This window comes from Vanacampus margaritifer, chromosome 17 (assembly GCF_051991255.1).
Source record: "Vanacampus margaritifer isolate UIUO_Vmar chromosome 17, RoL_Vmar_1.0, whole genome shotgun sequence".
In the NCBI taxonomy this organism is placed as follows: Eukaryota; Metazoa; Chordata; class Actinopteri; order Syngnathiformes; family Syngnathidae; genus Vanacampus; species Vanacampus margaritifer.
The window spans coordinates 3,469,492-3,530,160 of NC_135448.1; the positions used below are offsets into that span (position 1 = coordinate 3,469,492).

At 40.0% G+C, this 60,669-nt stretch overlaps 2 protein-coding genes across 3 annotated transcripts; both read left to right on the plus strand.

Moving 5' to 3' along the window:
• Positions 1–7,691: 7,691 nt before the first annotated feature.
• On the plus strand, positions 7,692–59,273 carry asns (asparagine synthetase). Its single transcript, XM_077549231.1, has 12 exons — positions 7,692–7,776; positions 21,841–22,096; positions 36,713–36,950; positions 37,399–37,584; positions 37,664–37,765; positions 39,491–39,618; positions 39,744–39,870; positions 47,499–47,605; positions 49,939–50,039; positions 52,673–52,754; positions 52,850–53,005; positions 54,320–59,273. The coding sequence occupies exons 2-12, from the start codon at positions 21,848–21,850 to the stop codon at positions 54,527–54,529; spliced, it is 1,686 nt and encodes a 561-aa protein (XP_077405357.1). The 5' UTR covers positions 7,692–7,776; positions 21,841–21,847; the 3' UTR covers positions 54,530–59,273.
• Positions 39,887–45,380, plus strand: LOC144037630 (uncharacterized). Of its 2 annotated transcripts, none has more exons than XM_077549232.1 (4): positions 39,887–43,186; positions 43,263–43,313; positions 43,399–43,470; positions 43,581–45,380. In XM_077549232.1, exons 1-4 carry the CDS (start codon positions 42,664–42,666, stop codon positions 44,222–44,224), a joined length of 1,290 nt encoding a protein of 429 aa, XP_077405358.1. In that variant the 5' UTR covers positions 39,887–42,663; the 3' UTR covers positions 44,225–45,380. The 2 variants fall into 2 exon arrangements, with proteins under 2 accessions (XP_077405358.1, XP_077405359.1); XM_077549233.1 differs by having other exon boundaries at positions 43,584–45,380.
• Positions 59,274–60,669: the final 1,396 nt, after the last annotated feature.

The following is a 60,669-nucleotide window of genomic DNA, read 5'->3' on the forward strand; positions in this document are numbered from 1 at the left end:
GAAGGTGGAGGAGTTTAAGTATTTAAGGTCAACAGTCTAGAACAATGGAGAGTGTGGAAAGGAAATGATTAAGTGTGTGCAGGCAGGCTGGAACGGGTGGAGAAAAGTGTCAGGTGTGATATAAGAGTTTCAGCTAAAATGAAAGGAAAGGTTTATAAAACTGTGGTGAGACCAATGATGTTGTTTGGTCTGGAGACAGTGCCACTGAGGAAAAGACAAGAGGCAGAGCTGGAGGTGGCAGAGATGAAGATGCTGAGGTTCTCTTTGGGAGTGACCAGGATGCATAGAGTCAGGAATGGGTACATCAGAGGGACAGCACATGTTTGAGGCTTTGGAGATAAAGTCGAAGAGACCAGACTGAGATGGTTTGGAGAGGAGAGAGAGTGAGTATATTGGCAGAAGGTTCAGAGGAAGACCAAAGAGGAGGTTTATGGATGTGGTTAAAGAGGACATGAAGGTAGTTGGTGTGAGAGCAGAGGATGCAGAGGACCGGGTTAGATGGAGGCAACTGATTCGCTGTGGCGACCCCTTAAGGGAAAAGCTGAAAGGAAAAGAAGAAGCTTTCAGTCGGAGTCTGGCTGTTTGTGTTTGCCCATTGTTCATCTTTTTATTTAGCCAGCCCGATACCTCTTGTGTGTGTTTGTTCGTTCCGCTGTTCTTCCATTATGTACCTTGTAGCTCACTACCCATTCGACGTTGCACTTCGACAGTTGGAAAGTCGTGAAAGTGGCCCAAGATTTGTGAGCGTCTTGAGGTATAGCGTCGTCGTCTGTGAGTATGTAATTCATCGCGCCGTGCCCTGCCCCGCCCCGTCTCATGTCCACCCTTTTGCTCAAGTGTACCATTTTCTCCACCTCCCTGGCGACCACTCCATGTGCACTACCTGCTCAACTAACACTTATTACGTGCATTATCCAGAAAACAGCCAATCAGGAACAAGTGTTTATTTAACAGGCAAAGGTTTTGAGATGTTGCACATGCATATTCAACATCATTTTTATGCCGCGGGGGGGGGGGGGGGGGGGTGCACAATGTACCCCCAATTGCCCTGATTGCCCCACCAAATGTAATGGCAGGCAAAAATTCCAAATTAAAAAAATATATTTTCCAAGTACACTTGTCAGAGTGCTCCATCGGAGCCCTCTTGGCTCTATGCTCTTGTCCTCCTTCTAAGTACTTACTGATTGGTAGATGCATAGGGAGGGCGTTGCCAGCCAGTCGCTTCACTTGCTTGTATAGACACTCAAACGATTAGGATCGGCCTCACCAACATCTTCTATGCCATCCTCATCTATTGCCTTCTTTGCCCTGCTGGTGTCTTTTCAAATTAGTTTATTAATATATATTTTTTGTATTCCCTCGTAAAACTGGGAAGAGTTCAAATTCTCTGAGATTTCAAATCGGTAAAATTTCCTAATGAACAATACTGAGCTCTTGGGGGGAAAACAAAAAAACAAGAGTGTTCGCCACAATATCAATCTGGGACTGCTCCACGATGATTTGCTTGGGAAAGGCGGGACATTCTGTACAATACTTCGAGCTGATTGGACGATGCGGAATCTTGTTCCCGTTTGTTTTGACCAATCACGGCAACAAATGAAAACGTCATCTTCAGTCTCGTCTTCGGAAAAAAAAAGAAGAACATCTTTATCAGATAAAATGCACGCAGTGCCTCTTGCTGTTCATCATTCAACAAGGAAACGGTGAGTAATTTTGCAAGAAAATAATTAATTGCAGTGTCCATTCGTCCATGTTCGATTAGTTTGTTTCCCACGGTGTCTGCGCTTAATTTAGTCACAGCTGCATAACCCACCCCCAAACACAATGTTGCTCTGTGATTGTGTAAATCAACAGACTCGGTACAAGATATATTCTCGGGAGTTTGTGAACTCATAAATACCACGAGAATTCAGCTTGCAGAGCAAGGTTAGAGAAACCCATGCCCTTGGATCAATAGTAATATTTTGGACTTAAGAAGATTGTGCCGGAAAATTGAGCGCTCCACCACCAAATTAGAGGCTCACAGACTGTATCTTAGGGACCTTATTTTCTCCCTAAATAATCTGATAAAAGAGGCACGATCTAAATATTTTTATCATTTGATAGCATCCAACAAGGGAAATCAAGGTGCTATGTGACACAATTAACTCACTTGCGTCCTCTTGCTGCTCCCATGCTCGGGACAATGTTAGAGATATTAAAGGAGACCTGAAATGAAAACTGCAATTTTTTTAGGTTTTTGGTCATAATATGCATTCCCCCATCCTGACTAAGGCCCCAGAGTTGTAAAGAAAACGACCCATGTTTCCCTTGTCTATGGCAGTGTGTTACAACACAGCTCAAACAGCACTCTCAAACGTGCTGTTTCAGCAGATCGGTTTTATACGTCACTAACCTCACCTTTTTCAGTTTTATACATCATTAGCTCAGCGCAAACTCCACCCTCACAATTTTCAACCCCCCTTCATTATACTCGCTCAAGTTGTTTGGCACTGCTGGCTCCTGGGTTTGCTCTCCGGCCGGGTGGTTGTCCCTGAGGTGTTGCGCTTGCTCTGTCCTGGCAGGGGTCGACAGCTCCCCTCTTTGGTGGAGATTTTCATACATGCCAGATCCATCACACCAGAATCTATCGAAACTCAAACACAATCTGCTTCTTCCTCTGGTCGTTGAATCGGTGGAGGCTGGTGTCTGTGGATCTCACTCTGCTTCATCTGTCCTTCCTTCCTTTCCTCATTCTCTCCTTTGGTCTCTTGAGGTCTCCCTAATTTGTTGGAATTGAGATGTTTCTGGGCTTGGTGAAAGACTCTGGTTGGTAACCCGGTGGGTAGTAGGTAATGTCTGGTCGGTGCTGGATTTCACTTTCCTTTCATTTCTTTGATCCTTCCTCGGGTCTCCTGACAACCTCACGACTCTAGCTGGATTCTGAAGTATTCGATTTAGGTGAACGGTATGGGATTTTTAATAGGTTTTAGGTGAACTAATGAATACACACTCACACGCACATACACATACACATACTCACCCACATAAAAAATAAAAATTAATAAAAATAAATAAATAAATAAAAATTGAGCAATGATGATGACATGTTAAATCGGTAAAATTACCGAATGAACAATACTGAGCTACACCCCACCCCCCCAAAAAAAAGGAAGCGGCAACCGAGTTTGCAGAGGCGGGCGAGACAAAGAATAATTGTAATTAATTATGACTGTTTAATGGCATTTTGTACATAAAGGTGGCATTTGGTGATCATCTACTGAAAATGAAGAACAAAAAAGCATGTAGCCTATCAATATTTCTTCAGGTGCAGACATGAAAGACAGTGTGTAGACCAAAGCAGGTGGCGCAGGAGAGCCTTGACCACGCCCAACTCATTTTGTAAACAGAAGCGCTTGGAATCAGGCAAGCTTTGGCCATGCCCACCAAAATCCGCCCTTTAAAACTGGGCTCACAGTAGACCATCTTGTGGAGCCTGTATTTCTACAATAAGGAAGAATTTCACTAAAAAGTTATTTTGATACAGTATTAGGGCATCCATAGGATGGTTGTTGTCGCTGCAAAGCTCACGTTTAAAGAGAATATCCCACCATCCTCTTGCGAAGGACTAGCCCATGCTGAGCTGCCTTCTCAAGCCTGGTCCTCTTTTATCCCAGTGCCGTTGGAGGACATTTTAACTTTAACCACTAATATGAGGCCCACCTCCAGTCAGTCTGATGTCCTCCCCTTTAAACTTTTTAGAACTGTCTTTGATTCAATTGGGCTCTGGGTCACTAAAATCTTTAACGTGTCCCTCTCATCTGGGGTGTTTCCCAGCTCCTTTAAACACGCAGTGGTCGTACCACGTCTTAAAAAGCCTAGGCTGGACCAGTCTGACATCAAGAACTTTCGGCGTATTTCGAAGCTCCCTTTTCTGTCAAAGATATTAGAAAAAGTGGTAGCTAAACAATTAATATCTTTCCTTGAAGAACACAACATCACCGACAGGTTTCAATCAGGGTTTCGGAAACACTATTTTACCAGAACAGCGCTACTGAAAGTGTCCAGCGATATCATGATGTCCGCTGACTCAGGGAAATGTACAGTACTGTTGCTGTTGGATGTATCCTCACCTTTCAATACAATTGACTACAGTATCATGGTAAACCGACTACGGGATGTGGTGGGGTTTTCGGGTACCGTGTTAGACTGGTTCGCCTCCTACTTGACTGGTAGGTGTTTTAGTGTGTCAATCAACCACATTAGGTCTGAGTTGGCTGACTTACAATATGGTGTTCCTCAGGGCTCAGTTTTGGGCCCACTCCTGTTTCTTTTTTATGTCCTCCCCCTCGGCCAGATAATTTAACGGTTTGGTAATGTGGCTTATCACTTGTTCGCAGATGACATTCAGTTGTACTGTTCTTTTTAAAATCTCTGAAGCCCACAAACTTAAATCTCTACTTAGCTGCCTGGCACAGGTAAAACAGTGGCTAAAAGACAGCAGTCTTCAACTAAACAAAGACAAATTGGAGACATTTATCATTGTCCCCGGCAGTGCCATCCCAGGCATTAAACATTACCTGGGCGATTTGAGCTCGTCACTCGAGACAAACGTGCGATACCTCAGACTTATTTTTGATGAGGGGATGTCCTTAGCCGACCACTCAAAGAAATTAACCCAAAACTGTTTTTACCAACTCCGGAATATTTCTAATCGACAGATAGTCTACCGGGAGGAGCTAAAAACTCTTATCCATGGTTTTATTTCTTCAAGGTTGGACTGCTGCAATAGTCTGTTTACATGTCTCAACAAGAAGGAGCTGACCAGGCTACAGTACGTGCAAAACTCTGCTGCGAGGCTCTTGACCCACACCAACAGGAGAGCCCATATCATGCCGATCTTGAAGTTACTGTATTGGCTAATTGTTGCTTTTAGAATACATTTTAAAATTCTGGTTTTGACTTTCAGAGCTCTGCATGGACAGGCTCCATGTTATATTACTGGCCTAATCCAGTCATACACATCTGCACAGAACCTTCTGCAAACCAAAACCTGCTCATGGTCCCTCGGATGTGAGGGGACAGAGTTTTTTTTAAAAGCAGTAGCTCCACGTCTCTGGAATGAACTCCCTCTCTCTCTCTCTCTCTCTCTGTTCCCTGGATTGTGAGGAGACTTAAAAAAATTTTTTCCAAACTTTCTTTTTTATTCGTTTTTTTTTAGAACTAATAGACTTTTATTGTATTTTACTCAACCTTACTGTATCTTATACTGTTGTTATTTTTTTGCCCCACTGCTCTTATATTTGTGTTGTATATACATATATTTTACACGTGTGGCTGTATATATATATATATATATATATATATATATATATATATATATATATATATATATATATATATATATATATATGTATGTGTGTTTTTGTTTTGTGGCACTGTATTTTATATTGCTTGTATGAGGTTGTCCTCTTTTTGTGAAGCACTTTATGACTTCTGTCTGTGAAAAGCGCTATATAAATATAGTGCTTACTACTTACTTACAGAGCAGAATGCACAGACACACCGCAATCAGGGGCGGACTTACCATTAGGCAAAACTAGGCAGTTCCATAGAGCCTCAAGTTACTAGGGGGCCCCATAAAATTCCTCATACACTAATGGCCAATACAGTTTTTACTTATTTGTGCACATTAATTAAGTTTTGGATTAAAATACTTTTGCCAAAATGCCAGCAGAATGTTTCTTCTTCGTATGTGTCTTGTCCCCCTCTCCCCCACATCGTGTCAGTTGTGTACATCAAAAAGGCAGTTTATCATTTCTTTGAGAGAATTGCAAATGCTTGATTTGATCTTCATTAATCACAAACAATCAAATAAATAACACAATAAAAGTAATCAGAGAGACTCTATACAAAGTGTTAAAGGAACAGTCCAGCGAAGGATAGACCATTTTTTACTCAAAAACTGTTCCTTTTTCTTTCGTTTTTTTTTTTTAATCAGTATAGTAAAATTAGCTTGCATTTTCAGTTTTATCAGTTTGTTTTGGAGTAATCAACAACTACTCTCAAAATGTGCCTTTCTGCAACAATATAGCCCATAACTTGGTGGGAGTCAGTAGAGGAATTGGACACAATTTTTTCCGTTCAAAATCATTGCCCATACAGTGTAGTACAGGAGTGCTCAAATTCGGTCCTCGAGAGCCCCTATCCAGCCCCATACACCCAGCAATTTGACCTTGGACACCTGTTCTACTTGTATCCCGTCAACATGCAAATTGAGTACAGTGACCAACTACAATAGATTTCGTTTTAGCAGTATTTAATACCAGCCAGTTCATTCTCACCCATTTGATAACATTATTCAACTCAGCCTGAAGTTTCTCTTTCAGTACAATTGAGGATGGCGACGTACAGAACAATGTTGAATTAAGCATACATTATTAACTCAGCATTATTAACAGCGCAGGGTAAATCATTTGTAAAAATTGATCCTAAACAACTTCCCTGAGGGACTCCACAAGACATTTTTCCACTTGTAGAATAATTGCCATTAAAAAATACTCTCTGTGTTCTGCAGATAACTCTTAATCCAAGCTAGAAATGAAGGAGAAAAACCATAACATTTTAGTTTAGCTATGAGTACAACTCCAGTAACTTCTTTTCTATCCATAGCTTTTAACCATTTGTCAGTCGTGTGCACTAATGCTGTCCTGGTAGAGTTCCCCAGTCTATATGAGTGCTGTGCATTTGTAAATAATCAATTTTCACTAAAGAAGTTAAATATTTGATTCCACATAATTTTTTTCCAGCATTTTACTAAGCACAGGAAGGACTAATTGGTCTACAGTTGCAACCTTTACTGTCTTTTGGAAGGGGTATATTTTTAGACACTTCCCTTTGCTCCGGACAGATTCCACTTAGTATGCTTCTATTAAAAATATCACATATTGGTCCGGAAAACAAACCAGCAGCCACAAAAAAAAAAAAACCTTTGCATCTAAGTTATCAATACCAGGGGATGTATCATTTGAAAAGGAGCACAACATTTTCCCCACAGCATCTTGGTTAACTGTATTAAATGAAAAAGAACAAGTTCTGTCACTAATAACATCATTGGTAAAATTGTAATTGTAAAAAGTTGTTAAAATAATTGGCAATTTCCCTTGGTTTGGTAAAAACCTGACTAGCACATTCAATAAAGAGTTGATGTTTGTTAGATTTCCTACACATCATTTCATTCAATGTTTTCCATAGTTTTTTGCTATCGTTTACAGAGTTGTGGATTTTTTGTTTAAAATAGCATTTCTTTTTTTTATATGATTTAACTTGGTGACTTTATTCCTTAGCTTGCGATAGAAAATTCGGTCTTGAGTGGCACCCTGATTTTAGTGCCACAGCCTTAGCTCTGTCCCTTTGATGCATCAATGACCTCAACTCATCATCAATCCATGATGCATGACATTTCCCTAGCAGACCTCTTTTTGAGTGGAGCATGCTGATTTATCACCTTCACAAATCTATCCATGACAATTTTCAGTGCAGTATTTACATCGTTTTCTTGATATAGATCCGATCACTTTAAATCTGTAACATTACTAACTCACTATGGGCACGTTATTGTTAGATTTTATTTTGAAATTAGGCTTCGGAGCGTATTATGTAACGCCCAGTGAGATGTAAAAAAAAAGGAATGAAAAGAAGAAGAAGCGCATGCTGGTTTGATCACAGTAGTAGCACGGCACCATCAACCCAACACACACAAGTTCTACGTTTCCTGGGAATCTTTGAAAGAACAAGGTAAATAAATACTTAAATACAGCTGCAACTAATCTTCATATGCATGCGTTTAAAAATGTTCACTTTCATAATTACAAACCATTCTTAAACTAGCCGTTTTATGAAACCGGATAGATGTATGCACGTGTTTGTTGTCATGTTTACAAACTGAAAGCTGTTAAAGTGCAAGTTGGTGATCCATAGTAGCATATTTAGTTTTGACAGAGGTCAGCGCTCTGTGGCGTTAGAATGCATGAACTTGTAAATGTAATTAAGCCATTCTGCCGCACCACGACGAACTCTCAAAAGAATGAAATAATTTATTCATACTTCATAGTTTGTTTCACATTTCTTAGATCTGTTATTTTTATTTTTTTATTCTGGTTCTTAACTTATCGCGTCTTTACTAGGGGGAGCACGTTACAGTAGGTACGTGGAACATTTAATACATGTAATTTATTCTCAAAATAAATACTCCATAACCAGTATAACCAGTTATTTAATCAGCCGGTGAATAAAGTATGTGTGGCTACAACTTATTTTACCTGTGATACAATAACCTGTGGCACAGCATCTTGTTAGCACAAGTGTGTCATTTAAAGCTTAGATGACTGATGAAAGTAAAACTGCTATAGTGGGTCTGAATATTATTCTTTTTAAGTGTTTTGTTCCCCATATTTCACGTTTAAACACCCGTTTAAAGGGGATTTATTCAGATTAACTTAAAAAAAATTGTGGTAAATGTTAGTTGTAAGAGTTGTAACAAAGGCATGGTTATTATTTGTTTTCATTTTATATTTTTACATTTAGGGATATTACTTATTTTAGGGATGTTTGATACCACTTTTTTTCAGACCAAGTACTCAACTCTTGAGTAGTCACTGATACGATACCAAGCACCAATACCACTATTTTTGATACATAAAATTTCCCTCCGCCCCCCCAAAAACATGACAGATATTTTTAGTAAATTAAATTTAAAAAATCAAATTTTAGTGAAACTGTTATTAAAATAGTTGAATTTTCTAAAACATACCTGCTTAATTCTACATTTTTGGCAAGAAAGGCTATGGTGGGATGAGATTGGTGTCAAATAACCGGTGCACTCTAAAACTAGAATTGTTGAACCAATTTAAGATTACAAATTGAATTGTTGACCAATTTAATAAAATTGTTTCATTTGGTAACACATGATTGAATTAAGTTGATCCAAAGTGAATATATGAAGTTTAATTATTTATGAGTTCATTACATTAACGTTCACTTTGGATTAGCTTAATTTAAGTCAATATATTAAGTTTAATATTAAATTGATCAACAATTTCAACATTGTTTCAACAATTTTGTTTTTGGAGTGTGGTGGATGAAGTACTCCAAATTATTATTATTTTTTTAACTTAAATAAAACTAGATACATGTGCCAAAAGTATTTGTGGAAAAATCTACTCAAGTGAATGTATAAAAGTACTCAATTTTAAATTTACTAAAGTAAAGGTTACTTTAATTATTATTTTTTTAAATGTATGAAAAATGTAAATTTAAAATCTAAAATTACTCACTCCCAATTCAATATTACTTAAAAAATACCTATAGGAAATATACAAAGAAGCACTAGCACAAAAGGACTGCCAAATGTCTTTATTTATTTGGAACTGTAAACACGAACCAACATTATAAAATGACCGGTGAACTTTTATTAATACCCAAGTAGGACCACAGGTGAACAGCTTTTTCATCAGTGGACTCCCCGTCATCTCTGTGGCTCCTGTCAGGGCTGCTGTTATCCACAATGATATTGTCTGTTGAATTGCCCATTTTGGCATCAGGTGCCCCCTTAGCTAAGTTCCATTTAGCGATGTATGTCATGTGCACAGTTAACAATGCAGGTTACATGTATGCAAAGGTTGTAACAGTGGAAGTACATTTTCATATGCAATTTGATTAGCACCTTATTTTTACACAGTTTACCTTCTAATAATTGTCAGACGTTTTCAACACAAATTGTATTTGATTATGCAATGTTGTAAATTATTCACGACTGTTTTCACTCTGGAACAAGTTATTGTTCAGTGTGGCATATTGCATGGAATGGAAAACATCAAGAAAGATTTGGGCAGTGGCTTTTGTTTCACCAGGTGAGAAATTATTAAATCACAACGGACGCTTGCACAAATAAAATAAGCCCTAATACATGACGGGGCTTGAATTGTTAGCAATGCTACCTTTAGCATACTGCGTGTCTAGTTGTTTTAGTTATTTTCTGGTAGATTTTTAAATAGTGCTTACATTTCAAGCCAATTGTGGGTCATTTTTCATACCCAGAGCAGCTCTAAGCGTTCTCCATTGCAGGTCTTGATTATTGGCGATGTCTTGACTTTTTGCACGAGACGTCACAGCCCTCATGGGAACGACCCCTACAGGACGCTGGACGGCAGAAGAGCCACTTGCCTGTATTGTAGCCATTGAATCTCGTACAGTGTAAAGTCCTTTATCTAAAAAATTATCTTATAAAATCGTAATATCTTGCTGTGCGGTCGGTTGTACAGACAGACAAAGGAGTAAACCAAATGTTGCTTTTTATCGCATACCTACTAATGAAGACAAAATACGTCGATTGATAGCAGGAATCAAGTATTCATGGACTTGCAGCGATAATTTTTTGCGAGGTTAGTAGGTAAATGTTGTAACAAGTAGATAAATGTTCATACATTCTACTAATAAACGTACACTCTAACAAAGATTGTAACAGAGGTGTCGAATTGCGGGTTTCAAATCACATTAACGAGCCAGATAGTTAGCGTCCACTCCAACTGCACAAACACACAGCTTAGTTTTAAAATGTACCTTTTTCAAAACTATTAAGTGCATTTGACTGTTTAATAATTCGTCTTTGTGCTTGGAGTTTTTCACTCTGGAGCCGGAGTCATATTTATGAAATTACTCCATAGCTTGCCACTACGATAGTCATTTGTTCCATGCTAATAAACATAGTAACATAACATCATCAGAATGTTTCAATATAGAACGGACTATGTAAAAATAAGTCTGTTAGCATGATAAACATGTTTTACCTTTGCATTACAAGGTATATTGTTATGGAGGACCAAAAGTGCCAACATTAAATAAATGAATTCATCAGTAAATAACTAAATAAATGTGTAATTAATTAATTAAATGTTTCATTTATTAATTAAATATGGAATTAAATAAATCAACGTGTTATTAAATATGTCATTAATTAATGAAATTACCTATGATTATATATATATATATATATATATATATATATATATATATATATATATATATATATATATATATATATATATATATAAAATTATTTCTCAATTTAATTAATTATTTCATGGTCACTGTGTTGCATGAATTTATTTTATCTGTCAAACTCACCTATCAAAGTTTGGTGGACAGGTCCTAACACCTGATTGGTCACCCTGCTAACAAAGTCAAGGCAAATCAATTTCAGAATAATGAATTGATGCGGAGTGAGTAGCTAGTAAACATAATTCAATAGGCTGGGTGGCACTATTGACCTCGATGGGTGCGTTACCATTAGACTCAGATTTACGCTCTCATGAGGTGCTTTTTGAGATGTGTTGAAATGGAAGAAAAGGAAGTTGGAAGTACAGGGCCACTCGCTTTTGTGTCGGAATTGCTTCCTGAGGGGAGAACAAGTCTTATTGAGCCAAGACTGCCGTGGCTCCATACATGCATTCTATTTATTCTCGTGACGTTCATGAGGAGCCGTTAGCGTGATATAACCGCCTATAAGAACTTGCGAGAGTCGAGGCGGGACATTACGAGAACTACGCCTCAGAAGCAATTCACTCTTCAATGGAAACACCCCTAAAAGTCAAAACTGTACTTTAGCGAAATAGTAGAAATATCGCTTTTATTTCTATGTTGGTTTTGCACAATAACGATTATATAATAACAATTAATAACAAACGATCACCCTATATCAGCAAAAAAGTTCGTCACCTTAGCCGTCATGTTACCTCTACAGGCCGAAGCAGTCGATTAGACAAAATTTGAGTGAATCAGCCCCGCCCACTAACTTTGACGGGCGAGTTTGATAGATAAAATAAATTCATGAAACGCTGCAATACAGGAACATGAAATAAATAAATACATAAATATATATATACTATATATATATATATATATATATATATATATATATATGTAATTTCTTTAATGACACATTTATTTAATTATTGGTTTATTTAATTGATAATTGACATTTAATTATTTCATGATACAGACGCTCCCCACCTTACGAACGAGTTACGTTCCGGACGATCGTTCGTAAGGTGAATTTGTTCGTAAGTTGCTTCAGTGCTATATTTTGTATTATAATTTATGTTTAAAGCCTATATAAGTATATTGAAGGTTTATATAAGTATGTTTAAGGCTTGTACAAGTAACCTGCATTGGTTTGTACTGAAAAAAACTTTTAATAAAATGGCGAGAATACGTACAGTACTGTACTGTACTACGTATGTTAGAGAGAAAGAGCGAGAGACACACACAGTATGTACATGTACGTAATAAGATAAATAAAATTAAGTTTAACTTACTTTTGGAAGATGTACTCGATGCTTAAGGAGATGATGGAGGAGGAGGAAGAGGAGGATTTTATATCATGAGAGATTCTTCGTCGTCGCTGGAATCGGCTTCAAAAGTTATTACCTCCTTCATGGGGACAGGCATTTCTTCCTCCTCCTCCTCGACACGTTGCTCAGCCTCCAATGAGCTTTCACAGCGTCAAGCGTCGGTATTAGCGGCGGAAAGAAGCACTACGCGCAATACAAAATGCAACTTACAGCATCTCTTTCCAAACATTTTTCGACATACTGTACGCGCAGACATGTTCGTATGTACCGTTGTACGTAACTCGAATGTTCGTAAGTAGGGGAGCGTCTGTATATTCATTTATTTAATTTTGATTATCACCACTGATCTTCGTTTTTCTGTTTTCTTAAGAGTCTGAGTTGGAGTTTGAGCTGTACTCGAAGCTGTTTTCTTCTTGTTTGTGGTAATAATTTCCATCCCAACTGTAGAAAGTTAAAAGTGCTCATGCACGCAGTGTCGTATGCTAGCTAACACCATAGGCTAATGCTATGTTCGGGACTCCACAGGGACGTGCATGACTTCACTCTCCACCCCTCCCCAAAGATAAAAGCTGATAGGTGCAGTCAGATTAAAAACAGTCAGGTTCTTCGTACGCATCTGGACATTGGTGGAGCATGCATGATATAGAAAAAGCTTAAATATAAAAAATTTTAACGGCACATTGCACCTTTAACTAATTTTAACGCACAAACATTTGGGACACTGCAAAAAAATCAACTTTGTAGCATGATACCACTTTTCTTGGGTGGGGGGGTGTCTGGGGGTTTGGGGGCCTGGGTTGTGGTGGGTGGCGGGTGTGGGTGGGGGGGGCGTGGGAGGAGCGGGGACTGTGGGCTGGTGGGGTGCCTGTTGGAGGGGGGTGTTCCTGGGTTCCCTCTCCAGCCGGTGGCCCCTGCAGGGCCTGGGGGTTGTGCCTTGGCGCTGCCGCGGCCTGGGGTGTTGTGCTTGCTCTGTCCTGGCCGGGGTCAACGGCTCCCCTCTTTGGTGGAGGTTTTCATGCATGCCAAATCCACCACACCAGCATCTACCGAATTTCAAATACAATCTGCTTCTTCCTCTGGCCTGTGGAGGCTCTCTATGGATCTCACTCTGCTTCATCTATCCTTCCTTCCTTTCCTCAGTATTTTCTTTGGTCTCTTGAGGTCTCCCTAATTTGTTGGAATTTAGATGTTTCTGAGGTTGGTGAAAAATTCTGGTTGGTAACCCGATGGGTAGTAGGTGATGTCTGGTCGGTGCTGGATTTCACTTTTCTTTCTTTTCTTTGATCCTTCCACCGGTCTCCTGACAAGTTTACGACTCTAGCTGGATTCTGAAGTATTCGGTTTAGGTGAACGGTATGCGATTGTTAGGTGAATTAATGAGCACACACTCACACGCACGCACAAATGCACACACGCGCACAAATGCACACACACACGCATACACTCAAGCATATACAAAAAAGAGAGAGAGAGCAATGATGATGACATGTCGAATCGGTAAGATTACCGAATGAACAATACTGAGCTCTCTCAGTGAAAAAAAAAAAAAGTAGTGAGCCAGTCACATTTCACTCAGTTTCGCATCAAACAGAAAGTGAGACTCTGGTGCTACCAGGTCTATCAGAACTGTGGCTGCGTTGATGACAGGAAACACTGGCTTGCTTTTCCTGTAACTCTCAGGTTTCTCTGTTTCTGACAGCTTGACTGTGAGCTTCTCCTTTGCAGATTTGGTCATGTTGGCATGTGAACTGAACAATGTGAATTAATTAATGACATCCTATCTGACAGTTTTTCACACAATAAATGTGTCAGAACAGGGCTATCATGCTACAAAGTAGATTTTTTTTGCAGAGTCCCAAATGTTTGTGCATTAAAATTTGTTAAAGTTTGCATAGTTGTTCATGTGTTTACTACCATATGCAAGAACATTTTATTATCTTTCGTTTGGTACCACTTTTAATGTTATAGCATCAACCTTTGGGAAGCTACAATGAAAAAAAATCAAAACATCAGCAATAAAACTACATGGTTCTTGAGGCAGGCATATACAAGGTCCAAGATCAAAATAACTGGTATATTTAGTTTGAGACAACAAACACTGACACAAACCCTAATCTGCTCATTAATTATTTGTAGTTTTTTAAGTCACTGTAAATTTTAAACTACATACAGTACAGCAAAAGCGTAAACAATTACTTATACATTAAATGGGTGTCAATCTTTATATATTGTAAGGAAGGGATAATGTTCACAAATACATTTATTTATTGAAATATTACATTTACTAATGCTTTATTCTGTGTTGTCATTGTCTGTAGAAAGTTGGAACTTGTGGAGATATGTGCAATTTGGGTGTCTAGGAACCTGGGTTGTTTTACATCACTGTAAACACAGCCATATTGGATATGTGTCACTGGAAAAAACGATTTTGGAGAGAGGTAAACATAATCCACAAAAATCATCTAAAATTTACTTGATTGATTTTAGACAGCAAAGGACTTATCCAATACAGGGTAAATTTAACTTACACTATCTATTATGTAACAATAAAAAAAAGTGTTACTGATAAAAACTGAACAAAACTTATAGTGAAGTGTAGTAAAATTATACCCACTGCCACCGGTCTGCACCGCAATATACGCATGCCGTAGCATGACCTCAACGGCAAGTGGAAGTCTTCCGCCCAGAGGAGGAATGATTTGCATTTTCTAGCTAATCAGAGTGATCTCCATTTTGTACACTGCAATTGATGGCACAAACCATGTCTAAAAAGTACATTAACTTTTACTTATTCACAATTATGAACACTGCTTTTTACTTAGATTTGTTCCTGCTTGTATTTTTTAATATGTTTGACATTTTATTTTATGATACCATTAGAGTAATTGGTCTCACAAACAATGACTCAGCCATGTACGACACTTAGCAATGAAAGGAAGAGAGCTACTTCCAATGACAGAAGGTCTGAGGGGTGACTGTGTTACGTGATGTACGCAAGTGTTTTAAAATACATACATACGTGAAATACTTCAGTACGTATTTTAGTATATGTACTTATGAACTAAGTAACTTAGTACATATTTGAATTTATGCACGTACTTGCGTGCATTAAGTACGTAGGGTTTCTCACTCATGAAGACTCTCTGAACTAATTTATGATGAAATATTTTCATTCTCCTTTATCAATGTGATAATTTTTGTTGTCGTTAACGTTTCATCCAACATAGTAATTTTGAGTAGTAGTGTACTAAGAAATTGTGAGTATATTTTACTCAACTAGACAAAGTGCAATTTCTGCAGAAATTTCGTGGAAATTCTGAAAAGCTGAATTCTATTAGCTGAATGCTATTAGCCGAATGCTAAGATTTGAATGCGTGTGCTTTTGAGGTAAATTGAAAGATAAATTATGTGAAAATTACAAATTTTTAATTGTAGTTAAATGACAAATGAATAAAAAAAAAACTGCAATCTGTCTTAAATGGGATTTAATCATTTCAGAGAAATTATGATCCATTTCTTAATCTGATAGTCAGTTGGTATTTAACCATCAAATGTACTAAAATGTGATCCAAGCGAGGTTTGAACCAAGATTCTCCGTGGTGGCAGGCAATTGCTCTAAGCACTGACCTAACTTGACGTGTTCAAAGCCATAGCTAATAGCGTATTAATTTTGAAAAGTGTCATCTGATGCTGACAAATTTCAATGTCTGAAAAAGTTGATATTTAACATTAAATGCAAATACTGTAAGTAATGTTGAATCAGACAATATATCCCCCAGGAGGCGTGAATTTTTTAAGCAAGTCGAAACTTGAAGGGTGTAAATCGGAAGTATCATCTGTGAGTTGTTACTCGGCAAAAAAGTGTGTAGAATAAAAATCACAATAGCGTGGGAATGCTTCACCATTCCCACAAATAATATTAGTAATTGGTTGTAGAATGTAATCAGAAATGTTAGGTAAACGCTACCCAACATATTTAAGTATTTCATAATTACTGAATTGATGTGATGTTTAACCACACTGTATAGTTTATATTTACCAATTAAAGTGGCTGCAAATTGTTATCCTGTATTTATTGGGTAAATTCTTATAGGTTGTTTTATTTTCCAGTGAGGAAGCATCAATGGGAGTATCCAGTTCCCTGATCAAACTGTCACCATCGTAAAACAAAGAAGTTCTACAAAAACACATGACATGTAAATCCAGCCTTTGTAGTAGCTGGTCAGTTGGGCTTGCAAGCATGTCCAACCGGTACAGTATGGCTTGGGTGACGTTAACCACTGACTGCAAAATGCTTTCGCACAGGAGTCTGCAAGCCAGCCAGAGCTGCATTTGGCACTTTGATTGTTCTGCTGTGTCTTTCTGTGACTTTGGAAAATAAAGAGTATTTCTTTATTTATTTTAATTCTGTTCATTTTTTTAAATGAAGGCAAATTTTAAATTTGAAGATTACAGTGCTCTTGTAACATTAAAATAAAGCCGTTTTTTCTTTGTCGCACAAAAAAATGCATTGCAGTCATCGGTCCAATTCTGGATGCGATGGGGAGCAATGAGAAGAACTTGGTGGCTGTGAGCCTCAATTCCCTCAAGTAGACCAATAAGATGAACGATATTCCTCCTGTTTCTCCCCTCTAAATCAGTTACCTTGGTGTTTGTCCATTCCTTCCTTACATCTCGGCTGGATGACTCTAATGCATTTTGCGAGTCAGCCAGCCTTCCCTCAAGCAGCTCCATTTGGTCCAAAATGCTGCTGCTCGCCTACTAACTTGTAAAGGGAGCATATAACTTCAATTCCGGCCTCCCTTCACTGGCTTCCTGGACACTTAAGATTTCATTTTAAGATTATTTTATTTGCTTAGAAATCTATAATTGGTCCCGCCCCACCTTACCTATCTTGACTCCTCCACCCCTATGCACCTGCCTGGTGTCTTAGGCCAGTAGACCAGACGCTACTGGAGGTACTTGGGACTAAGTGTGTGGTGGCCGTGGCTCAGGGTGTAGAGACAGTTGCTCAATAACCAGAAGGTTGGCTGTTCGATCCCCGCTCTCCCCAACTCATGTTGTTTTGTCCTTGGGCAAGGCACTTCACACACATTGCATCCAGTGCTACTCACACTGGTGTATGGAAGGTCCGAATGTTTGGTGGTGGTCGGAGGGGCCTTCCGTCAGCCTGCCCCAGGGCAGCTGTGGCTACTTAAGTAGCTTACCGCTACCACAGTGGAAATGTGTGAGTGCATCAATAATGTATCCATTCCTCTGTAAAGCTTCTTTGAGTGTCTAGAAAAGCGCTATATAAATCCAATGCATTATTATTATTATAAGCAAATGCTCAGAGAGGATCAAGCCTTTTCCCATTTTCTCTGTTGGGTTTGGGCCCAATTCAGCCAAATTCGTTTTGTTGGAAGCAGACCAGTCAGAGATGTTTCAAAGTTGCAACACAAAAATCTATGCATTTTATTACAGATATATCTGGAGACCTTCAACAATAAGCATTAAAGCAAAGACTGATGAGGTCTGATCTAAACATTGATCAGTCGCTCCTAGTGGTGCAACGGATCATCATTGATCCGTGGTCGGTTCGGATTGGGCACATGTCAGCATTTTTCAGTGTCTTCAAATCCAGCGGTGGTTTCCACGTCCCAGCATTTTGTACTGACATTACTTTTGTTATCACACGACCATAATGTTTTTCTGTCTAAACTTCTGTCTCGGGTCATCAAAAGTACAAAAGGTAACTGGTCGTTCAATCATCAAGTAATATGATTACCGATACACATGTTCACTCAGGATCCAATGATCAACATGAACAACCACTGTATATAGTAGGGATGAGCCGGATATCCGTACAACACGAGTATCCGGTACAAATAATGAAATGTTTCCAGATACGAATATAACCCGGACATAATTCTTTATTATCTGTGTCCGTGCTCCAGCGCTCCTCTCACACTGCAGGCTGCTTCTTTTTTTTCCGAGTCAGTCGCACACAAACCCCCACCCCCGCTCCGTCTCTCCCCCTCCCCTACACCACAGAGCCCAATCAGAGTGCTTCTCATTCTGCCCGCGCACCCACGCACGTACGCACACAGCCATTGGAGAGAAGTGTGACTTGTCACCAAGGTCTTTTGCAGGCCCCCCAATTTTAATATTGTGACATCTATATTGAACATTAAAAATACCACAAAAATCTTCCAATACATTATATTTGTTTTACAACTTTTAAATCTATTTGAACATGTTTATAAGGCTCACTATGGCACCAAAAAAACAATAAAGTAATTTGCCATAGATTTGAATCCCACTAACTGCACTTCATAACAAAAATAATTTGTAGCTATACTCACTCATTAGAAGCTCATCTGCGTGTCACGCTCAGGGTAGTCATTTACGACGCTCCTATAGGTCTAAAGTAGCATTTGTCAGAAAAACACCTGTTTCCTTGATTATTGTATTTGGAGAATGATCCAGAGCGCCTGAGCCAAATGCGATATTAGCTTTTTGCATTTGGCGTCAAATTCATCCCCTGAGGCTGCGTAGGCTGTCTCCACCCGTTTAAGCCTACCTGCACACGCTTCTTCACTTCTTTTCCACACTCTCCATTGCTTTGGACTGTTGACCCTAAATACTTAAACTCCTTCACCTTCTTGGTCTCTTCTCCCTGTAACCTCACTCTTCCACTTGGGTCACTCCCATTCACACACAGATACTCCGTCTTGCTATGGCTAACCTTCATTCCCCTCCTTTCCAGGGCAAACATCCACGCCTCTAGCTTCCTCTCCACCTGTTCCCTGCTCTCAGTACAGAGCACAATGTCATCTGCAAACATCATAGTCCATGGAGATTCTTGTCTAACCTTATCTGCCATCCTGTCCATTACCATTGCAAACAAGAAGGGGCTCAGAGCTGATCCTTGATGTAGTCCCACCTCCACTTTGAGCTCCTCCGTCACACCTACAGCACACCTTACCACTGTCTTACAGTCCTCATACATGTCCTGCACCACTTGAACATACTTCTCCGCTACTCCAGACTTCCTCATACAAACCACAGTTCCTCCCTGGGCACCCTGTCATAAGCTTTCTCCAGATCTACAAAGACACAATGCAGCTCCTTCTGACCTTCTCTGTACTTCTCTATCAACATCCTCAAAGCAAATATTGCATCAGTGGTAATCTTTTTTTGGCACTAAACCATACTGCTGCTCACAAATGTTCACCTCCGCCCTCAGTCTATCTTCAACTACTTTTCCCCATAGCTTCATTGTGTAGCTCATCAGCTTTATTCCTCTCTAGTTGCCACAACTCTGCACGTCTCCCTTGTTCATAAAAATGGGCACTAGCACACTTTTCCTCCATTCCTTAGGCATCTTCTCACTATCTAAGATTCTGTTGAACAACCCAGTCAGAAATTCTACTGCTACCTCTCCTAGACACTTCCATACCTCCATAGGTATATCATCAGGACCAAGTGCCTTTCCACTCTTCATCCTCTTCAATGCCCTTCTCACTTCATCCTTACTAATCTTTGCTACTTCCTGGTCCACAACAGTCCCCTCTTCTACGCTTCGTTCTCTCTCATTTTCCTCATTCATCAACTCTTCAAAGTACTCTTTTCATCTTCCCATCACTTTACTGGCATCTGTCAACACACTTCCATCCCTATCCTTTATTACCCTAACCTGTTGGACGTCCTTCCCATCTCTGTCTCTTTGCCTTGCCAACCTGTATAGATCAGTCTCTTCCTCCTAGCTGTCCAACCGAGCATACAAGTCATTGTAAGCCCCTTGTTTGGCCTTTGCCACTTCTACTTTCACCCTGCGCTACTTTATCCCTGTACTCTTGTCGACTTTCTTCAATCATCTCAGTGTCCCACTTCTTCTTAGCTAACCTCTTTTTCTGGATCCACTTTTGCACCTCCTCATTCCACCACCAAGTCTCCTTATCCCCCTTCCTTCCAGATGACACACCAAGTACTGTCCTATCTGTCTTCCTGATCACATTTGCTGTAGTTGTCCAGTCATCTGAAAGCCCCTCCTGACCATCCAGAGCCTGTCTCAACTCCTTCCTGAAAGTCATACAACATTCTTCCTTTTTCAGCTTCCACCATTTCGTCATCTGTTTTGCCTTTGCCATCTTTGTCTTCCTCATCACCAAAGTTATCCTACACACTACCATCCTTATGCTGTTTGGTTACACTCTCACCTACCACTACTTTGCAGTCGCTGATCTTCTTCAGATTACGCTGTATACACAAGATGTAGTTACCTGTGTACTCCTACCTCCATTCTTGTAGGTCAACCTATGTTCCTGCCTCTTCTGGAAGAAAGTATTCACAACAGCACATTCTTCTTGCAAAGTCAACCACCATCTGTCCTTCTGCGTTCCTCTCCTGGATACCAAACTTGCCCATCACCTCCTCATCCCCTGTTTCCTGCAACAACGTGTCCATTGAAGTCTGCACCAATGACAACTCTCCCACTTCTAGAGATGCTCAGCATCATTTCATCAAGATCCAACCAAAAGTTCCTTCTCCTCCAGCTCAGAACATTGATCATCACACCTTCGATTCCTAGATTCAGGCTCATCACTCTGACACTCTTTTTACCTCCAGGACGTTCTTAACAAACTCCTCCTTCACGATAACTCCTACTCCATTTCTCTTCCTATCTACACTATGATGGAACAACTTGTACCCTGCTCCTAAACTTCTAGCTTTGCTCCCTTTCCACCTAGTCTCCTGAACACATAGTATGTCCACCTTCCTCCTCTGCATCCTGTCAACCAGCTCTCTACCTTTTCCTGTCATCGTTCCAACATTCAAAGTTCCCACTCTCAGTCCTAGCCTCTTGGTGTTCTTCTTCTCTTTCTTCCTAAGAACACACTTTCCTCCTTTCCTTCTTCGACCAACAGTAGTCCAGTTTCCACCGGCACCCTGTAGGTCAACAGCACTGACAGCGGTCGTTGTTAACCCGGGCCTCGACGGATTCGGTATGGAAGTCATATATTTTATTCCCATGTTTGATTTGGCCAAAGTTTTACGTCGGATGCCCTTCCTGACACAAACCTCTGTATTTATCCGGGCTTGGGACCGGCACAAGAAGACACTGACTTGAGCAACTATGCGGCTACATTGCCAAAGGAGGGTAGAAGTGCAAAAAAAACATGTTTTTTGTCAGAGTGAAAAACTATTCCATCTTAGTGATTTATTTACATATATACACATCCATTTAATATATATTTTAAGAAAAGGGGGATTCTATAGCTCAAAAACCTGATGTATAAACTGAGATCAGTATTAGATTCCGCACCCAAAAATTTGTTACAGTATAAACATATTTTAATCCTTTGGAAGTCAAATTGGAAGAAAAAAAACATCTTAAACAGTACTGTAATTTTCCTGGTATTTGGCCCTTTTCTCACATAAAAAAATACATATATGTTTCTTACAACAGATTGAAGATGTGCGGTATTTGGGCTGTGTTTGGCAGTGATGAGTGCCTGTCAGCTCAATGCACCAATGCAATGAGGATCTCACACAGAGGCCCAGACTCCTTCCGCTTTGAGAATATCAACGGATACACCAACTGCTGCTTTGGCTTCCACCGTCTGGCTATTTTGGATAAGCTGCATGGCATGCAACCGTTGCATGTCAAGAAGTTGCCTTTTTTGTGGCTGTGCTACAATGGCGAGATCTACAACCATCTCACAGTAAGAATATCCAAAATGTTTGCTCTTTGTTGTTATGTTTGTACCACACAGGGATGAATTTCACATAAACTGTAGTAGAAGTGCAACGATAAATCTATTACTTGACAACTATTTGATTACTGAAGTAATCAATAATTATTTTGATAATTGATTGTTCAGGTACCTTGTTTTTCTGTAAGCAGACTAATTATCTTTGTGTTAATTCCAAATAAGACATTTGCAAACTGCTTTTACTTTGGAAAACAACGATTAACATTTTTGTAGTGACCGTGGCTCACTAGGTAAAGAGGGTCGTCCAGTAACCGAAGGCTGCTGTTCGATTCCCACTCTCTCCAAGGCATGTGTCGTTGTGACCTTGGGCAAGACACGTCAAGTCAAGTCATCTTCATTTATATAGCTCTTTCAAACAGCCTGTCATAAAGCGCTTAACAGAAACACAACATAACACACGCATTGTCTCCAGTGCCGTTCACACTGGTGTATGGCAGGTGTGAAAATGTTTGGTAGGCGCACACTGACAGCCACACCTCTGTCAGCCCTCTGCAGGGCATCTGTGGCTACATACGTAGTTTGAAGTTTGTGAATAATTTATTTATATATATATATATATATATGAGAAAGTGCCATATAAATGTAATACATTATCATTATAGTAATAATAATAATAATTATTACTTTAATGATAATTGTTATTATATTTATAATTATAATTATAATAATAATAATTATTATTAGCAGTATTAGTATTATTGATGGATGTTCGATACCACTTCTTTTTATACCGATATTCAAATCTTCAGTACTCGCGATACCAATACCAAGTGCTGATACATTCGTATTTATGATACCTAAAATTTCCAAAATAAACAATGACAGATAATTTTAAAACAATGACACGTGTATCCCAACTATAGCAAATTTCCTTAAAATTGAATGAAATTAATAGCAATTATATATTTTTAATTTGCTCATAAGAATCATTTTGCATAGAGCACACAATAAAATGAATTAAAAAAATAACTAAAATAAAAATAAGATTAAAGAAATAATCCAGTGGCCAGAAAAAAAGTCCCAATCAAAATATGTGGTTGTACAATTTCTTTTTAAGGAATACAGTGAGGTGCAAAGAATTCAATTCAATACAATAGTATTTCAAGTAATTTAGTAATATCTACTATGTTACAAATTCCTCAAGCTGTGTGTGATGTTTAATTATATCTTGTTTTGAAATACATGCTTTTAATTTGGAAGGCTGCTCTGTATTTTTGTTTCCTGTTTCACGTTCTCCGTTTTTCATTCATCTCATAACAGTGCAGTAGTCAATGATGATATACAAATAAAAAGATATGTCTGCACTTCAGAGCTAATGAAATTGTTGAGCACAACTGAAGACTTACAGTGCTATCTTACAGGAGCCCCCTGTGGCCGTCAATAAATTGAAAATAACCATTCCAGCATTTAATTCCTGTAGTGTTTTCCACATTAACTTTTAGAATTACGCTGAAGCGGCGTAAACGGCACCGTTCTATTTTTAGCACCACAGCTCCTACGACGTTAACAAGGCAATTAAGTGCGCAGCAAACGTCAACGAGACAATTAAACACGGCGAAGTTACGTAAACTATAAACATACATAACACACCGTGAACCACTGATATAGGTGATATTACTCAGAACAAGAGTACAGGCCGGGGGTTCCATCCGTGGCTCGGGTCTCGGTGCTCCGGGGGCCGGGAGAGTGGGCGGGATCGGTGTTGTGCCCACCCCGCTCCGGTGGACCTCTGGGCACTTCGGGCGGGCCCCGGTATCCGGGGGGCGAGCCCCGCCGGGGTCCCGGTGGGGTGGGTGGGGGGTTGGTGGGCGGATGCGCCTCCCCCCCCGCCCGGTTGGGGGGGGGCCAGCTGGTCGCTCCTCTTAACTCACGGCACTAGTTTTGCACAATACATTTTAGGGCACATAACACACTTTGGGGGGGAGTGGGGGAGGGTGGAGATACCGTCTCCGCCCTGCAGCTCCCCTCCAATTTTAATGCACCACACAACTGGGGGGGGGCATCGGTTGGGGCGGGCCGCAGCATGGAGCAGTGCTGCGGTCACCTGTCCCCCCCCGAGGCCCCCCCCCCCATTAATTTATTTTAAGTGAGTGGGGGTTGTGGGCCGGTGGGGTGCCTGGTGGGCCTGCAGTGCCCCGTCCTGCCGCGTTGGGTTGGGGGCGCGGGCCGCGTTGGGATGGGGGGTGCTCCTGCTCCTGGGTTTGCTCTCCGGCCGGTGGCCCCTGCGGGACCCGGGGGTCGTCCTTTGGCGCTGCCGCGGCTTGGGGGGCCCTGAGGTGTTGCGCTTGCTCTGTCCTGGCGGGGGTCGACGGCTCCCCTCTTTGGTGGAGATTTTCATGCAGTAATCAGTAGAAGAGAGGCAAGTTTAACCGAAAATCCTGTTTTGGGGAAAAAAAGAAAGAGAGAAATTGAGGCTTTTGTGTAGTGCTGTCAAAGTTAAAGCATTAACTGATTAATTAATCACAAAAAAAATATCGCATTAATCATGAAATCATGAAATCATGAAATCATGAAACGCAGATTACTCCCACTATTGATTTTGATTAGATTATCCTTAGCGTGACAGCGGATGGCTACGTTTAAGGTAGCACAGGTTGCTTGTACAATAAACATAATTACATGAATTAAAATAAAGCATTTAATAAATGTTTACATATCACATTTAGAATATTTGTTCATGTTCATATTGGGGTCATTTTTTCCCCATTTTAAATAATGCAAGTAATTCATTGATTAGAAAAAGAGGAGGTAAACACAAAAAAGAAAAAGAGGAGGGATGAGCGTGTGCAGTGGCGTCCGCATAACATTATTTTTTTGAGAGAGCTCAGTATTCTTCATTCGGTAATTTTACTGATTCGACATGTCATCATTATTGCTCTCGCTCTCTTTTATTTTTTTTAATTTTAATTTTGTATGTGCGTGTGTATGTGTGTGAGTGTGTACTCAGTTCACCTAAAACCTAATAAAAATCCCATACCGTTCACCTAGGGGCCGCTTAATCGATGTTTTAATAAAAAATAAATCTAAAAGTCTGAGGTTATTACAGTCCTTCTGTTCTAGTTCCAGCCAACAGTTAGTATCTCTGTTGGGTTGTGCCGATAGAATGATATATTGTAGCTGGTTAGCTATATAGTAGTGCATAAAATTTGGTGCCTCTAGACCTCCTTTGGATTTACTTTTCTGAAGAGTAGATAGACTAATCTTTGCTTTTTTTTTATTCCAGTAAAATTTTGTAACGGCCGAGTCCAACAACTGGAACCAGTTCGTCGTAGGTTTAAATGGAATCGTTGAGAAAAAATAGTTTATTTTGGGTAAAACTTTCATTTTAATGGTGGCTATTCGTCCTATTAGAGAAATAGGAAGATTATTCCAGCAAGTCACTATAAATGTTATCCAGAAGTGGAGAAAAGTTTAAATGAATTAAATCAGTTAATTTAGGTGAGATTTTTATGCCTAAGTATTTTAAATTACCTATAGGAAATGAGTAGTGTGGGTCCTGGCTTGCAGGGTTCCATGAATTTTCTGTAATAGGTAGAAGTGTTGATTTTGTCCAGTTAATAGAATAATCTGATAACTGTGAGAATTTAGTTATTAAGTTAAATACTTCCCCTAACGAAATAGCAGGCTTTTCTAAATAGAGTAAAATATCAGGCATATAGATTAATTTTGTATTCTGTTACCCCAGAGTGAATTCCTTGAATCCTTCTTTCCTGGCGTATAGCTAATGCAAGCGGCTCAATAAATATTGCAAATAATAAAGGGGACAGGGGGCATCCCTGTCTTGTGCCTCTCTGTAGAGTAAAACTCTGAGGTATAATCCCATTAGTAGTAACTGTACCTTTAGGTGAATCATATAATACTGACACCCAGTGAATAAATGACTTCCCAAAGCCCAATTTATTTAAAACAGCAGGGAGGAAGGACCAGTTAACTTTGTCGAAAACTTTTTCTGCATCCAATGATATAATAACTGCCTTTTTATCATGCCGCTGTGACATGCTAATAAGGTTAAAGAGCCTCCTAAAATTATTAGTAGAGTGACGATCTTTAACTCTTTCACTGCCAGACGTTTTCAGAAACGGGATGTCGCCAGTGCCAGCCGATTTAAGCATTTTGACTGATCTTTCAAGGTCCACAGAAAATGTTGTGTTTGGACTATGCAAACGCCGCGTCAGCGCTTCCAACTTCGGCGTCAACCTCGGAATCACCATCATCATCATTGATGATGATCATCGTCGTCATCAATGTGCTCTTTAGCGTTGGTCGATGCCTTTCGTCTTTGAAAAAAAATTCCCAAGTGTAAGCTGCTTGCAACCGGTCGCCATTGTTCGCTTCTTCAGCCATTGAAGGTATTATTTGATTACTATATTAAGTGTAATCTTTGCGTGTTCAAAAATAATTGAAAAATTAGATCTGATGAAGAAGCCTTCTTTATAAAGAATTTATTTTAAGAGCTCTTAAAAGACACAAGAGTAAATGCTTACATTCCAAAGGTGATGTTAAGCCTCGAGTGTGTCAATTTGAAAACACACAGTCGCTTTATAGATAAAAAAAAGCATACTCCTCCTCTGAGGCTGGACAAAGGGTTAGTAATTATAATAGACAGACAAGTGATTTACTGACATGTTTACTCCAGTTCCGTCCAAAGCCGGAAATATATGATTAGACAGGTACTACCATGCGACCTAGACTCCCTCAGACCCACAGTGTTATCTTCCATGAGAACATGACTCCCATGTGCATTCCTATCTCACCAGCTGGAAGGGAGTGAAAAGTGTTATTCATTACAATACAGTTAATATGTCCAATATATTTCACACAAACATTATCACAGTTATATGGCATCTATATACTATAAGTAGATTCATAAACAGTAAAAATATGCATAGAAAATGTTAAATGTCTTCAGTCCCTCAATGAACAAATATATTTGTTCAAAATAAGACATTAAATCCCTTAGAAATAGTCTAGAGAAAAATTCCAGCCGGATCTTCATCTGATGTCGCCACCGCGGTCATAGCTTTTAGAAGTTACATATTCTACCATCATATAAGACGACTTGTTTTGTACATCTTGCTTTTCAATGGCTGTGGCAATAAGCCGCGTGCACAACGATCTCAAACAAGGAATACAGCAACAACCGCAAGTTGTCAAGAAAGCTGCAAATACGGATATCGAAATTAAAATTGATGAAACCAAATTTTTATATCTTCCAAAAACATCCATCCAGTTATCCCAAATTGACGTATCGATACCGGACTGCTCTTTCATTTTTTTAATTTTTTTAAGTGTTCGGAGTCCCTCAATGGCATTGGTTAAACTTCCATCTGGTGCAGTGTTATTAGGAATAAAAGTACAACATTGTTCTCTGAACATTGAACAAACACCACCCCTTTCCTGCAAGTAACATATCAAGGGCTATACGATTCTGATTTAGTCATTTTAGGTTGTTCTGTCTTACTCATAGTTTTATCAATGCAAATTAAAATTGGAAAATAGGGATCAGTTCCAGAGAACCATGCCCACAGCATTAGGCCATAACAAAAGGTGTTATTTATGGTTACATTAGGTGGCCGGATATTACCTTCAGGAAGAACAAAAGTTAATTCGAATTGATGTCCCATTCTACTCAATGTTACTCTCTTGCTAAAGTAAACTGCCTCCCCACTGGAACCTGACGGCCAGTATCGGCCACTTTGGGTGGTAATGAAGGTGCTCCAGTCCAGTCGTAAAACACTACCTGTCAAATACCACCAGTACTTGAGCCAAAGGCCCCCCTTCGTCGGCCCCCCACTACTAAATCCCTTCAAAGATTTAATGGGGAGTTTGACAGATGTGTTTGTGTTAGGAGCAACGGTTAGGACAATTGAGTTATTATACGCCCAGTTCATTATCCACGGGATTTGGGTGGAAATAACATTTCTTTTATCACGGTGTGTTGTATTCAAACTCACGTCAAGGGGTTTCATGAAAAACCAAAATGGCACAACAATTAACAAGAGAAAAATCGTCACAATGCAGCAATTAGTAGCAGAGTTCTTCATCGAAGCCATCTTGAGAAGAAGTTCTTTTGTCGAAGGAGAAGGATGTTTGTCAGTCGTTGGTTGATTTTTTTATTTTTATTTTTAGAGGCGTTGTCAGCCTTTTTCCGAACCCTGGCTCACTGCCAGAGATCGCAGGAAAGGTCACGGGACTTCATTCCCAGTGTGACTCTATCCTTGTGAATTGATGAAAAGGGGCATGTGACTCAAATCACCATTGAGTGATTTCTCCCTTTCAAACAGCAGATTGACACTTGGTCAGCTTTGCCCATGGAAAAGGCACTACAATGAATCTCCTTCCAGGACCTCCTCCGCGTGCAGCTTCCCCCCCTTGGACAGCTTGTCAGGTAGACACTGGAAACGCCGTGTTTTGGATCCGTCAGATGGCTCCAACTGGTGTGGGCGTAGATCATCAGATGGTTGCCCTTGGTGGCAGCGTTGAACCAGAAACAGCCGGCCTTGTAGATGAGAGATGATACCAAGTATCCCCTTTTCGATACAAGCGCACCGCACAGGATGTACGCTCCTTGACCTTAAATGGACCTAACCAACGAGGACAAGACCATTTACGTTTAGTTACTTTCAACCACACATATTCACAATCATTTATTTTTAAAGGAACTTCTGGTTGGTTATCTGTTAGCTTCGAGAATGTAGGCACTATCTCTTTAATTACTGGGGGCCTCTCAACGTGTCACTCCCCCAGCGGAACATTGGGGGTGGGAAAAGGCCTGTTTTTATGACCCTCAAAAGGAGTCCAGCCTTTTTATATCTTATGAAGTTTTTGTTTTTTCAAATGGGTTTTGTCTAATCCAATATTCCTAAGAAGCCCTTATAATAGTAGATAATGATTAATCAAATATTTTACCATGATATTTTCTGTTGTAGATTTAGCATAAATGTACTTTTTATCATACATCAAATTTCTGTATTTTTTACGCTGGTTTTTATTATAGGAGTGTAAATCATTTAAAAACAACATCATCTTAACCCAAAACTGCTCATGTCCGGCCGGGCCATAAACAGTCTGAGAAGAGATTTATATATAAATTTATACCTTTAATAAACACTGCAGTCCTGCAGTTCATTTTTACAACTTGTCTCATAAAATAATGTCCACCAAGTGTCCCAATGTTCCTTCCACACCTAAATGGCAAATTCCATGGGCTCTAGAAATTATACTTTTCAATTGTTTCTGAAATTGAATATACTTACCTTATTTTCACCATGAGTTGTCTTCGCCAGCACTTACTTTTCCTCCCATGGTCAAAATCCGAACACCTCAATTCTCCATCTGTGAATTAATTCACTCACATACTATAGAAGTATCACCTCATTCAGACTAACCTATAGTCCTACATTTATTTAATTCAACATGAACTGTTTGTGTGCATACCTTCCTTCGTGACACACACAGACAGACCAGTAACTGACTCCCTCATCTGATAAAGATCAATTTTGATCATTTCAGACCTGAATGTGAAAACTGCAGCCGCTTACAAATTGCTGCTTCAAAAGGGAAAAAAACTGACACCTTGTGTCCTGTTGATAATAAAAACCAAATTTGGGCAATTTGGCCAACACCAAAACTACAGGAGCAGATCCTGCTTAGCTTGCAACAATTCATAAAAACAAAAGCCCCTTAGGCGCAAATTTGAATCCTGTCCAGGCAACTCAGAGTGAGGAAAAAATAAAACAAAAAGAAACAAACCATAAAATAAGATAAAAGATCAGAATACCTACTTCAAATAAACCAAAAAGTAATCTTAAAATGCTAATTATCCTCACCTCTTTTACAGAGTAGTGGGGCTTGTACAACACAGTAGGCAACTATGCAGATCATGACCCAATTAAAAAATCACAGTGCTGCGACCTTAATCAAAAATGTAAAATTTAACCAGCAAATTCGCCGTAAGTGTTCCACATCTGAGTCCAATCCAGAAGCTAAAATTTAAAAGGAAAATGGGCAAAACATTAGAAGACCAAATTCAACAAGCATCAAACAACGGAAAATATAGTATTAAAGATTAGAATAAATTTTATACTACCCTAATTCACATAAGCCGTTCTCAATTTCCGAAACTGCGTTGCTATAGATCACATCTCCTTCTCCGACACAGTACAGAGTGCAAACTGTACTCAAACAGACCAAAATATGACTCAAAGGCCGATCTCAGATGACTCGAACTTTGAGTCCACACTGGAGTTCATATTCCTTCCTGTCCTTGTTGATAGCAGTTTATGCAGGGCAAAGTTCAAAGCAGGCCTTAGCTGTCACTGGAGACCCCTGACAGTTTCATCAGGACGGCTGTGATGAGAGTTTGAGATGTCTGCTCAAAGAGTTGATGGACATTTTGCTCAGATAATTCATAAGAGTCATTGAACAGTCTCATGGCGAGCGGATTTGCAGTATACCATCCTTTTCGCAGTCCGTGTGATCACTTCCCCCCCCCCCCCCCCGAAAGTGACCATTGTTCAGTTCGCCGTCCACTCTGTGTCCAACAGCCAGGTTATTCCAGCACGTTGGAGACACCCAAGAACAACACCTCTCGTCAAAGATTGAACCTGCCTGAAACACTTATACACTCGGAACAGACAGAGGGAGATGAGATCATAGCAAAGAGATTTATATGCTTGTTATAATTAAAAATAATAATTTTCTCAAAAAATATGTATTTTGTAGTTTTATTTAAATATGTTCACTACACTATAGCAAGTAGTATTACTATATTTACGCATATGTCTACCATAGACTTCTTCTTCATTACATGTTACCTTAAATTATGCTTCCACATGGAGGGAAGTCTCAAATTCCAGGACTTCTCAGACTTCTAGAATGGGACTCAGATAAGGACAAAGGTTAAATCATTTTCACACCTACGAATGAGTCATGAGAGATGTAAGGGGAAAAAATCTAAAATAAAAAGTCTTTTTCAATTAAAATTTGGTTTTATTACTTATTCAACTATAAAACACACAGATCTGATTTTAAAAATAATATGGATAGTGGCCTGTAGTTATCATCTAGACCTCTTTATCTTTCCGCATTCTTCTCTTACCTAGAAAACAGAAAAACTCCCATTACAGGACACATTGCCCTCTGACTCCTATTTTCCACACAAATCCCCCTCCTCTCTTCCAAGACACAGGGAAGGAGCAGAAAAAAGGGGGAGGGAAAATCACATTCAAAACCTATTTTTTCCTACATTCCTATACGAAAAACAAACGCCATTATCACACCAGTCTTTTCTACTCAAAAACAACACCAAACATACAGTTATGGGTATTAAAGAAAAACAAATGAAATATCCACCCACACATTTCTTATTCACAATTACAGATTCAGTTAACTCCTAAACCACCCGGATAGCCCCCACTTTCCTTATCTAGGTCTCATTCAATTACTCAACAATTCTCTCAACTTTTTCAAACTTTTGGGGCACATACGCACACACATACCAACTAGAAAAATCCCCATTATAATCACACAATTGACCCAAGTCATTTTATAACAAAAACATTCCCTCCTAATCACACAAGTCACACATGCTCCAGATTAGTACGCCATCTAGAACCAATAAACTGTGGAATCTCCGCATGCCGAGCCAATTCCAATCCGAAAACTTTTGCCTTATTTAATCTGTCTCCCGGGTCATGTCTCATTTCTAACAATTTTAAGCTGGCGGAGATTTTAGCCTAGCATTCGCCATGCTGTCATCGAACACGTTGTCGTTAGCCGAACCGTGGCTAGCGGACTCGCTCAACACAGCTTTACGAGCAACTTTCACAGAGCTGCCCAAAGCAAGCATTCTAGCGTTAACCAACATTTGGTCCACGACCTTACATTGTCGTCTCACTTTTCTCTATTAGAAGAAAATATAGATGTGTTTTTCACGGAGTCAATCAGCATCTGGCGCTGTTTTACACAAGCAAGCTCTACAGACTTCATTAATGCAATCAGACATGTCTCAGATTTTAACGGTGGGAACCAACCTTTATCACAATTAGTCCGCATCCATTCATTTAAAAGATTTTTCATCTTCCGCCGTCGCCGTGGTGGCAGCGCTTCAGCCATGACGAGCGTTGCGGCCGTGACTTGTTTGCTTAGCGAGAGGCTTTGAGTATGGACCGGAAGTTTATGCAAATCAAACCATTCTGAGTCTCGGTCAAATATGTCGTCCATTATATGTAGTAATTTGGTCGTTATAATATTTATTAAGTCAGTGACGTCTCACTTATGATACTACAATACAACAGATCAAAACTATTCTCATTAATCCCCACAAAAAATTATTATTATATATATATATATTTTTAGAAAAATAAAAATAAAAAGAAAAAACGAAACAGAAATCAAATATCTTTTTTGCGCGACTTACTAAAATACTTATCCGGATCTTCGCGGGCGGCTTTTCACACAGCACCGAACCGTGAAAATCCGGCGGCCCTAGAAAAGACCCATGTAGAACACCAACATGGCAGTCTAAGCAAGAGGACATCAACTGTTACAAATTGTTTCCTATTGCAATGTTTCTAAATTTTTTGGGCTTGTATCACCAAAACCTTTTTGTCATACCACGAGTACCCCCTCACTAATGCATGTTGATGATTCTCAAAAAGTAGAACAAACACAACTGATTTTTAAAAGAACATTTCTTTGTTCCCTTAATTTGAACATTTAATTTTTAGGCATTCTTTTTCAACTCAAGTCCTGAACGACTGCCAAAGGTGGTGCTTAGTTAACGGCACGGAAAGTGTCTTCGCGCACGCGCAGATGAGAATACTAAATGTAGATGCAGATGTATACTAAAGCGACATGTCACGAGTGACCCCCAGGTGACCCAGGCCGTGTATATAAAAGGCAATGGCACACAGAAGACAGTCCCTCAGAACCTACACGTGCGAACACAAGGCCTCCGAGTGACAAGCCACTCTGGCAGTCGTTCGGGACTCATACAACCATAGCTACATACATAACTTTCGTTTTATTTTGTCCCTCATTGACCTCCAGAGGCGGTGCTTAACGGCACGGAACGCCTAAAGGCATTAATAGTGTAATAGAGTGTCTTTATGCCCCGCCTGATTAATGTATGAATCACAGTCCTAACGTCAGAACTCGTTGGGTAGCGTGGGTGTTTTCGCCAGATTCAACATGCCGATGCGGTGTCGGCCCATCGTGACTTTTGATCATTCTGATTGGCTATTAGCTAGCAAATCAGCGCATGGGGCAAGAGCAGAATGTGACAAATGTGGAAAAACAATAGGGCTTTCCAATACACGGCTTTTCATATGCAAGTCCGTGTTACAATATCGCTCATTTTCTACATGATCGCACTTCGCATTTGGACGTAAAGAAGAGAAGATGAATTCAGCATTATATGATGTATCATGCAACTGGATATATCAGGTAGGATTTACTTTTATAGTACACAATACTCTGTAAAGAGCCTGAGGGTGTGGTTCATGTGGGAACAGATTGTGGATATGTATTGTTTACGTTTTTATATCTCGCCCCCAGAAGAGCTATCAGTTGCCTTTTTCTAATGATGTCCGATGGTATGGACGGGAATTAGTTCTTACGCATGTAGAGAAGGTACTTAATAATTGGCATTGGTGCCTGACTGTTACAGTGTGTACATCCGTCATTTTTCCAACGCGACGTGCCGAATGCCAGGCTAACACCATGGGGGTAGGCATCAGCAACATTTGGCCAACGACCGAGGACCACATGCAAAGGATGGGTAGTGGCGACATCCAACCTGTAGAACTTGTAGAAGGTGCCAGGCGACTACCAACAAACAGCAGCACACATATCCTTTAAGGGCACACCCTTCAGAACGGCCCAAGACGTAGAAACTACCCTATGACTACTATGACTATGACATATGTGCATAGCTGTACTTACTGCATAGCTGTCGCGCACGGGACAAAATGGTCTTGGATCAACATACTCGTCCACTAACGGGGACAAAGCGAGAAAGACGGAAAGGCTGGTTAGAATGTGAGCCAGACAAAACTTTGGGGACGAAAGTGTCATTTGGCCACATAGTGACCCAAGCTCCATTGGGATGCAACGAAGACACGAAAGACTGAGAGGCAGCCCGCTTAGAGGATGCAATCGCGAGCAGGAACTCCGCCTTACAAGACACCCACTGAAGGTCCACATCAGCCAGCAGCTTGAACGGGGTCCTGAACCCCAATGTCCTGAACCCCAATGTCCTGAACCCCGTGTCCTGCACCAAGTGAAGGTCCACAGCACACCACACCAGTCTGAACATTAGGCATACGGTCCAAACCGGCAGTCGCAGCACCCCACATGGTGGCCAGGGCCCGGCTATCTGCCGGGAGCCAGGGGAAAGTCCCCGTGTCATCCCAGCAAGAGGTCCGTCAGATAGTCCCTAGACGCAGGGAGGAGGAGAAGAAGAGGGACGGCCACGTCGGTAGAGGTCAAAGTCAGGAGGCAGCTTGGTGTGATCAGATTAATCCAACCGCAACCGCTGCAAAGCGCTAAGCAAAACAGCATGCACTTTTCTTACAAAACCATCTTAGAGGGCAGAGAGGCCGGGTCCGAGGCAAACTAACCTGCCTCTGAAGGAGCAGCACACAACTCCACACAATGTTTTAGTCTTGGTTGGTTGAGTTATTCGTATGAAAAAGTGAAAAATTATGTACTTTTACAAGTCACATTTTCACAGTTATATAATGGGTAGTTTTACCATTGTGCATAGACTTGATCAATTTGGTACATCTCTTGTGGCGGCACGGTAGATGTCTGGTTAGCACGTTCACTGCAGAGGTTGTGAGTTTGATTCCAAGCTCCGGATTTCCTGGGTGCAGTTTGCATGTTCTCCCCGTGCCTGCATGGGTTTTCTCCAGGTACTCCGGTTTCCTCCCATATTCAAAAAAACATGCATGGTAGGTTAATTAAACACTCTAAATTGTCCTTAGGTGTGAATTGTTCGTCTATGTGTACCCTGCGATTGGCTGGGGACTAGTTCAGGGTGTACTCTGCCTACTGCCCGAAGACAGCTGGGATAGGCCATTACTCCCGCGACCCTTGTGAGGAATAAGCGGTTCGCAAAATGGATGGATCATGGACATCTGTTGTGTTCGTGTTTTCCCATTTTGCAGTCTCATCAACTCCACTTTATGTAAATCCAGGCAACACGTTGACAACATCTGCTGCTGATTTTCAAAGTCTGGGCCCCATAATGTACCTTCCTCTAGAATTCCGGTGTGCATGCTGAGTGCCTGGTCTATAAAGCATTCACAGTAAGTGCTTGCAGACCACAAAGCCTAAGATCCTTGTAAAGTTATGCAATACACTGTGAGATATTCCAACTCACGCATGAACGTTGTGCCCGAGGGACACCTGTACTAAACACTAAACTCAGCAAAAAAAGTTGCCTGCTGCAAAGAATTTACACTTATATTGGCACACGTCTATGAGATCAGAGTCTGAGATTCAAGATACAGTATATAGCCAGAGAATGTTAAGATACATGACTAAATTTGCAATACTTTTTTTCTTAAAAAACAAAGCAAAACTTTTCAATCAGAAATTAATCTGAAAGTGCTAGTATATACTTTTAGATTTAGTTGTCCCTCAATATTGATTGACTCAGCAAAAAAAGTTGCCTGCTGCAAAGAATTTACACTTATATTGGCACACGTCTATGAGATCAGAGTCTGAGATTCAAGATACAGTATATAGCCAGAGAATGTTAAGATACATGACTAAATTTGCAATACTTTTTTTCTTAAAAAACAAAGCAAAACTTTTCAATCAGAAATTAATCTGAAAGTGCTAGTATATACTTTTAGATTTAGTTGTCCCTCAATATTGATGGCATAGTGGAGAAACAGCCATGTTTGCTTCAGGTGGAAACTCAAAAGCAACAAGTGATGATTTTTTTTCCCCCCGAAACACGCCAGCTTTATATTTTAAGCATGTCATTCAAATAAATTAATGGCCGCTTGATGGTATATAATATATGCTGCATGTTCATATATAGTATATATGTACATGCAGCATTTGCTCTTGCAGATAGATTGCAGTGGTTGAGAAATACTCAGTATATAACCATGATTAAAAGAAATCTAGTTCAACCTAATGTTTCTATTTTGTTTCCAATCACACACTGACCAGAAAACATATGTGCATAAAAACCCTAACCCTAACCCAAATTGGGTGAATTAATTTGAGGAGTTAAAAATCCTGTTATAGTCATAACCAAAACACATATTTTAAAGGTTTTCTATTTATGTTTGTGACTGAGAAATGAGAATACAGAGAAACATCCGAAGTCTACCACCATCCTAGTACTTGTTATGCTTCCAATTTGTAATTTAAAAGTAGCAAACAAATAACTTGCCAACCAACCACCTGATTTTAAATTACTAAAGTTACACACTGCTCATCATTTATTATTAATATGCATTAAAATTCTTGTGACCGTTCTGTAACAACCTGAGATATATTCCGTCTCTGTCACCATGTAATTTCTTCAACTGTTTCTTTCAGCTAAAGAAGCAATTTGAGTTTGATTGCCAGACAGAAGTGGACGGTGAGGTTTTGCTGCATCTGTATGATCGCTTTGGCATTCAGAAGGCGGTGTCTCTCCTGGATGGCACTTTTGCTTTTGTTCTGTTGGACACTTCTAACGGAAAAGTGTGCCTTGGAAGGGACACATATGGTGTGCGTCCTTTGTTTCGACTTCTTACTGACAGTGGATTACTTGGCGTCAGCTCCGAGGTCAAAGGTAATGGAATACATACAGTGAACCCCCGCTATTTGCAGGAGATAGGAACCGAGCCATGGCTGACCCCCAAGATGGTGGCAAAGTCCTACATGAAGCTAATTCACGTAATTCAACATACTGTAGTTCCTTGGTACCAGTATACTACAAGATGGCGGAGAAGCGCTACATGGAGTTGTTCAATTTACTTCAGTATAGTTCCTTTGCACCAAGATGCCACAAGATGGCGCCTACGTGATAATGTTACATGAGGCAAGGTTTTGGCCTGGGCAGTAAAACGGCAAATAGGTGAGCAAATTTTCAGCGAATAACGCTGGATAGGTTAAAAAAAAACAAGAAAAAATCTGCTAATCTAAAATGCGTATCTCAAACCTCGGGTATGCGGGGGTTCACCAACATTTTCAGTTAGGGGGAAGATACTGTGAGTTTGTTTTATTTGTTTTTCTTCTAGGTCTTATGGATGTTATCCCTGCGTTGGACAATACTGCCAAAATAACCCCCTTTCTACCGGGACATTTTGAGGTCTTTGATTTGAGTCCCAATGGCAAAGTGAAATCAATTCAGTTGAAGCAATTTCATGAATGCACAAATGAGCCCGCTCATGCCATCTATGACACTGTGGGGAGACTGCCAGCAGGTAAGAACAGACCTTCTTCACTGAATTTGTCTCACTTTAACAACAAAAAGGCTTAAATGTTATCATTAAAATTTCCTAGGTTTTGATGAAGAAATTGTGAAGGCCAACATCAGAAGCCTGTTTGAAAATGCTGTTAGGAAACGTCTCATGGCCACGAGGAGGATTGGTTGTCTACTTTCAGGTACTTTTTTAAGCATTTTTCCATTCAAGTCATGTCAAGTTTATTTATATAGCTATTAATCACAAAATAGTCTAAAAGGCTTCACACACTCACAGTTGGCAAATATTAACAATATTCACTCATCTTAACCACAAGAGGGCAAGGAAAAACTCAAAACCCACACGTAACATTACAAAGCTCACAGGTCACATTGCCATGGATTACACAGTGCACCTTCTCTTAGAGGTAAGAACAAAACCACAAAAGTGCTGAGCCTGAAAACCAATACACGTTTTGAGGCGCTCTAATAGTACATTATGATCAACGGTGTTGAAGGCAGCGCTAAGATCAAGTAACAATAATAATAATAATGAGGTATCTGAGTACATAGCTAGGAGAAGATCATTAGCCACTTTAACAATGGCTGAATCCTGTTAGCGGGCATGAAAACATTAAGCTGTTGTGTTGTGTTGGGTTAGTTCCAAATCTAAAGTATTACCATTTTTATGGGTCGGTACATATGTTACCTGCGTGAAACCAAAAGTATCAATTATCTTCCTATAACAGGGAATTCATATGAAATGTTATAACCATAATTAATATATTTTCTGTGTCACCAAGTCAGCCACAAATTCAGAAAATTCATCTAAAAAGTCATAGTAAGGTCCAGGGAGAAGGTAGATAACCACGAGATAAAACTGTAGTGAGGCTGTGGATCGCATAATTAGAGCGAGAACTAATACTAATGTCAAGCGAAAGAACCATCTGTGGTCAAAATGAATAGTGTGATTAATCTGCGTTAATACATGATAAATGCGATAATTGACAGCGGAGAGTTACGTCACAGGTAGCACAGGTTGTGTTAAGCAATAAACATAACTACATGCATTAAAGTAAAGCATTTAATAAATGTTCCGTGTGACATTGAGAATATTTATTCATGTAATATTGGGGTCATTTTTTTTCATTTTAAATTATGCAAGTAATTAACTGATTAGAAAAAAAGGACGATGAGAGCGTGCAGTGAATCAAAAAATGTTGAAGGCGTCCTCATAACATTAAATGTAATGGTAAGAGCAGAGGCGTAGCTTGTCATCAGGCAAGGCAGGCAATTTCTTGGGGCCCCTTAGCCAGCAGGGCCCCCCAGAGGGCCAACAGATTTGACACAAACTGCATATCCTTCACATTAGCAGTGCAGCAATGGCAATTGACAGTCTCAAATTAACGGCACAACACGACAGCTGCCACGGATTTTTACAGCCTTTAATTAGCCTTAATTAGACCAAACTGGCGTCTTTAATTAAGAGTAAAAAAATCAGCACACCTATGGCAATGAATTACACCCAGAGCCAATGATATTAACTTAAATACTGCGAGAAGCACAGTATGATCTATCCGCTCACCCATGCTGAGAAGGTCCGCAAAATGAAACATGTACGGCATATTTTCGAACAAAATTTCATTTGTAACTCAAAAAGTTTTTATAAAGGATCGTTCGTAAATCGAGGTTCCACTGTATAATAACACTGCTTTCAATTATTAATGGATCTCTACAAGGAATCAGATGGTTCACCGTTCATTTTATGAATCAAATACAAGGGTATCCAGCACAGTCTCTTTGTGAATCAATGCAGAAGATGTACATCTGAGATATGTACTCTATTTGTAATCAATTCATGCGCAAAAGCAATGAAGACCAGCAGGAGAAAGTTGTTTTTGAGTTAATCTAAACATTCTGCTATTCAGGGGGTCTGGATTCCAGTTTGGTTGCTGCTACGTTGGTGAAGCTAGCAAAAGAAGAGGGGCTGATATATCCTATTCAAACATTTTCAATTGGGTCAGAGGACAGCCCGGACATCTTAGCTGCCCGTAAGGTAAAGGTTTAAAATTTATGGCTATTAACAGAAATAAATGCCAATTTTTTTTTTCTTGCTAGTTTTCATGCTAGTTTATGTATACAATATCTTTCAGTCAAAACTGTGATTGTTGTGTGTCCAAGGTTGCAGCTTACATTGGCAGTGAACACCACGAGGTGAACTTTACTGCCGAAGAAGGCATTCAGGCTGTAGAGAAAGTTATTGTAAGCCTCGAGACTTATGACATTACTACCATACGTGCCTCTGTTGGTGAGTGAAACCTGAAGCTTTTCCTTTAACTGGCAAGTTTTGCCCATGTTTCTGCATCATTTCTGCACTATGCACATGCACATGGTTTATTTAAATTTTTAAATCCGACTTGAGCATACTATAGTAGCTTTGCAGGTCATGTACACAATAAACGCTCTGCCCAACATTGGAGGACATTTTCAAGCAACAGCTGAAATATAGCGAAAGATTATTATGTCCAAGCCAATAAGTAAGCAGAGCATCAGAGAGGGCTGTTGGAGCATGTTGTTGAAATACAGGTTGGACATTTCCGGTTTAGAAAAATTGCAATTTTTATTTATTTTTTCAAGAGCCGAGTGTATGCTCATCTTGTCACTTGGAATGACTCCAACTGGTAGCTCTCGACCCCCCCCCCCCCCATTACTGACATCTAGGGGTAAAAACCGCGCTGTGCACTTATCGAATTACAAGGTTTGCGGCTATTAGACTTCTGTTTCGTCAAACTAATTTGACCACATGAAGAAAATTTTTATGTTTTACATGAAACCCTAGAAACAGGTAGTTGTAGTTAGTGACTATGATGAACTGTAATTAACTCATTCTAGTATCAAATATTGCCCCTCATAAGATAAGATAAGATAAGGTAAGGTAAGATCAGATACACCTTTATTTATCCCACAGTGGAAAAATTCACAGCGTTAAACGCAGCAATACGCATCATTCAAACTAAAATAATCAAGGAATGACAGAAACAGAGGATTAGCTGTAAAATTTGAAGTCCTGTGTGGAAGAGACTTGATTTGAGCCCCTGTCTATGTGCAGTGCATAGTTTCTACCCCTAGGTGTCAGTAATGCCTAGGCCATGGAATTCAATGCGGTCATGACGTTTAGGTTAGGTTTGAAAGAAAAAAAAGGTGGTCATTCAGTCAGTATTGACAGAAGGTCCATCAGCCCGTCAATGACAGATGCCCACTTTGAATGACAGGAAACACTGATGGACGCCCATCTTGCTGAGGAATGACAGATTGACGATTACAATGCTTTAAATATTTTGTTGTTGTTTTTTTGTTGTCTGGTTTATTGTCATGGTTTAAAAAAAAAAGCTTAAAAACTAATTCTAATCAATTAGTTAAATCTTAAAATAAGCCTGAAGCATTTATATTAAAGAGGAAATGGCTTTTATTGTTCCTTAGAATAAGATGAAAATACCTATTCTAAGCATTAATTCAAGGCAAAATCATGGATTTTTTTTTTTAAGTACTGAAACAGAGCATGAAGTGTCAAACTTTATTTGTACTTTAAGTTGAGTGTCAAGCAGGGAGATAACAGGTCCCATTTTTAATGGCATTTGGTATGACCCAGCCAGGGATTGAATCCACGACCTCCCAGTCTGTGCCAGACACTCTACCACTAGACCACTGAGCTGGTACTGTATTTACTGTAAAGAGGAAAAATGAGCTTAGTAAATATAAGGAGCCAACGAACTGATGATTTTTACAAGAAAAAAATGCTTACAATAAAGTGCTATTTTGCTTTTTTGTTTGATTGTTTTCACACTTGTATTTTTTCCATTTATCATTAACTTATTATGAAAAATCTTAAAATAAGGAAATTCAAGTTATGAAACCCCAGTTCAGGGCCTTTGATGTTGGTTAGTCATCTTAAAATGTGGGAAATGTTTGTTTTAAGCCTCACAGTACTTAAAACTGGCTGTTAACACTCAAGGCTAAGACTGCTTGACCAAATAAGATAATTAAGTAATATAATAACTATCTTAAAATAAGCAGAATGATTTTGTCTGACAATCTTATTTTAAGTAAAAATTAAGCAAATTAGTAGTGATGCACCGAATATTCGGCCAACGAAAATTTTTGGGCCGAAAATGGCAAAAATATGCATTTTCTGCATTCGGCCGAAATAAAATAAGAGCCGAAAGAATTTGGCTGAAAGAGGATGTTGTGGTGACGCAAGCACACACAAAAAAACGCCACATAAAAAAACAAAACGCTGCAAGGAAGCGTCTGTTTGAATTGCCTTGCTGCTCGCTTGTTTGTGAGTACCGGCAGCTTCATTGTGCACATCGGAGAAGGAGAGGGTCACTTGGTAAACTATGTCGAAAAAGAGAGCGCTGCCAAGTACTGCACTACAGGTGAGCCACTCTTTCTCCTGCAGCACCTTTCCTTTTTTTCTTTGATGCCCTTCGAGTGCTTCCACTTTTTCACTTGCATTATGGTGGCCGTGCTAAATACTTTAGCTAACGTTAGCACTATTGCTATCAACAGTTTTAAACAAGTAAACACTTACCACTATCTCCGGGTGGCTCCAGACCTGTACAGGACACCGTGTGTGACTTTGCAGTCCGTTCCCAGAGCCGATTGCGAAGACATTTATTTTTAAACGTTGGTGAGTATGTGAATGTGCTGATATTAAGTGCGCCGCACATCCGTGCCCGCTGGTGCGAACTACTGTACATTAAAATGCTCAGTTGCTCACCCCGCGTTTGGTGTTTAACTCTTTCACTGCCACTGACGTTTAAAGACGTCAAGTAAAAACCTACGCTTCACTGCCAATGACGTCAAAAGACGTCATCCAATGATTATTTTATTTTATTTTATTTTTTGAAACGGGTAGAGGAAACCCTTCCGCATGTCTGGTGAAAGTTTCAAGTCTGTCTGTTGTGCCTAAGGACTATTTTTGGCCCCTAGAGGGCAGCGATGACTCTCTTTTGACAAGATCGGGTGGGCGTCAGTAGTATAAAAGGCCAGGCGGGGCTAGAGCGTCGAGGAGTAGACGAGAATTGAGGAGAGACGAAAAATGGCGACCGACGGTAAGAAGCAGACCACGCTTGATCGATTTTTTGGAAAAGGAGAAGCATCAACCAGTGCTAAAGCGCACCATTATGATGACCGCGATGATGATGGTGATAAGGAGGTTGACGCCGAAGCTGCAGCGTTGACGCGGCGGCAGCTTCGTTCACGTCCTCAGGCCTCAGAGGCTAGTAGTGCTAGCGCCGGAAAACGTCGTGCACGACCGAGCACTTCTGCACGCGAGGACGTTCAATCCGACGAAGGTGATGATGATGGCGACAATGAGGTTGATGCCGAAGTTGCAGCGTTGACGCGGCGGCAGCTTCGACCGCGTTTTAAGGCCTCGGAGGCTAGCGGTGCTAGCGCCGGAAAACGCGGTGCACGACCGAGCACTTCTCCGCACGAGGACGTTCAATCGGACAACGACGAAGAGTATCCTGAGTCCGATGGATATTCTTCGGAGGAGTGGGTACAGTCTGACCACGGAGAAAGTGATTCGGACAGTATTTCATCCGCAGAAGACGTCGAAGGTAAGCACAAACTTGCTATGAGATACTTTTCCAGCACGCTGCTAGCACCTCGTGTAACGTGAATGTGCATTCATAGATCGTGGATCGTGCTCACAGCGACGTCCCACTGCAAAGACGACAAAGAGAGGTATAAAAAAAGTGTTTTCAATACACCGCAACAACAAAAGAAAACGCTCTTTCGATATTATTGTAATTGTATATATTTCTTTCAGCTGCAGCTCAGAGTGACGCTCCTCAGAGTGAGCAGAATAAAGGTCCATCAACCAGTGGATCCAAGAAAAAACGTAAATATATATATTTATATATATATATTGCATCACCCTGATCCAAAATGAATATTATATGATATTGAAATGTATATTTGCATATCCCCAAAAATCTGGCTGGCATGAAGCAGGCTGGCAGCCAAACTCATTCCCCTTTACTGTGGAGCCAGGACCGAGAGGTGCCGCAGCAGAGCTGAATTCAACCCGGCCAGTTGACTTCCTGCAGCTCTTCATCACAGACGAACTTCTGCAGCACATTGCTGATCAGACAAACTTATTTGCACGTCAGTCAATGCAAAAACGGGCTGAAAGTCTGCCACACTGCAGGAGTCGTGCTTGGAAGCCAGTGTCTGTGTCTGAGCTCAAAACGTTTTTTGCACTCCAATTCCTTACTGGGTATATAAACAAGCCCAGTATCGAAATGTATTGGACTCAGGACAAAATAGAGACGACACCATTCTTCAGTCGCGCAATGCCTCGAAACCGCTTCCAGCTCATCTGGAGTTTCCTGCACTTCAACGACAACGAGACGGCACACAGTTCAGACGACAAACTATTTAAAATTCGTCCTGTGTTCAATCACGTTGTAAACAAGTTCAAGGAACTGTTTCAACCGGGCAGGAATATTTGTATTGATGAGGGAATGATGAGTTTCCAGGGACGTCTTTCGTTCAAAGTGTACAACCCCCAAAAGCCGGTCAAATATGGGATCAAATCATACATTTTGTGTGACTCCCTATTGTTTCAATATGCAACCCTATGTTGGCATTAGTTGTTCTCTCCCCGATACAGTGTTCAACTTACTGGATCGTCTGCCAGGAAATGGGTACACACTATTCATGAACAATTTTTATAACTCGATTGCTTTGTGTGAACGTCTCCTGGCAGCGCGCACCAATGTTTGTGGAACGCTGAGGAAGAACAGGGGTGAACCCAGTGAGATAACGTGCCTAACCAACACTGGCCTTGGGGTGGGGGGGAAACTGGTAAGGCACAACACAAATGTTTTGATTGTGGCATGGCAGGACAAACGTTTGTTGAGGATGGTGACAACGTTTCACAAAGATGAAATGCGGACAGTGGAGGTGTGGCGGAAGGCACAAAAAAAAAAAGTGCCTTTCGAAAAACCAATTTGTGTTGTGGACTACAATTCCAAGATGAATGGAGTGGACAAGATGGATCAAAACATCTCGTACCACCCATTCACACGGAAAACGTTGAAGTGGCACAAAAAGTTTGTTGCCTATCTTTTCCAAATATGCATGTTCAATGCTTACATCTTGTACAAAAAAAAAAATCCTGGGACGAGTCAACCTTTTTTGGAGTTCATCCAGCAGGTGGTGAGAGGGTGGCTGTTGCCACAAGACCAGGAGGAAGTTGGGATGGAAGAGCATGAGGAAGCCAGACAAAATACCAGGTCACCGTATTTTGATCCTGAAAGCCGACTTGATGGTAACATGGCCAAACACACGCTGGAACACATGCCTGCTACTTCCCGGAAAAAAAAGCCAGCAAGAAGGTGTCGGGTCTGCATGCGAAGGGGCATTCGCAGTGAGACAAGGCTGTGGTGCAAATCTTGCAGTATCCCCTTGCACGCAGGCGAGTGTTACACTGTTTACCACACAAAAGTAAAATTTATGTAGTTCAAACATCCACACAATTGTAAATAATCACACATGCACAGTTGTACACCTTTGTAAATAGTTTGTCAAATTGTTACTGTTTTCTATGTAAATAAACTGTTTTTTTTTTGCTATAAAAAAAGACTTTTTCATTGTTGGTGGTACTGTTTTATAGAAGTAAAGCACTATTTAGGTGTTTGTGGCATCATTCATGGACAAAAAGAAGTGTACAATTCACTGAAGTGCATGAAATAACATCGTTTCACAAAAAGCCGTTTTTCTCCACTTTTTGTTTCAAAACAGAGAATTTCGGTGAAAGTTACCATTTTCTATTGTTGATTACTGAAGAACGGAATAAGCTAGAAACAAACTTTTTTTTCTGATGAAAGATGAGAGTCCAATCTTTCATTTGGTAGTATGTGTGTTTCCATAGTCCAAACACAACATTTTCTGTGGACCTTGAAAGATCACTCAAAATGCTTAAATCGGCTGGCAGTGGGGACAACCCGTTTCGGAAAACGTCTGGCAGTGAAAGAGTTAATGTACCATTCGCCAACATGTCTGTGGTGTGGACGCATTTCAATTTATATTGTGCTTTGTTAAAATGCCAGTGCTAAATAGGCCTAAATATTTTATAATAATATTATATTTTTTTATTAATTATGATAAATACATTGATAACAAAAAATGTACATAATTTTTTTTCGGTGTTTCCGTTTTCGTCCAAGCATTTCTCATTTTAGTTTTTCGGTTTTGGCCAAACATTTTCATTTCGGTGCATCCCTAAAATTTAAGGTTAAATTTAAGAAATTATATCTTACTTAAGATTTCTGTTTTTGTTGTGAGAGAGTTGACTTTGACGTTGTTGTGTGTTTTAATTTTCAGTGAACTTTCAAGCCACATTCCCATGACGTATTTATAGCAAAAGACAAATTGATCAGTGTAAACCATTAAAACGCACATCTCACTTAACAGCAAAGGCTTGCCAGTAGGGCTGCACAATATTGGAAAAACGTGATAGGCGATATACTGTAGTTGTCAAATGTAGCGATATCGATATTATTGCGATATTTAACAAGAAGATAAAGACATGACAGAATGGCTGCTGCTGGAATGTTTTTCATAAAGGTTCTTTCAAGTTGTAAAGACGTTTGCAAGCAGTTTTAATGGTCACAGTTTTTCTTTTGTTGAAAAGAAATTTGGGACATTGAAAATTTGATTAAAGTAAACTATCAACTGTAAATTGTTGAGATGCTTTATTTGTTAGATAATAATCCTCAAACAAAATTTTACGGACTTGACTTAACCCAGTAAATATGATAATTTCTTCAAATTCATTTTCAATGATATTCAAAATTAATAGTCGAAGTCGTTGGTGGTAAATATTAGAATGCTAACTTAAGATGTCAGATCAAAGAACAGAACAGCACAAAGAGCAAAGTGGCCTATTTTATATGGGTCACATTTTGTCAAAAATGAGAAAAGGGTACAGGGGTGGTGGGAGGCCTCTGACTATCTTTGCTTTGGGCATTCAAATGACTAGCTACGGCCCTGGACTCAGCCAGCCAAAGTGTGGTCATTCGCGGCTTGTGCATTGATGGCGCGGGGCAGCTTGGAGGTACAACTCAGTGAATTTCACCACTCATTGGCCATTTCCTCTTCATACGAATTTTGCACTAATATGTTTCAATTGTGCAGTGATATTCTCACTTAAGCATTCTTTTCCCTGTTGGTAATGAGGGATTGGCGAGGTGGGTGGACAACTCTCTGTCTCCAGTTGATGTGTTCTATTTTCAGTCTCACCCATGTTTTCTTTATTTTATTTTATTTTTTCAAACACATGGAACAATATGGACTTACAGTATTTAGCGTATATAGCTGTACGTGTTACCATTGTAATAAACAAGCCACGCCAGTGGCTATAATTACAGAGATCAAACCCTCAAAAGATACATTAACCTTAATAACACGCCATGTTTAGGACCCAAGACAAGGTCAAATGAACATTAGTGGACGTCTTTGGCGGAGAACAAGATCCGTGTAACAATGATTACATGCGTCTGTCAGGTCAAAATAGGGATACATTCATGTAGTCTGACTTTAGAAGAAAATCAAATCACATTGTGTGACCAATTTATGCAGAAATCCAAGTACAGTAATTCCAAAGGGTTCAAAACTTCACATACTTTTTCTTTCCAAATTCATTTTTGGTACACTTTTCTTACTATGTACAAACTGGTTTGAATGCAGCTGCTGAATAAAAAAAATATTGGTACTGCAGCAGCATCTCACATGTACATGTGGTAATTCGGTGATAGATTGATTACAGATGCAACAAATCTCATATTTTCTAAGTCACTCATATAATGAGACCGTTTCTACTAACAACCCCCCACCCACTCTGCCTTTTTTTCTTCACTGTAGGAATGTACTTGGTTTCTAAGTACATCCGTGAAAAGACTGATAGTGTGGTGATCTTCTCTGGAGAAGGATCAGATGAGCTTACACAAGGGTACATTTATTTCCACAAGGCAAGCCATGTTTTCAAATGCATTCATGTTTAAAATCTATTAGATTTGTTGTATATTATGCAGTTACAGTATCTAAAACCATACAGTAACAGTAATTGTTTTGATTAATTATATTCAATAATGTTTAACTTTTAAAGTGAAAATGACATGAGACAAAATCACCCTAAAAGCATTTTTAAGAAAGTGTACAAGTACAGTTAATATGATTCAATGATCACTTAAAATGCGATGATGCGATGGAACGGCCTTGTAAAAATGAGATATTTTCGTAAATTTTGCAAGTCGTGACAGTTCACTGGCACGCACACCTCCCTTTTTTTTTTTTACTCTGCATTTTTTTATGCTATGCTTTAGGCTATGACGCACTGTCAGTAAGTTGGTTGCTCTGTTTTTTATTGTTGAATTGAAGCAGTCTCACAGTACACAAAAGCCAAGGACATATACTGTAGTAGTGTTTAATGCATAAAACACATGCTGCAAAGAATGCCTCATAATTTGCATATTAAATAGTCCGATTGTGTTATACTGACAGCTTGCTTAAATTGAAGAGTAGTGACACAAGTAAAGAGCGGTACCAACTTCTGAGCCAAGTGTTATAGATTGTCCGTAATTTGTTATTGAAATCACCAAACTCACATAGACATAATTGCTGCTAATGCATCATTGTTCATTCATTAGCATCGAAGTTAATGGACGAGTCCTTTCGCTAAAAAAAACGGCAACGCAGCGAGACAACATAATGCAAATTAAAATTAGATTAATCAGGAGGAGGAATAAACACATGCACAGTACAGCCAGCTGGTAACAACATTGCTGTACTCCATCATATCCCGTTTGGCCGCTATGATTGCCCTGCCGGGAAGATTTTGGGCACGTAATTTACAAAATCATGAAATACTCGATTAATATGTATCGATTCAAGGAACTGTTCATTTTGCCGTGTATATTATATTGTTTGATAACAACATATTAAAATTAGTGCTGTCAGCCGATTAAAAATTTAAATCTACAGCATTTTTAATAAACTAATCTAATTAATCAATTTTAATCTCATATCTGATAAAGGTCCCCAAATAAAAAAATAATAATTCTAGGATGTTACAAAATTGTAGTGCATGACTAATCAATTGAATACACCAAGAAGAGAAGATTTGAAATCCAAATTGTTATTGTTGAAGTGTGCTTCATAAATGAAATTCAAAAGAAAAAGTTTAAGCACATCAACAAACCAATTAGGCCACACATTATTTTAAAAGATAATCTAAACTTCAATTAAAAAAAAAATTAAAATAAAATTGAGTGTAAGTCTGCTCTCTTCGGTCGTATGATGTTACCTGCGATTGAGTCTTAAATGATAAGTCAGCCTGAGCTGCTTCCGTAATACAAACATTATTTTTTACAAAAGGTACAAATCACTGCGTTCTTGTTAATATCTTTGTACTTTTTATAAATAAACTTGCTATTTAACCACTAGCTACCAGAATTTTAAAACGACTAGATCTCCGAGAGCCGTCATTTTGAGCCTAATATGGTTATTGCTTACTGTTTTGAGTAGCTAATAAAGCCCCTCTCTTGCTTTTATGAGGAAGACTGGTGGTGCAGCTTTATTGATTTTGATTATCAGGCTTGTACTGCCACAAAAAACGTGATGACGCCATCACATCAATCATCTAGCTCTTTACTATAAGCTTTTACTGTACCTCAAACTGCGTCGCAACTAACAGTGGAGCGGGTTACTGTATGGCTCCTTTTAGCCAGGGGTGGGCTGGTCTTGTTTGAAATGGAACTCCAGAGTGATCTAGCGACCACTCATTGTGATTCGTCAGCTCCCTGTCAGCTTTGTCTCAGAATGTAGCTGTAAAGTATCCTGTGTAGTATAGTTTTTTATTTAACATGGTGATCTAACGCGGGTCCCGGCGAAGTGAAAGATGTACATTGAAATGAATATAACTGTCAAAATGATGGCACTGGGAGATCTAGGTCCAAATAAGTTTGCCTTGCTCTCCTGTGTTGCACTTGCTGTTGTTCACTCTACTCGTAGTGGCGCAGCAGGCGCACCACTGCAGCCTACAGGTCCCTCAATGGGCCAAATTTCAAATGCTTGCACATTGACTTGCCACTCATGATCATCTGATCTTGCGTTATTTTTTTAACACACTAATTTGCAGCGTAATTAATTAATCTAATTACCTCGTTAAACTGACAGCCTTAATTAAAATGTGTCCCAGAGCGTCCCACACACTTTAAAGTGTTTTTGAACAAGACAGTAACAGTCAGCCTGGAGAATGTCCATATTCATATATGTGTATTTTATTTTTATACCTCTTCTGTAGGCTCCAAGTCCCAAAGCAGGTGCAGAAGAGAGTGTTCGACTTCTGAAAGAACTCTACCTGTTTGATAATCTCCGAGCTGATCGCACCACATCTGCACATGGGTAACTTTTTGCATGGGCTCACCTGCTTGCCCATTTCTTTCTGATATTTTACTGTATTATCTCTCAGACCACTGAAAACCTCAGTCAGCTTATCAACAAATGCACATTTATGAATGAATGAAAGTTTATTGACATTACACATGCACAATTCCAGAGTAACGGAATTCCCTTAAATGTATTAGAGAGGATTTTGCTAACAACAAATCAAGTTGTCTGATTCACTTAAAAATCGCTTTATCAACCTGCAACAAGCTTGTAATTATGGTTAGCAAAAAAATTGCTATATTATTCATAAATTGTGGACGTGGCGGGAATGTTAGATTCTAGCCAATCAATACCGCAGGTGCGTCGTTATTGATTGGCTCCTGGCTTGTCAATCATACTTCTTGCGTATGTGCCCCAAGTACGTAGCTTGCGTAGGCCTCTTGCGTAACAGTGTTTACCAGCGCAGCGGCGGCATAGCTTCTTCCTACTGTAGCAAGCTCCTCACGTGTTCAAAGTTAAACAACAATGGCAGAGAGGGATACAGCCTACAGGACCACCAAGTTGTAAAAGAAAGACTGTTTTGGGGGTTGCTGAACGGAGGGTGGGGGTGCGAGTGTTGGGACGCGGCCTGTGTGTTGCAGCAGTGGCTGGAAAAAGCGTTGGTGTGTGACTTTGGAAGTCCGTGGCATCTACCCCATTGATAAAACTACAAACGGCCGTTGGGCTACTCGTTCGCTGCAGAATCCTCTCTAATACTTTTAACAGTACATCTCATCCAAGAGACATAAAAATGACAATGACCAACAGAGGGAGACAAAATGGAGATGCCTGTTAAATTGCGGTTTTATTGCGCCCTATTTATGTGATGAAAAAAGAAAAACATAAGGGAGGAACGATGAGGGGGAAACCCCCTAATTCCAAGCTATACTCCTATAGAGAGGGGCACAGTATGAAAACCCTCTTTCAATAGCCACATAATAAAATACTTTACAACAAAACTTGAAGACTTGCACTTGCACATGTGGGAGAAGGTTGAGTAACACCCCAGACACACTGTCCAGCAGCCCTTTCAAGATTAACCCCGGGATTACACCGCATGCGTGTGCATTGCGTCTCTGATCCGCTGCGTCTTGACTGCGTGCTCCGGACACGTCGATTTTATGAACAAAACTCACTGGCTGCGCACAGCTGCTGTCCGGCAGGTCCGTCGCGGACAACTTCCCGCCGTGTCTCGCGTGATCTCGCGTGATCACGCGCGATCATGTGGCATTAAAAACAACAATAAACACACTTTTGTATGTGCTCAACAGAGAAGCAGAAATAGATGGTGGAATGGAACCTTTGATTTAACCTTTTTTTCCTGCCTTTTTTTTTTTTGGTTGTCCTTATAAAAAGGATGTGCCGTGTCATATATTATTTTGTGGCTTTCCTCCTCCAATATAAACCTCTCCTCATCAATGTTCGCTGGTGTTTAAACCGTGAATAAGCACCTGGCCCGTTTACTCCAGGCCTGGCTACGCCCATTATGACATTTACTGACATGATCGCAAAATAGGATCTGGCGAGTGTTTTATTCTGAAAAGTAATCGGAAATTTTATTTTGAAACTGCGTCGGTCTTCCTGTCCCGCTAGATGTGTGCCATTTGACGGTTCCCGACGGATGCGTTGGCTGGCAAAATTAGAAAATAGTTATATCCGTGCGACGGCCTCCGACACGACGCAGCTACTTCGCTGTCGATCCGCAACGCACACGCAGCCCGTGTAATTTGAACAAGCTGATAGAATGGAAACAAATAGGCTGCGCCTACAGAGCGGAGACTCAACACACACCGGTGTAATCCCGGGGTAACGCTTCCACGGCGGACTATCTGGGGAAAGAAGAGGGGTTGTGAAGAGCCAACGAAAAGGATCTGATAATAGGGTTGTGTATGCTTTGTATGATCATTAAGGTGTGTGTGTAAGTCTGTTCCTCTGAGTGCTCTGTCTGTCTAGCTGACACACCAAAACGTATCGTCTCGTTGCCCCGAAGACGGCCTTGGCTAGCCTGATCATGAACACAAAGCGCAGAAGAATGAGGGGGTGCGGGAGATAAAGGGGGCACCAGCATTATCAACATCCAGGAGAAGATTCTAAAATAACAGTTGTTTAGGGAAAAGGCCAACAATCATTTTGGTCAGCCTTGAGTCTTATGTGACTCTCAATGGGGCGTCAAATGAACGGATTACTTCTCCAAATTGGTAACCAATATGCAAAGTGACTCAGAAGTCGTATTCAACCTGCGACTGAATTCACTGAGTCTGAGTGTTGTTTGCTCACCATAGACCATCAGCTTGTTCATTTCCAATAAAGCTGCTCCTGTTCTCTGAATTTTAAGACAAATCAGGAAACTGACAGCGCCAAACAAAAGACAGACAAAATTGGCTGGCATTTCTTAAATCTAAGGTATAGCCAACAGGGATGGAGAATTTTTTTTCAATTGTGTTGCGAGACTATTTGACCAATTCCATGATTTGATTTTCGTTTTAAAAAAAATGCAGCTGGAGGCTGGCATGAGAGTCAGGACTAAAATACAGCACAAAAGTCAGTGCGGAAGAGAAGTAGAGCAGAAAGTGTCTGCCTGCTGTTAATTTGTGTGGTTTATCTTTCAGTTTGGAGCTCAGAGTACCTTTCCTGGACCACAGACTGACAGCATACTACCTATCCCTCCCTGAGGAAATGAGAAATCCCAAGGTTCATTCTTTTATACAACTTGTTTTTTAATCACTATTTACTGGGATTTGTCAAATATAACTTCCTAATATTAAGTATTTGATATTTGTCCGCAGCATGAAGTGGAAAAATACCTTTTGAGGGACTCGTTCCGAGGTCAGAAACTGATCCCTGATGAGATCCTGTGGAGGAGAAAAGAAGCTTTCAGTGATGGTGTGATGTCTGTTAAGAAGTCCTGGTATATCTTTCTTGAGGAGTACCTTGAATCTGTGGTATGTGTGAAGTTTAAAGACAATTGCAGTGATAGACTTTACAATAAAATGCGACATATGTACAGTGCATATGTATTAATGAACATTTGCGTGTAAATATGACTGATTAGTAGCCAGTGACTATTTTCCATCTGTAGTCCCTTGACAGGTTGATGCAACATTTTAAGTATACTCGTGTACTGTTCAATGAGCATCAACGGAAATATTCTCAAGCGTTCTTGCTAATGTTTAGCAATACTTTAAGTGCACCAAGGAATGAAAGGATGGCAAAAAAAGAAGAAAAAAACTTAGTGGGATTTGAATATAAAATATTTATTCATTTACAAATGAGCAGAACATTATTTTTTAGCAGCAGTCTATCTGCTTTAAAACGAACCCCGATTGTCATGACAAGTTTGCTCTACATTATTTATGTGGTTCTTACTAGCAAAACTTTGAGATTCATTTTTTAAAATAATAATTTCCAGTTTAATTAATTTTGTAAAAACTTTATTTGGATGTACGCCGCTATTGTTAATTATGTCGCAGCGCATTCAGTGCGTGGTGATGTAGAATGGCGGCTCGCTCTTTGCCAAGCAATGTGAAACGCCTATAAAGAAAGCAAGTTAAGATGGATGGATGAAACTGGATGGGGATTTACAGGTGTATTTCTGCCTGATGGACGTTTTTGTGAACACGATTATTCTGATGTCTATGAATGTTTTTTTAACAACAGTTCATTTTCATTCTAGAGTGCCAGCTTTCACTAGACTCTCAAGAGAAAACCCGGCTAAAACACATAGTAAACAAGCCTTCATATGTTGGGAGGTAAACATCTTATTTGGAAACCCGAAACCGATACATGTATGTCCTCATGTGTCATCAAAATATAAGGGATGATGGCAGCTAGCTGGGGAAAAATAAAGACCCATGTGGCAGTTACCTTGCTCAGGAAATCTGTATTGTTTGGCGACAGTTTGGGTGGGTCGCCATTTTACAGCCATCTGAAGACTAAAGGTGGTATCTCAGTGAGAGGCAAATGCATGCGAAAGTAGGGAATGTTGGATTAAACTTTTCTGACAAATGTTGGTGAAGCTTTTGGTTTGGAATGAGGAATACTGGTATTACTCCGGAATGCGCACAGGTGTATGACAGTGGGTCAAACGTCAGTCACATTGACCAATGTCAAATTGGTGTGTAGAGACCTTTAGATTCATGTTTTGGGACGTGGGAGGAAACTGTAGTACCCAGAGAAAATGCTTCTTAATGCACTTCAATGTAAACTTCTGTGACAAATAGAGAAAAGTACGTGATTCTTGTCTTATTTTTTGACAGGTGACTGACGGCCAGATGGCGAATGCCTTAAAGATATTTCCTCACAACACTCCCACCACCAAAGAAGCCATCTTCTTCAGAGAGGTGTTTGAAAAACACTACCCTGGCCATGCTGAGTTGCTCCCCCATTTCTGGATGCCACGCTGGATTGATGCCAACGACCCATCAGCCCGCACACTGTCCATCTACAAACTTAACAGTAACTACTGAGTAACTGCATGTCAAGCCCATACAGAAATTTTCGCTTTATAGCAAATTTACAAAGCAATTTCAGGACATCTATCTGGGTGTCAATACTTAGTAATTGAAATACTATAGAAGCAGGGTACAAAACTCATCAAACAACTGAGTAACAATATGCAGCAAGCCTATACATATAATTGAGATGGGATTATTCACTAAATGTAGAATTTTGTTTTATGCAATTTACGCTGCCTTGGTTTTATATGACAAATATCTTCAATGATAAAATAGCCATGCCTATTGGACAATGGTTATATACTATGGATATAAAGAGTCTACACACCCCTGTAAATATGCCAATTTTTTGTGACACAATAAAATAAATTAACCCAAAATAAACGAGAGAGAGAGACAGAGACAGACAGAAAGCGAGCCTATCTAGCCTGTTTTCCATGTTTCCCTCCTGCAGCGCAGCTTAATCTAATGATCAGCTAACCAGCAAGCTTTGCAGAAACCTGATAATGATGCTGATCATGAATCAGGTGTGTTAGTGGAGAGAAACATGGAAAACAGGCTGGATAGGGGCTCTCGAGGACCGTACTTGGGCACCCCTGCATTAAACCCTTTCACTTTTCACCTGGTACTGCTAGTCACAGATTCCTCTGGTGCATTGCAACAACAATAAGATATAATAAAGACAACAATGGCATTAACGGTAAAGACAGCTTGAGTGAAAGAAAGACAGAAAGAACCTAAAAAAAGGAATTCTAATGACACTACTTGCACTTGCAAGACGTTTTCCTAGAAAAAAAAAACATATTTAACACTAAGAGAAACATCCTTTTCATCCAAAAATAAGTGATTAGCATTTTCAGAAAACATGTTGTATAAGGACATTTTGGCATTAAGTTTGACAAATATTATATTCCAATATTTGTTTTTCATATAAACCATTATTACCGTTTGAATGGTAGCTGACAATAAGTCAAATACTCATATGTGACCTGCTCCGACAAAAGGGCTCCAACTTCAAAGAGATGGAGCTCATCGCTAAAGATGAATGGGCAAAAATATTAGCCGAGAAGCGGCACGGTGCCTGACTGGTTAAGCACGTCCGCCTCCCAGTGCAGAGGACGTGAGATTGAGTCCGGGCTTCGGCCTTCCTGGGTGGAGTTTGAATGTTCTCCCTGTGCTTGCGTGGGTTTTCTCCGGGTACTCCGGTTTCCTCCCACATTCCAAAGACATGCAGGACAGGTTAATTGAACACTCCAAATTGTCCATTGGTGGGATTGTGAGTGTGGATGGTTGTTCGTCTCTGTGTGCCCTGCGATTGGCTGGCAACCAGTTCAGGGTGTACCCCGCCTACTGCCCGAAGCCAGCTGGGATAGGCTCTAGCAACCCCGCGACCCTTGTGAGGACTAAGCGGTTAAGAAAATGGATGGATGGATCAGCCGAGAAATGCAAAAAACTAATCAGCAACTATAGGATGTGTTTTATTTGCTGTAATAGCCAATAAAGCCTGTTCTATTGATTTTTGAGAAGGCTATGAATAATTTTGGATGTGCCACTTTTTGTTCAAATGTATATAAAAACTGAGATTATTATTATTATTTTGCACCAGGGAGACACCTGTGTCATTTCCAATCCAGGAAAAAAATGTAATTTTAGATTAAAATTTGACTAATTTCGGGCTTGACTGTATGTTATATAAAAATATGTTATTTTTGTTCACAACTTGAGTTATATAGGTAGTGTTTTTCTACCTTTAATAAGTCAAGGCAAATTTTCACATAGGAAAAAAATCTCACGGCATTTAGCAAAACGATTCACAAAAAGTGGCTATACAGGGTCATTATGCACGTTGTCATCTAGTAGAAATTAGAAAATATATATATATATATTTTCGAAATAATTGACATTTAATGATTTCCCACGGCACACTTGATGATCTCTCATGGCACACTCTTATCGGTCACATTAATGGGGGGGAAAGTTGAAATTATTGTTCTTGCTCAGATTTTTTTCTGTTAGAAAAACATGGCATTTGAACAGGGGTATATAGACTTTTTTTTTTAATACCAAAGCTAAATCTATACAATATCAAAACAGAAAATTGTGAATTTGTGTAATCCACATTCAAAGGCAAGTCATAAAATTTATTTCAGTGTGTCACGAAAGAAAATACAGGCACAGTCTACAATATTTTTTAATATTTATACAAATTTTATTTTATAATAAATATTGTATTATTTTGAATAAATCTTTTCATAGATACAAAATTATATATATCATATACTAAATTTCCCCATGCCAACATTTTCTTCTCAGAATATTGTTCAGCATTCTTGGGTCACTTGAATGGCCTTGTATAAATATATAAAAAATAAGTTATTCTTTTTATTATTATTATTAGCGATAGGCAAGTACCAATACCAGGTATTGGTATCAGGGTGATACCAGGCCTGATAACCTCTTTTACGGTCAGAAATGAGAAGAACAGAGAAAATTACCATTAAATTCATGCAATTTTGAGGAAAAGTACGAGTGGTATCTGGACTTGGTATCTGTTGTACCTATTAGTTGAGTATTTATACTCCTTAAAAAAAGGGTTATTGAACATCCCTAATTATTATTATTTTTTTTTTAGGTCAAACAACTTGATTTGTATCACAGAATAAATCTTCAAAAGCTATTCTACCATTAAGAAAATGTGGTACAGAAGTATTGAGTGTGGAAAACTTCTTTCTAACTGTGACTCACTTTGTTAAAGAGTTTTGGATCACTTGAACTAGCTATATACTGCTTCATCAAGTTAGAAATTACTTTAATTACAGGTGAAGCTCCTCAGTCTAACACACTTTGTTCCATGGTGCTGGATGACTTACCTGTATCTGTACCTGTATTCATTATCTACTTTTCTCCCTTTCTTTTTATCCTGTTTGGTTTGGGATCATGGGTGAGCTGGAAACTTTCCCCACCTGATTTGGGGCAAGAGTGCAAGGTATACACTGGACTCGCCAGTCAATTCCAGACCATAGACAGCGATTCATAATTGAATATTTTTAATTAACCTACAATGCATGTTTTTTTGTTTGTTTTACTGCATCTACAAGCATTTTTATTATTGTGATTTCTAGCCATGTAGCTCCTCATATACTACAATGAAGTAGTCCTCGATAATGCCACTGCAGTATCATTATTAGCAAGGTTAGCATGCAGACTTTTGTCACCCAAACTGAAATCATTCCGATTGGAAATCTCAGTATAACTGTTTATATCCAGAGGTGGGCAAAACCGTCGTTACATCAGCTCGTCATTGGCGGAGGCCCAACTTCCGGTGAGTGCTTCCGCATTTTCAATGAAGGCTTTATTGCCATGAAGCCTTGAAAATAATAAATGGATTGAGCACCGACTGAGGCAGGTTTACGTTACATCCATTGATCAGTACAGACAGTCCTTCTCTATCGGTGTGTTTTTATAAGGTTTTGCGTCATAAAGCACTCACCGAAAATGCAGAAGCACTCACCGAAAGGTAGGCATCTGTCAATGGAGACAGTCTTCCAATAAATACGACCACATAGGTCGTTTTGGAAAGGTGCCAAATCACGACCAAGTGTTACGTATTTTAGTTTAGCGACCTCTATCGGCCATGTTAAATAGCACAAAAATACAAACGCAAGACTCGAACCCAGTCCATCTGGTCGGAAGACGAGTGTTTATCTGACTGACCTATTTGGTTAGTGATTGCTTTAGTGTTGACTACATGTTTTCTAACGGTCTACAACCTCACTGTGCCTTTTCCTAATCTCAACCATTCGTGTCCCATGTATAGACGCAATGTATTGTACAACCTCACTCAAAGCCTAATGCAATAATTAACAAACATTAGTCTGACAAGGAGTTAACATACTGTACATGTCAACACAAAAAACAAACAAACACTAAGACCAGTACTGGCTTGTTAACTCAATAAGGTAAACGTTCGCCCTCTGACCAGACAACCCGGGTTCGATTCCTATTACTATTTTTTCGCTATTCAGCATGGTCGATGACGATCCGATGTAACGACGGTTTTGCCCAGCTCTGTTTATATCTATTCAAAAACGGTGCTTGCATGTGCCACTACATTCAATCAGAAAAGCTGTTTTACAGACATGTGACTTTCGCTAATATATGTGAACATGCGATTTATGTTTGTTTGTACAAAACAGACGCAGAGACCCTCATTTTAAACTGTAACTGTATTAACATCTAGTGTTATCACCATACACATTCGCATACAGGCACATTTAATTTTTCTGCTTCTGCTGGAACATGCCAATGATAGATCACTGAGTGGTATCCCATAACAATTTTTGTTAAATTTTTGGGGACTTTCCAAACGCCGTGTCAAGCAAAATATTGTCTGACACACATCAGTAAAACAAAGATTTCTTTTTACTTCTGATTAAATTGACGATAGAAATATTCCCTCACTGTGATTCCAAAAGAAATTTCATTTGGATTCAGCCTTTTTTTTCTGACTGAGGATTTTATATGAAGCATTTTCATTCCGTTTGAGCTTATAACACAATTGTAATCTGAATACAAGGCTCTGTCAATCTGGCTTTTGTTAACTTATTGTAAGGTTAGCCACAATACATTGCAATGTTTGCATTTTAACGCATTACATGTTCAGTTTCTGCCTTTGCATTATCTTTGCATGCTACATAATCATGATTTGCTTTGCTGATATTCATTATCAGTGCAACAAATAAAGCCTATAAATCTGTTTCTTGCATTTCATTATGCAGTATCTGTCACAGGTATGAGTAGAATCTAAAGTACAGCAGACCACAGTAATTGTTGATGACTTCGAAGAAGGGGCAAGCATCAATTAAGTTGAACACAATTGCAGAACAAGGGCCCCATTTTTGTGGGTTTCCATGCGCTCGACATAAAAATGGGCGCATCTTTACTTCTGTGCCAGGGAAGGCATGGCTGCCGCGCATCTCCCATTTTGGTGTCAAAAAGTGGACTCCATTTTAGACTGGCAAAAAGCAGGTCTAAATGGTGGCAAAGGTGATGTAGCACGATTTTGGTGGATTTGATCGAAGCGCCGGCAGACAGATCAGGCAACCCGCAGACGGGTATGTAGTGGATGTCATTTAATTTTATTCGTAAATATGACAGTGTTTGTGGGATCCCCTATCCGTTTTTTCCGGAAATCATTACAGAACACTCCGACCATGGATCCCGCAGAACACAAAGAGGTCATACACGCCCTGGCTAGTCAGGTGCGCCGGGTGAGCCAACAGGAGACAACCATCACCGAACTTCAGGGGGTCGTCACCATGTTGGGTCGTCGGCTGGAGGAGTTGGTTGCTCGGATGGAGTGAATGCCGGTAGGGAGTGGTTCCAAGCCGGGTGTGTCCGCGGTGCACGTACCTCCAGTCCCGTCCACTCCATTCAGGCAACCGGTCCTCTCACTTCTTACACGCTACGGTGGTGGGCCCGGTGATTGTGGCCCGTTTTTACACCACCGCTCTATTATTTTTTACCAACAACCTCAGACATACCCTAGCGATAATGCTAAGGTTGCTTTTATTATGAGTCTCCTGACTGGCCGGGCAGCTACTTGGGCGATGGCGATTAGCAATTCCCGGCCGGATCTCCGGTCGTCCTTTCGACGTGTTTTCGACCACCCTGTTAAGGGACGGGAGGCAGAGAGTCGGCTGGTGGACTATGTGCAAGGGAACGGCACCGTGGCTGATTATTAAATTTCTTTCCGTACGCTGACAGCGGAAAGTGGCTTTAACGAGCCATCTCTCTCGTTCCTTTTTTGCCGAGGACTCCGTTCTAAAGTTAAGGATAAACTTTCTCTTCGAGATGACACAAACGGTTTGGAGGAACTCATTGCACTTGCTATCCGCCTGGACATTTCTCTTCAAGAGAAACGACTCAATCCCGGAGCAGAACTCGTTGCGCGCCCTGTCGCGTCTGTTCCGCCTGGGTCTCTCTGTCCGGCTTCTGGGAACTAAGGTGACGATCCTATGCAGATTTGCAAGGGGTTGCCTGACACCGGAGGAACGTGCACGCCGCCTCAGGACCAGCGCGTGTCTCGACTGTGGGCAGCCTAACCACCGGGTGGCCGCCTGTCCTTTGCTGACACCCCAACGCGTCAACCG

Coding starts and splice junctions, on each gene's coding strand:
- asns (XM_077549231.1), top strand. CDS start 21,848: ATGTGCGGTATTTGGGCTGTGTTTGGCAGTGATGAGTGCCTGTCAGCT. Junction 39,619..39,743: donor ACATCTTAGCTGCCCGTAAG/GTAAAGGTTTAA, acceptor TGTGTGTCCAAG/GTTGCAGCTTACATTGGCAG. Junction 53,006..54,319: donor AGGAGTACCTTGAATCTGTG/GTATGTGTGAAG, acceptor ATTTTTTGACAG/GTGACTGACGGCCAGATGGC.
- LOC144037630 (XM_077549232.1), top strand. CDS start 42,664: ATGGCGACCGACGGTAAGAAGCAGACCACGCTTGATCGATTTTTTGGA. Junction 43,187..43,262: donor ATCCGCAGAAGACGTCGAAG/GTAAGCACAAAC, acceptor GTGCATTCATAG/ATCGTGGATCGTGCTCACAG. Junction 43,314..43,398: donor TGCAAAGACGACAAAGAGAG/GTATAAAAAAAG, acceptor TATTTCTTTCAG/CTGCAGCTCAGAGTGACGCT.